Here is a 72,089-nt window from a genome sequence, read left to right as displayed (position 1 = left end):
ATGCATAGGACATGAAACTGAAATCTGCATATTGACAGATTAGTGCCAGATGCATTAAAAATGTAAACACAGCTGGCAGCAGACTGATAACATACACACGCTATCAGAACACACTGGCCCATCTGTGCTTACACCCTGTGGGAGATCCAACAGTAATGACACGCTGTGTTACATAGCCGCCACATAGCAAGGTTCCCATCTCCTCTGCATATTACCGATAGGGGGCAGGGGGATGGAGAAGAAGGAGATGACAGAAGACATCAACAAAAGCGGAGAGAAAAATCAAGAGAGAAAGAAAAGGACGGCTGAAGAATAAGAGAAGGAGATGGTACATGACCGAGAAGCAGAGAGAATATTAAAGTATTGTTTTTCAGGTTTCAGGTTTTCAGGTTCAGGTTTATTTATTTAAAAAGGGACAGCATATATTACCAGCATTTAAAAAAAAAATGCTAAATACACAAGATTATAGCCATGAGGCTAATTTCCATCTTTTGTCCCTTGACAGGTTTGATGTTCCTTAAAAAAAAACAAGGTTAAAACAAAACTAAAAATACACAGTTATAGTACACAGTTGTAAAATTGTAGCCAAAGATATGTCAAACAGTTTAAAAAATAAATAATACAAATAATACAAAATACAGTTACAAGATAAAATACCCAAATAAGTTAGAAGAGCAGCTGCCAGTAGTAGCCTAACTATGGGAAATTATGTTGACAGCATTGAGAATCTAATAACCACTGTTTTAACTGTTTGCTGAATGAGTGTACTGTTGGCAGTGCTTTAATTCAGCATGAAGCCCAACAATTTGTTATTCCGCAAAAAGCTTCAGCAGGGAAAGCGATACCCATTCGTCACCGTGATCGCATAACATGACAGGACTGCAATGGGCACGTGGAAGGCTCCACTCCGACTCTGACTCGCCGCCCCCTTGCCAGCCTCGAATCCTTGGCAACAACAGAAACAAACACACACTCTGACATGTCCAGTTTATTGCCAATTGACATTACATTACACTTACCGAACCATTTTGTCCAAAGCGACTTAGAGCTATTTTTAAGTACAGGACATTGGTTACAGTCCCTGGAGCAATCTGAGGTTAGGTGCCTTGCTCAAGGGCATTTCAGCCATGGAGTGACCGGAGGGAAAGGGTGGGATCTCACTTAACCTCACCTGTGACCTTGGCACTCACAAGGTCACACTATCATAGTGCACACAGCTACAGTCTGCATTTAACCCAATCCAGGCTGTGACAATGCCGATCAGGAGAGCAGTGTGGAGAAGGTGGCAAAGTGTGAAAACAAACTACTCCCTTGAATCCTTTCCTGTGACCTCTGGCCTTGTGCCGTGTCATCAGCATTATTGATGATCGACGGTTTTGATTGGCTCATTGAGCAAATCCTCCAGTCTCCAATGAATCTTCAAGCCTGAGTACAGTACATACATACAGTACAATACAGTACATACCAATTCAAGTAGGTGTTTATTTGCACACCCGGTAAGTGCATTGGAGATGATCCATAGGTTGCTAAATAAAAATAAAAACTACATAAAAACGGACTAAATTCACAACATGAATGCTGTGTCTCGAGATCAACAATGAAATAAAATGTTACCCCATTTTGTGAAACAAGCTCAGATACCTTCTCTGAATAAATTACAGAAACAGTAAAACCAACAGTTTAGTAGCTCATCTCCCTGTGAGCGTGTATGGTGGCCAGTCTGTCCTTTTCTCATTATCCCATAAGGGTAAGCCCTTTTTGTCCTGGATATGCTAATTCCCCATTATGGCCTATGGCTTGCAATGCGTAGCAGCCATTTTCCACAGTGGATTATTTGTGCAAGAATAAGACAAGGTTAGCCCTCCTTTCAAACTAGCAAAGACTTGACATAGTCTAGTTCCAGCTAGTCACTTGGTGTCTAATACCTTGTCTGCAACAACGCTGACACTAGAGATACTTTAAACCGAAACTAAAAATGCATATCAAACTTGAAGTAGCATATTACTGCTTGCATAGTATTTCTACGAGTTTTGAAACTGGAAATAATCTCATTCATCCAGTTCATCTTAGTCAAACGAATTTAGTCGTAGGCAACTTATTTTTACAGCTTGAAATCTTTTTTAGTCTCTTCATCTGAGAGAAGAAAAGCTGAACACTGACAGGAATAATTCCCTCTAGTTCATCAAAATAGGACTTAGCCTTTTTTAATGACGCCATCTAATGTCAAAAGAAATGCAATACAATGTGAGGCTTGTTCAGTGGCATTTGTATATACTGGCTACTGGCTACTACCATACATTTAAAGAGGTCAAGGCCATTCCGTTACCTAAAGAGCAGAGACATGGATGTGTTACAGAAGCAGCTAAGTCCACATGGTTCCTCGGGGGGCTTGTAAGACTCGTGTCCAGCCTACTTAAAGCCATGTCACTCCCCTGCCACAGAGCACCCAGGGAGGCCATGAGGGAATGTGTGTGTGTGTGTGTGTGTGTGTGTGTGTGTGCGTGCGTGCGTGCGTGCGTGCGTGCGTGCGTGCGTGCGTGTGTGTGTGTGGTCTGAGGACAACAAGGCAGTAAATAGGGAGCAAAGGAGCAGGAACATCTCACCTAATGGAGACTGCATGTCAGAGGGACCCAACTCTTGTCACACTGCATGTCGCACTACACGGCACAGACACCTAATGTCTCCTCCTCTTCCTGCTCCTTCTATCCTACTCTGTTAGAGGGCAAATGGGACTGTCAGGTCACTGCGATGCAGCATGTCACTGCAGTGCTGGCCATTTATACAGGAATACGGTACGTTAGCCATGGGCTTAAAGTGATACTGTCCCATTTTTGGAAGTAAGCTTATTTTATACCTCCCCTTGAGTTAAAGAATAGGGTTTTACCATTCTCCTGTACTTTCAATCTTTCTCTGGGTATGGCAGTGCAAATTTCACCTCCAAGCTAGCAGTTAAGATTGAGTCTTATGAGACCAGTTAGCCGCCAGCTGGGCTCATAGGACTCCATGTTAACTGCTAGCTTGGAGGTAAACTTTGTACTGTGCTGTGCTCAGAGAACAACAGGGAATACAAGAGAAAGGTATAACCATTCAACCCAAGGCGAGGGGTAAAATAAGCTTATTTCCAAAAAATGGGACAGTATCACTTTAAAATAAAACCAAGAACCAACCCCCCCCCCCCCTTTAATTAAAAAAAAATGGGACAGTATCACTTTAAAATAAAACCAAGACCCAACCCCTTCCCCCCCTGCTGCGATGGATGGGCAAATACTGGATCACGATTAGTCACGCGCCAGATAATCTGCTGGGTTACTAGTAATTACATGGCAGCGGTGGTGAGCAGGGCCATTGACAGATTTTGCCAGACCCGGGACAGAATCATCTGAAAAGCCCTCCTCCTCAATACATACAATGTAATGGGGTCCCAAATTCTGGGCCTCTCCTTTCTCTGGGCCCGGGACAACTGACCACTTTGTTCCTGTCATGTCAACGGGCCTGGTGGTGGGTAATGAGGGTTGGTGGGGGGGCTACGAGGTGTGATGAGGTGGCAGGAGGTAGGCGATGGTGTGAGGCAGTATGATGGATGAAGACGAATGGAAAGTGGAAGAGGAGTTTACAGACTCTTCCCCACCCGTAACATGAACTCCCCATTCGTTTGGCATGTGACTGATTGGGGGATATCACATGCAGTTCTATTGCATGAGGTAGGTGGAGGTATGAGGCAGTATGATGGATGAAGAGGAATGGACTGAGGAAACAGACGAGGAGTTGGTGGAGGAGTAGGGGGTGGAGTTTACAGACCCTTCACCACCCGTAACATGTGCTCCCATTACACTGAAGCCACCAAAAAATAACAACCAAGCTCCATGGGGGAGCAATAAATCGTCATGGGCTCGAATATAACCAAGACCCAACTCCCTGCTGCGCCTGATGGGCAAATAACTGGATCACGATTAGTCACGCACCAGATAATCTGGTGGGTTACTAGTAATTACATGGTTGTGTGATGGACAACTGTTTTTTTGTTTGTTTCATTTATTTGTTTATTTCCTTTTTATTTCTGCTATATAATACGGATGAGTAGCGGGCGGGGTTTACAGACCCTTCCCCAACCCCCAACATGTGCTTCCATTAAACAGAAACCACCAAAAAATAACAGCCAAGCTCCATGGGGAAGCTGAATTTGAAATACCTCCTCTTCCTCCCCTCCTATTACTGTAAGAACATGGCTGTCCATGAGCCGAGGAATGGACACCAGGGAGTTGGAGGAATGGAGAGATGGATAGTAGAAGAGATGTGAGAAAGACAGAGAGAGAGAAAGAGAAAGAGAGAGAGATAGAAAGACAGACATAGAGACAGAGAGAGAGAGAGAGAGAGAGAGAGACAGAGACACAGAGACAGACATAGAGACAGAGAGAGAGAGAGAGAGAGAGAGAGACAGAGACAGAGACAGAGAGATGACTGGGAAAAGGAATGGAAAAGCAAAAGGGAAAAAAGGATAAAGAAACAGTGATGAGGGATCAAGAAGATAAGAGGCTTGAAAGGTATGGAATAGAAATAAAATGGCCGGATAAGAACACCCGGAAGTGAAACCCCACTGGACAAATTCCTCCTGTTCCTCTTCCTCCACCCCTGCCACTCAAGTGTCAAGGTCATGCAAGGTCGTAGCTCTGTCTGATCGGCATGCCCATCCATATCAACATCGGCTCGTCTGTGCAGCACACGTATCCCAAAAGGCCATGCGGTGAGTAAGCCTGGCTATCACCATACACTCTCAGACAAAGGTACAGAACTTGTCGCTGTGGCAGTACCCTCAAGGGCAGTACCATTGCGTCGCTTGGGTGGCACCTCAAAAAAGAGGTGACAGATGCACACTGGTCGACATTGCAAGAAACTGAACGCACCTCTTTTTTGGGGTAGCAATCAAGCGACACAGTGGTACTCCCCTTGAAAGTACTGCCACAGCGACGAGTTCTGTACCTTTATTCCTTCTATATCCCGAGTGATAACAATCGTGCAATGCAGGATGGGATTTCCCAGGATAGTTGTGAAACCAAGTGGACCAGAAATGCTCATTAGTTCACATCCCTGCTTCCTTATGGCCACTTTGACTATGTAGCCCAGGAGATAATGCTATATATAGCTAACTATAGATGCATATGTGTGTGTGTGTTTAATTAACTTTCTCCCACTGTGACACATAAGAGAGGGCCAGCACTCCACAGGGTAACAATGTCCATGTATAAAAGAAGCACTACAAAAGGCATAATGATGTGGAACGTCTACACAGTACAACAAAGGAAGATGAAGGAGAAATTTACATTACAAAAAAAAAAACGTTGGATTCTGGAAACATAGAATGACAGTACCTACACTTTGTTTACACTTAGGACAAGTAACTTGATAATTTCATTATTAATTTCTGTCTTTTAATGTCTATGTAAGTAAGGTGGAATGGTCTTACCTTCCAAAGACTTTAATGGGGACCGTAAGAGCCCCCACCAGCCCCCCGATGGCGAAGATGGACACAGTGAGAGACCACAGCAGGGTGACCATCTCTGGCCCGATGGGCTTCTCGTAGCGCTCCACCCACGTCTTATTGTAGAAGTCTTTTATGTACTGCAAGAACAAGAACATACCCTAATAAGGGGCTGAAACATCAGAACATGTTTTTATTCAGCTAATTAACTGGCCACAAGAGACACATGAACCATTTATCAAAGATTACATTGTGATCAGGGACGGATCAAGACGGCCTGGGGCCCCTAGGCTGCAGGTTGCTGTGCTACAAATTTACATAGACAGTGTCCGCAATTTTTCACTTTTAATAATAATAATAATAATAATAATAATAATAATAATACTTTCGTTTTATATAGCGCCTTTCAAAACACCCAAGGACGCTTCACAGAGTGTTGTGTTGGAAAGTGTGAGTGTGTGTGCACGTCAGTGTGTGAGCGTGTGTGTGAATGCATGTAAGTGAAAGTGCTTGTGGAACTAGCAGCCATAAGCTTCCAGGAAGAGATGTGTCTTAAGGTGTTGCTTAAACATGGCCAGTGAAGGGGCATTCTGGATGTGGATTTGGCCAATCAGGGCCCCCCTGGCATGTGGCGGCCCCTAGGCTGCAGCCATATCTAGCCAGGGCAATAATCCGGCCCTGATTGTGATGCATAGCTCAAAAGATAATACATCATAAATCCATTCCCCAGTGATCACGATGTTTGATGTTATTCATTGTGTGTATCAGAGAGATGTCTGTTTCAATTGAACCATATAGCATGTTGCTCTGCGGTATGCCACAGGCTTGTATGAAATTCCGAATGGAAAGAATTTCAATTCAAAATAATGCCATAATACGAACACTAAGTGGTGCCATTACCTTGAATTTCTTTGAGTTTAATCTACACCACCTATTGAAAGTACATAGAACACCACCACCTAGTGTTCGTATTATGGCATTACTTTGAATTGAAATTCTTTCCATTCGGAATTTCGTACAAGCCTGGAGTGAGTTTCTCAAAAGAGAAGTTGTTAGCCTGTTAGCAACTTCGGTAGTTGCCAACGGGAAAATGCATTGAAAACAGCAAAGTAGCTACTGTAGTTAGCAACTTTGGTTTTGAGAAATTCACCCCTGGTATGCCATAATGGGATGGTGTGCTGATTAGGGCTGGGTTCAAAAGATCGAATCGCGATCCAATATCGATTCATGTTTGAAAAGTGTGATATCGATTCACAACTTTGTGGATCGATCTTTTGCTGATGATTATAGGCGCTATTAAACAAGGCTACAAGGTGTTATTTCATCTTTGTGTGAGCTGAAAAGGCTGAGAAATTTAGGTTTTTATAGCTGGTTTTAGAATTCTAGGCATAAAGGGGTTGAAGTAACAACCCAGCAATACAGAAGATCGATATTGAATTGAATCAGATCGGATCGTAGATCGAATTGGATCGTGTCCTTCTGGATCAGAATCGAATCGATGCAGGAAATTTGGATTGATTCCCAGTGTCGATTCCCTAGTGCTGATAGGTTCTCACCTCCATTTATTCCAAGAAGTCTTCCAACAAACGAAGGGCCTGTTCTCATTTTTCCGGCGACCGCGTTGACGCAAATGCATTCAGATCATTTTCAATGAAATGTGGTGAAGTGCCTTCTTCTACTCAGAAAATATGTTTCTTTTTTTAAACTTTTACTTTTGACACCTCTGGTCCACCCACTCTCCTCTCCCCCACTTTCAGCTTGCTTTCCTGACTTTTGTTTAAGCCTTCATTGGCCCCACTCTCCATCTATCCTTCCTCCCCTTCTCCTCAATCCACCAGGGATTCCAGCAGAGAAACCCGGGGGGACTTGACCTGGGCCGAGGCCCCTGGGTAGAGATCCAAGGCCTGGGCCAATGAAGCGGAGAAGAGCCCTGGGCCCCGACCCTCACTCCCTCCCTCCCTTATCTCTTTTTAGGTCCCACTTTCACACCTGCTGGGCTTTGCCTGTCTGCCTTTCTTTCCTTCTGATATCCATCCTTCCATTCTAGTCCATCCACCAGGGACTCCAGCAGAGAAACCCGGGGGGACTTGACCTGGGCGGAGGCCCCTGGGTAGAGATCCAAGGCCTGGGTCAATCAAGCGGAGGAGAGCCCTGGGCTCCTACCCTCCCTTCCTTCCTTCTCTCTCTGGAGGTCCCGCTGGATATCATCTCATCGACACAGCAGGAGGGGAGAGAGAGCTAGCTCACCAGGAGAGCTGACCAAATACTTAGCTTCCACACACACACGTCCACTTCCCCAACACTTCACCCTAGCTTGACTTTTGCTTGAGGTCCTGAGGATGAAAATTGCTATCGCTCAAAAGGAGAGAGAGAGAGAGAGAGAGAGAGAGAGAGAGAGAGAGAGAGAGAGAGAGAGAGAGAAAGGAAAAAGAAAAAGAAAAAGACAAAAAAGAAGGGGAGAGAGGGGGAAATGATGCAGGGGAAATGCTAGAAGACAAACAGAGGCCAGAGGAGGAAGCAGCAGCATGAGCAGCAGTGGCTGGAGATGGAGAATTTCAGAGAAGTCAAACCAATCTTGCCAGACCTTTTTCTTCCTATACATTACCCAAACACGACATACTATACTGTATGTATAGCGAAGTGTAAAGAATGACATTCATCCAATGAAATTCTTTCCAATTAGTCTGCATATCAGTCAGTCGGTTATCTTTGAACTACCTGACATGAAGCTTGCACCTGAATACATTACATTTACATAGTTTGCGGGAGTGAGTTGTTGACAAAAACGAGCAAATTCTTGACATAACTCTGGAACTCCAGCACTATTCCCTCAGAGAAGACTATGTTAGAGAAAAGCCTGAAATGGTAAAACTTACTCAAGTGCTCAAGTTTATGACCGACTGACAGACAGTGGTATATAAAATGTGCAAGATCAATTTTGTAGAAGAAGGTACCGCACACTCTTGTCCATCGTGCTGCAATTTATTGACAAACAACGTTTCGGCCCGTATGGCCTTTCTCAAGTTTGAGAAAGGCCATACGGGCCGAAACGTTGTTTGTCAATAAATTGCAGCACGATGGACAAGAGTGTGCGGTACCTTCTTCTACAAAATTGATCCTGCGCCCGCTACCTGCACCTCGAAACCTCTGGTGTGCGTTGGTTTCCTCCCTTAAAATATAAAATGTGCACACAACTACAAATTAATTATAATTTCTAATAATATTTTCAACAGAAACATCAGAAGAAGCAGCATGTAGACTGACTGAATGCATGATAAAATGGTCTGCCTCTGCTCAGTGAGAGGTTTCTGACCAACCGATGGACAGCAACATATAAAAACTGCCCTCATCTAAAAATCAATAATACTCCCCAAGACCACTGGCCACAGACCAATCAGAAGAAGCAGCAGGTAGACTGAAAGAATGTTGAAATGTTCATCCTCTCCTCAGTGAGCCACTGTAATGATCGCAACACACAGCGGACCACGAGCCCTCACTCTGAGGCCAGCGAGCATGAAATTGCAGACAGCAGCACTGCTCCATTTTGTTTTGGAGGGGGGTGGTGAGAGGCAGGAGAGGCAGTGTGGGGGCTATCACCAGGCTGGGGGTAGGAGGAGAGAATGAAGGAAGGCTGGCGAGGATATGAAGAGGTGGAAAGCAAAGGAGAGAAAAGGAGAGGAAAGGATAAGGACTACACAGGAGAGGAGAACAAGCAGAGGAGAGGAGAGAAGAGGAGAGGAGAGGAGAGGAGAGAGGAGAGGAGAGGAGAGGAGAGAGGAGAGGAGAGGAGAGGGGAACAAGAAGAGAGGAGAAGAGGAGAGGAGAGGAGAATGTTTTGGGCGCAGCTGCCATCTTTTCAGCCAGAGCCCAGCTGTCCAGGAATGAACAACTTATTCTAAAGGGTCTGCTGGGGCTGGAAGCTTCATTCAAGCGTGCCCCTTACAGCGGAACACACAGACAGGCCCACCGACAGGGGAAGACAAAGGGGTATGTTGTCCCGGGCCCAGGGAGATACAGTAGCTGTCCCAGAATTGGTTCCCCATTACATTGTATGTATTGGGTAGGGGGCCCTTTCAGATCACTTTGTCCTGGGCCCAGCGAATGCTGTCAGCGGTCCTGCACACACGTGCCTGCATGTACAGTAGGCCACTATGTCTGTCTGTGTGCATGTTTTCTTTATTTTACTAGGGCAGTCACATTGAGGTAAGTAGCTCTTTTCCAAGTGAGCCCTAGCCAAGAAAGCAGCAAAGACGCAAAACATAAAGGCACTATAACGACAAAATCAGACATCTCACAAAAGACAGCATATCCACAAAAAAACAAGGCATAAAAGATCAAGACATAACCCCCCCACCCCCCCCCCAAAAAAAAAAAAAAAACAGCTGAAAAGAAAGTTCAAGCAGGCAGCAGGGAAAAATATAGCCCAACAGAAAATTAAAGTGACAAGGTGGTATTGTATTCACAGGTAGAAGGGACATGAGTGCCATGCATCTGCTCCACACTCTTCAGCTGTGTGGGAGGTGAGAGTGTGAAATGCTGTTTGAACAAAACCCATCACGTACTGTGTCTCATTCAACATGCTGTAAGTGCACAATGCACAGTCTAAACAGTTCATTTGGTGGGATTTTTATGGTTTTCATGTTTGCTCCCTTCTGTTGAAATTTCTGATGTGCTGATAAATAAACATATCACAAAGCTTATCATTCACAAGGGTTTTTTTTAATCTATATTCAATTCCTGAACTGAAATTCCATTTGGCCATGTACTGTCTGTCAGCAGTGAGTTTCTCAAACTGAATAAAGAGGATCAAAAATGCCCAGAACTCAACTCAGTCCAACTGTAAACAACTATAATCCTCAGTGTCTTCACCATTCCATCCTTGTAATTTACAAGTGCTCATGGTGTTAACTGATGAGTGTACACGTTGCTATAGTGTCCCTGTGTAAAATAGCTGATAATAGCTCCATAATGGCCGGTCTCTCAGTTTCAGCCCTCAAAACGTTCCAACCAACCCGTTTGTCTCCATAGAGCTCGAAAGTCCCGCCCCTTAGTTCCGCGTTTCACGGGACCTAAGCTGACCATCTAACAACGTGGTAGCGAGTAAATATCTTCCGATCTCAGTCATGATATGCGCTGGGCTTCAAATATGCTGTTTAAGATGATAGATAAAGATTATTCATGCAGAAGTATCAATGTTTTGTTCCGAGGCCGTCCGCATGAAAAATGTGAAGAAACACAGCTTTCTAAAAAATGTGGGGGTTCGTACGAAAAATTAAGCAAAAATATCAGAAACAACATATATGGAGCACGTGGCACAACTCGAAGGGGATCGAAATGCCATTTTAATACCGCCATTGGATTACATGCTACGATTTTCGGCTAAAAACGCCGTTGAGGTCCCATGAAATCGGGGGAAGTGACGTCACTTTCGAGCTCTATAGAGTAGACTATCATCGAGGAGTCTGAGAGGATTAATCTAATAACTGTCTTTTGCGCATTTATTATAAGCACAAGATTTCAATGGACTGTGTAATTACTTGACCTTAAATATTATCCTCTTTTATGACAAAAGTGGAACGGACAAATTTGTAGAATTAGTACACGTAATCTATCCATGCTAATGTAATGGAGCGCTGCTCCTTTAAGGGAGGTCTGACGCTGCGGCACACGTCACCACGCCGCTCGTAGAGGCTTATGGGAAGTCTCTTCATAAACACTGCCAGTGGCTAGTATTCGGTAAGCCTGCAAAGTTCTCCTTTGCGCGTTTCATCGCCACCGGCGAATGCTGTGGTTGCTTCTCCCCTCGCCGTCGAGAGGAGTGCGGTGTCCAGTTCAGATCTAGGAGATGTGGACCATTTCTTGTCCTCGTGAGTATGTGGACCATTTCTTGTCGCTGTTTATGTGCTAGCCAGCAGCTAGTGGCTAACTTCGCGTCTGCTGTTCTATAGGTTGTGATTCCAACTTGGCGTCTCTTACTTGGCTAGAGTGATCTCTTGCTTCTCCACTGGCAAGGACTTCGGTGGACAATACCAACGGTTACCTTGCGCATTTCCCGTCTCCTGCACGCCGGTATGTATTATAGTGGGTTAGCTTGTGCCTTTACCCAGCCCGGACTGTTTGTTTTCGTACCATGGTTGCTAACGACGGCCATTATTATGGTTTCAGCGTGTGGTCGCTACCGGCGCCTCGGCCGTGTACCTCTGTATTGGCACTCCGACTGTGAGAATCGCGCATCGGTGCACCCTCATCTCCGGGTAAGGTAACCTCTCGGCAGCAGAATCGTGTCATAGTGGGTGTCCTGCTAGCTTGGCTAACGCTCTCCTCCTCCCTCGCAGGTTGTATCCGTGTGGCCGTGGTCAGACACACCACGCGTTTAGGTGCACGAGCGGCGACTTTTAGCCCCGGTTGTGTGGTGCCTCTGGAAGCCGGGAACCCGTATCTCGGCTGCTGCTCCGGCCTCGGGAAATTGGACATTCGTGTGTGTGTGTGTGTGCGTTGGCGCGCTTAGTTCAGTGTGTGTGTGTGTGTGTGTGGGCGCTCGGCTCGGTGTGAGCCGGCGTGTGAGCCATTCCACAGTGTGTGTGCGTGTGTGTACGTTGGTGCGTGTGAGTGTGTGGGGATACCTAGGGGACTGCACTGAGCTGAGCCTCTGGGGTTGGTTTACCTCATGTTTTGGTTTTCGTTTTCTTTCGTTTGCTGTGCCTAATTTCCTTTTTTTTTCATTATTTCATTCAATTATCTAATTTCTTATTTAACTGCATGTGTTAATTGGATTTTGATTTATTTTGCATGGTTTGCTATGATTTCTTGTTATTTCTGTTTGTTGTGAACTATTTCTTTACTTTTTCTTTTGTTAATCCTGAGGTGTGCCATTCGCCCTACTGTGTTAGCCGTGCCAGCCCCTAGTGGCAAAGCCTGACAACCTGAGTGTAAGTTCTAAGGCCTTGGGCCTACCAGGTGTGTTGTTTATTGTGAATTAAGGAACATACTTTGGGGCAGGTGTTTACAGATCCGCGGGTGTGGTGGCAGCACACCCACCCCTGCACTTTACTGTTAACGTGAACATACTTTGGGGCAAGTGTTTATCTATCTGCGGGTGATTGCGACAGCACACCCACCCCACTGCACTTTGTGAATTGTGAGTACCTTTTTATATTTTATTACAAAGAGTGAAAATATATTTTTATAACGCAAAGAATAATAAAGATTTGAATTATTAATTGTCACCACTGTCTCTGCCTCCATTGTGCACGAACTTGTGTTTGCCTGGTAATCTATTGTGCGGGTACATTGTGTGTTGGTCCGGGGTATCTGTAACTACCCCTAATTCATTTCCTCCGGGGGCTCCACCCCCGGGGGTGGCGTAGTCGAACTACTTCCTGTAACGGTCTCGCCCACAACACTAACACAAGCACAAACGAATGTCAAACAGAAAGCCACTGCCTAGAACTATTTGAATCTATGTGAACTGTGTCACCAACCAACTTCCTGAACCCCACTTGTCACAACTCTGGGGTGCATTTCTGGAAAGCGTAGTTGTTAGCAGTTAGCAACTTCGGTAGTTGCCAATGGTAAATTGCATTGCACCCAACAAAGTAGCTAACATAGTTAGCAACTTCGCTTTCCAGAAATGCACCCCTGAATTCCATGCCTCTGGGCTGATTTAACCCTAAAGCGACCGACTGGGGTCATTTATGACCCCGGGCACATATTTTCATACACCATTTCTGCAATTTTCATCAGAAAAACTTGTCCTTCTAGGAGTTTGTCAATACATATGTTGTGCATGTATTTTTGTGAAATTTGGACCATCTATATGGGATTTATAATCAAAACACCTCTGGGGTCATTTATGACCCCGAGAGGATCCATGAGATACTCAACATTATAATGTCCATTGTTGTTGAAATTTTCAAACTCTGTTTTTTGTATTTTGTATCTTGGGGCAGGCCATGGTCAGCAGACCTGAAATATTCATAATATAAACATTTATAGTATTAAAATATAATATACTATATAAACAAATAGGACACCCCTGCGATAGCCAACGAAGCATATTGTGAGGGCACCCAGGTAGCATTTCTTCTGTTATTGGTCCATATTTGTTGATATCATGGCACAGTGGTCCTAGACACATGATGTGAATATGAAATGGAAGTCATCCTGATGAACAAAGAGGGAGGAAACAAGTCATCAGTGTAGAAATCAATGGCGTTTTTAGAATTTTCCTTATTATATGGCTATACAAAGGCTGAAGCATCAGTTGAATCATTTCTTTGCTCTAATACATATGGAAGACACCTTTTCACAGCTACAATGTCCAGAAAAAGTTTCAGAGAAATTTTGAGTGTGCATAAGGTTATATGTTTGAGACATGGTTTTGTCTATGTAAATTACCATATTCTCTGATCTTGTGATTTCATGAACCCAGAAATGTTGAGTACCCTACATTTATATTGCAGAAATATGATATATGGGCTTAATGGATAGAATTTAGTTTGGTCTCCCAAAGTTTCACTTTGAGCAATTTCCATAATTAGCATAAATATACTGTATTATTATGGTAAGACTACTACAAGTGAATAGGCTAAAAAATGTAAATGATAGATATCACCATGAAACTTTCTCAGTTGATTACTGATGATGAGAGAAGAAAAAAATGTATTGGATGTTTTTTGTATTTTGATGTTTACATATGCAAATGAGGGCATACATCATATTTAGCATATACAGTACGTATGTAAGTTTGACTAATTTTTAGCAAAACAATAAAATGTTCAAATTCACAGTTTTTTGCTTTAGATAAGGGACAAGTATGTGTAAGATGTAAATACATTTGAATGAACCCCAAAAACTAATTTATATAGTGGTATTTCTATGTAAACTCCTTGGGGTCATAAATGACCCCGCTCGGTCAGATTAGTCGCAAAAACAGGCCGGTCGCTTGAGGGTTAACTCAATTGATTGGAACTGTTTGGTCATGTGACCTTGTCCATTGCTTCCTCCATACCACCAGTGGGCAATATGGCAAAAATGTCATATCATGATTTTAATATAACATCTGGATGTTGATATTTGTATCGCTATCTTCCATCGAACACACACACACCAATATAAGAATGAACAACTATGCTTGCCCACATATTGAGTGCATACTCACTGACATTCGCACAAAACATACACACACAGATATCCGGAAGCATTCATAACTAGAAGAACTCAGAGAGCGCAGACCTCTGCCAAGGAAGCTGCTCAATAGAATTTGACCATGTTACACCCTCTCTTTCTGCCTTCTTTTGTGAAGTTAGAAACTGCAATTCAATAAGCGGTCTAGATTTTTAGGCCAGCAATGGTGAAGAATCTTTAAAAAGGTCCTGGTTCTGGTTCGTGATCCGGATCACTACCAGAATTGAATGACTTGTTCCTTGGGTCATTAACAACAACTCCACGAAGTTTCGTCCAAATTACTTCATTTGTTTGTGAGTAATCCTGCTGACAGAATCTTTAAAAAGGTCCTGGTTCCGGTTCGTGATCCGGATCACCACCAGAATTGAATCACCTGTTCCTTAGGTCATTACCAACAACTCCACAAAGTTTCGCCCAAATGCGTTATTTAGTTTTTGAGTTGCTGCTGACCATCAAACAGACAGACAGACAGACAGACAGACAGACAGACAGACAGACAGACAGACAGACAGACAGACAGACAGACAGACAAACCAACGCTACCGAAAACATTACCTCCTTGGCGGAGGTAATAATTATGCATACGCACATGCTGAATGTAACCTCACATAGACAGACATTACTGAGGAACTCTCTTGAAAAAACACACACACTTACACTTACACACTTACACACTTACACACTTACATACAAATACACACAAATACACACACACACACACACACACACACACAGAGAGACACACAGATAAGCACACAGTATCACAAATCAAGAATGAGTAAGTATGCACACATTTACTGAGAGCAGACGCACACACACTCACACATATTAAGTCGTTTCGCACGTTTCACACAGATTAAGTAAGCATGAGCAGCCATGCACACAATAAGCAGCAAATGTGAAAACTGCAAAACCAGATGGTCACACATGCAAACACAAATACTTGGTCGAAAAAGAAAAAATACCAAGGCACTCCCATCAAATGTAGAAGTTGAAAAATGAAAAATACCAAGGCACTCTCATCTATCAAAAGTAAAAAGCCTTTACTGCATGGCAAACCTTTGGAGTTTTTTAAAGGTTTACTGTAACCAAGCCATGCAATAAAGGCTGTTTACTTTTGATAGATGAGAGTGCCTTGGTATTTTCCATTTTTCAACTTCTGCATTTGCCCATCCAAAGACCACCTCAAAGAGTACCTTTTTTGAGTCCAGGAAGTGCCCTTACAACAAAGACTTTTTGTGACAAATACTTGGTCACTGAGAATAATACACCACACATGTAAATTCCGCAAGCATATGCTATTTCTGTTATTTTACCAAATGCAAAAATAACACACACACACACACACACACATACACACACACACACACAGACGCTACCTCACCATGAACTCAACCCCAGAAACAGCAAGAGCACAGAGCTGCAGAGAGTGCAAGGTGCAGCCCTGGAGCCGAACGACCACCCACCACTACCACCTCACCCCTCTTCCTGTTTCTTTTCTGTATTTATCTCTGTCTCTTACTCTTTCGCTCCCTCTTTGTCATCCCTCTCTTGGGAGCAGATTTGTTTATGAATACATAGTGACGGGGGCTGTGTTCTGCACACTGAGCAAACACAAAGCACCATCTTGACAGCCACCAAAGCAGTTCAAGCAGGGGCGCTGCTAAAAATGTTGGGCCCCATGAAAGATTCAAATTTCGGGCCCCCAAAATGACAAATTATGTTGTCAGCATCCTTCCAGGGGCCCTGTCAATGCTGCTGGGCCCTTGGAATCTGTAACACCTTTCCCCCACTCCCGGCACCCATGAGTTCAAGTGCAAGTGCACTGCATACAGAAGACAAAGGATGAGGATATATATTGGGGGATGACAGAGAAGAAAAGAAAAGGGGGAAATGTGAAAAGAGAAGAGAAGACAACGAAAATGAGGAGCTGTGGTTAAGGTTGAGGAGGAAGGATAGTGGATGTAGAGTAGGTGAGGTGGAAATTATAATAGGAAACACAGAAGCGGTGAGGAAAAAAAGTTCTGGAAGACTCAGGTAGCACCGGAAGCAGGAGTCGTCATAAATTCACGAATGGGCGAGAGTAGGGGGGAGAAAAAAAGAGGGGGGTGAGAGGAGGCTCAGAAAATATTGTCACTCACCGTGCATTTATGTGCTCTGGGAATTATGACAAATACAGATTTACCACTTATATTAGCCTGATAAACCAGCCTAAATGTGTGACCGGAGTAATTTAGTCTGGCCCCGATGAACGATACCTCCGAAGATTGTTGGTGAGAACAACTTGTTGTTTTTTCAAACTGTGCCGGCACTCTGACCGATCAGTTGATGTGCTTTCCCAACGGTGTTGCTAGGTTCGTCGTCACTCCCTCAAAACCCCGGCCGCTTTGATTCAAAACAAATCGCTGCGTTGTGATTGGTTTTGCCTGACTCAGGGCACAGAGTTCAAACGAGGCCAGACCACAGACCTGTATTAACCTAGACTGGCAATGCCCCTCGAAATTTTCGGATTTCTCAGAGCCTCAGAATCGTAGTCCGCCATCTTAGTGGAGACTCCCGTAATTACGTAATGACGTCATGCACCGATGTTTTTTTTTAAAATATTTTTTTTGCAACACTGGTTCACTAGTTAAGTTGGACCAGACCATGTGTAACGTCTTTAGAACAATAGCTCTAGTATAAATTAATGTTCTAGAAAAGTCTCGCTCTCAAGTGGCTCGTTATTTTCACAGCTGCAATGTGCTGTGCCGTGTTGTTGCTAGGTTACCTTCAGCGTCCTATATCACAGTTACCGGTAGCTTCACTGAAAACGTACGGCTTATTTAAGAAATATACATATCTATATACACAGTTGTCATTACATCTGAGTTAAGTACATAAAATAAGCTTTACACACGTAAGCATGGCCGATTCAGTGTCACAAATATCCACAAACCTGCATAAGCGGCAACGAAAACAGTCGGCTTCGGGGTTGCCAGATAACACTGATTATTTTCGTCCATTTTTACCCACAGACCGCCTTCCTCAACGGCCCCGATTGGGCGGGAAACCGCCCGATCTGGCAAGACCGCTCAGCTTCAGGCTCTCTAATAAAACGTTTGGAGGTAGTGAGGGTTATTTCATTATTGGAGTGAGAATTTAGACGTTACGACTTGTCAAAATCTTACAAAAAATGATTGAAACCCACTTTGATAACGTTGTAATCACCGTTTGAAATTGTATGCATTCCTATGGCTCACAGCTGCGATAGTCTTCACTAGGCAGGGCTTTGTCTGAGGGAGGAGCCCACAGGGCGCGAAAAAGGCAAAGATGGCTGCGCCCTGTCAATCCGAAAAGCTGCCACTGGCTAGAACCGCCCATTGCCAGTCTAGGTTAATACAGGTCTGTGGGCCAGACCCACTCGCTAGCTGAAAAACTTTGGCGTCCAGCGGGTGGCGCTGGTTTACCAGGCTACACTTATATGATAAATAATGGCAAGGGCACATGGATGCTATCATTCTGGTATTTTACACTGGAAAACTCTTTGAAAATGTTATATACGGGTTTCCGAGACTGGATAATACCTTCTTTTGGGTAGAGATGCACCGGATCCGGATCTGGTTCCAGATGAAGTGAAAGCCCTTTGGTAGCTGCCGTGGCAGGCAGTGTGGCAATAAGTCAATGAGTCTAAAAAACGTGTGCGAGTAGACTATATGTTTCAACCCTTTTGTAGGATCCGGTATCCGGTTCCGGATCCGGCAGGATCTTAAGCAGTGGATCCGGTATCTGGCAGGATCCTAAAAATCAGGATCCGGTGCATCTCTACTTTTGAGAGCACATGAATGCACAATCACTCCCACACCTCTCATGACATGCAACCAGTATGGTGGAGCAAGAACCACACAAGAGGTTATGTATTTTTAGACTCGGAAATGAGCAGTGTGTGTGACCTGTGTGACCGTTGACAGCTATTGGGCTCAGCCATCTGGTCACAAGCCTTTGTCTGCTGTGGCAAACTGGAGTGGACGGGGAAAAGAAAGATATCGGAAATGAATATTTCATTGCGTCATCTCACTCACTTCAGGACTACAAGTGAGAAGTCGAGAGCAGGCAATTACAAATGTCAACGTGTCTAGGTGGTGACACATTAAAATGCTTTTGTGATTCAAATTCATTCAGAAATGTCATTGTGGCAATGACTGAACGGCATTTACGTATTTCCCTCTGTTGACACTAAATAATGGACACTAGTGTGCATTCGGTGCAGGTGCACATTTCACCTTGATAATGATTTTCATTGGCCGGAAAACCAATCCATATTTGAAAAATAAAACAAAACACATACATTAACACTTGATAAAGGAAATCTCCCACTATGGGCCAATACTAGGCCTACTACGGTGGATTAGAGTCGTAGACAATTCTTCTGACCGGGATGTTACATCCAACTGGGCACGCATGCACGTGTCAAAAAATATTCGCCATTAAGTCGCTGAAGGTTAGCCTACTTTTCTACACTGGTTATGCGAGTTGAGGCAACTAATTTGCAAAATGAAAAATGTTAATTGCTGTCGTTTTGTCAGTTTACTGTAAGGGTCCAATGCCTTTACTGGCTGACTACACTCAAGTATAATTATTTTCTTCATATAGGATATTGGGCAGTAGAAAAAGAGCCTTAACTGTTACGAGCAGCAAACAGCAGAAAACGATACAAACACGCATTATTAGAGCCATAGCCACATGTGACCGGGACCTGTCCATGGTGCTGAATCAATGTGGTGCAACCGCCGCAGGTCGAAATGCACAGAAAATTAAGACTTTAGCACTTTTTTTGCGACACCAATACTCGGTGAAAAGGGGTGTTTTGTAGTGATGCAGTGACAAATGCGCCGCCAACGTTAAGATCTCATCATAGGATGCTGTATTTGATACATAATCCGGTGCAGGGAGGTAGATGTAGGCTAGGTCATGAACAATCCCATTACATCAGTTCATGAAAAGCACGTCCTGTTTCCAACAGTCTGGTTGTATCTATTTTTAGACGCACCAGTAAAAGAGGTGGAACATCTGTGAATACGTGCTTTGACCTTTCTTTGATCCAGCGTTGTGTTATGGAATGTTATGCATATAGCTATGCCCTGGAAGTGCCGTGCGTTTGAGGACGTATTTGACATTTTGAATGGTTTTACTTGACGTGTGAAAGGACAAGGACTGTCGTCCCCGTTTCCTGGCTGCGTCTAATTTAAGCATTCCACTCGATTCAAACTTCAGATTACTCTAACGGCACACTAATCCACTAAAGGCCCATTCATGATCCAAAGCGGTGGGCACAGAGGAGAAACACAAGGCCTCTATCGCCACCTAGTGGTCATTGTCTTCATGAAATAAGGTAGACGTTCTCAGACCAGGAAATCCTAGTGGAGTTCTCAGAAGGGAATGAAGGTTTGGTCCTCAAATAGTGTCCTCAAACTGCCCGACATAGGCAAAGTGCAGTAACTACATTGAAACAACATTGCCAGCCAAGTGCAGCCAACAGTGAAACTGAGAGAAAGGCCTCCAAAGCCCTGGTATTAGATTGGATGTGTTAGTTCCTGCAAATTTGACACAACAATACCTCTACAATTGCACACTTTTTGGACCATAAGGCTTTGTCGCCCTCTTAAGGACGTGTTTTCAGTCTAAATTCAATTTCGACAAAATATGTAGTTACTGCACTTTGCATTTGTAGGGCAGACACAGTCACCACTACAGCATGTCAAATGTGGGGATGACTCTGACTGTACAATCTACTGTAGGCCTACCGGTACTATGATTGACCTGAATGACAAAGTCAGAGCTCACATCTCAGACCTCTATGTGATTTGTACTCAATACCCAGAAATGGTATTTTTTTTCCCTCGGGTAATATGTGGAGACTTCAGAAATCTTAATTGGATAAAGAAAAATAAAGGTAGTATAGCCAAGATGAGACCGCTTGACGTAGTCTAAAGGCTGTATAGCACGACAGCTGAAGGCATGACATTCTTGTACAGGCGCTGTCTCCTCCTGATTTCCGTTTAAAGGGAATGACAATCCGACCAGTACTACCATTCACTGCGTGTGGAAAAAATAAAACTTTGAATAGCAGTGTTGCCTTCGGTACCCTCCTTGACTTTTTATCATTCACTTTGTTCACTTTGAATGGGCCTTCCCAACACCCCCCATATGCCCCCCCCCCCCCCCCATATCTTTCTACACTACACTACACTACACTAAGCCCATTCATAATAATCTTCACTGGTGGGCTTGAAGAAGAAAAACTGAGCCTCTGTCACCACCTTGTGGCCATCATCGAAAACCTCAGGGAAAAAATCATGACCTGCTCAAATTCTCAGAAGGAACTGTGGGTGCATTCCAATATGCGACTTTGCGTCCTCCACTTGTGCTTGTGACCTCGCCCCGCCCCGGCTCCTGGCCCCTCCTCCGTGGAGAAAACAATAAAGGTTCCCCACTGTCAGCCTAGCCAAAACAATTTTTGGGGGACTATTCTTCATTCACCATCCAGTTTGCAAATGAGAAAATGACTTCACAATTGAGCTTTTTGCGAGATATTGAAATATAATACTGTTGTCAGTGATGTCATCATGACATATTACTTCCCGGTACGAGGCCACAAGCACAAGTGGAGGACACAAGGTCGCATATTGGAACACAACCAATGTTTGGTTCTCAAAAAGTATGGCCTGGGTGAGTCCCACTCTAGTGTACCTCAAAGGTGAGATGTTTGTTTGCCTTTGTCAGTTTACCTGCTGCCTTGATCTCTTCCTGAATGATACGATACAGGGTGCATACCAATATGTGACCTTGTCTCCTCCACTTGTGCTTGTCTCCTCGTCCCGCCTCCTGGCCCCTCCTCCGTGGAGAAAACGATAAAGTTTCCCAGCTGTCAGCCTCGCCACAACAACTTTTGAGGGACTGTTTTTCATTCACCATACCAATTGCAAATGAGAAAAAGACTTTACAATTGAGCTTTTGCAAGATATTGAAATATAATGATATTGTCAGTGATGTCATCATGACGAGAAGCAAGTGGAGGAGGCAAGTGGAGGAGGCAAGCTCGCATATTAAAACGCACTCACAGGCACAACTCACTTGCCAGGCCACGCCCTCTTACTGACGCAACCCCCTCGGCGTTGCAACTAGTCAGGTCAAGAGCCATGTAAGTACTTTCTGAGTTCCTGAAAATACGGGAACTCTTTTCACTTTTGTCGGGAATCTAACAACCACAAGCAAACCAAGGGAGGCGGGTCAACCATGCCGTTTGGGAAATGTTAATTGTTATGCTCTTGGTCAGACCAAGTCTCAAAGAGATTTGAACGTCGATGATAATCAGGCTAACAACTCACAACTCTCAGACAAGACATCAGGGCAGGGAAATGTTTTGTGAAACAGAAATGCTATATATTTGTAGGGTGTGGGAGTAAATACAAATAAAAAAAATATATAGTGAAGGTGAGAAAGCAATCACTATACTGTAGTCTTTGGCGGTCTCAATTGCATCACATTTTCCATCACATGTTCTTCTCCAACACATCTTTATTTGTCATTACATTTTTTTGTACAAACTACAGAAACATACTGTAAAATGACACACATAACCAAGGCGATACATGATTTACAGTGAGAATGACCCATTTTCGCCTGAACAAACAGGCACCTCGACGGCACACGGTATCCAAAAGATAACATCAGCTCAAAAACATTTGTCCTGTGTATGTATGTTACACGCTGCTGAGTTTTGCTGCCAGATCACATTCTTACATTTCCAGAGAATTCCCGAACAATGGTTTGGAACCTGCAGTTCATGAACAAATATTCACCCAATGGCAACTGCTATCTACATGTATAGTGATGTAGTGGCATTGAAACAGCACAGTACAGAGGAACCCGCATGGCTATACTTCATGATTTTTTAAGTCAGTTCAGTGATAAAATAGATTCGACTGTTAAACACAGTAGTATGTGCCTTTTCAGACACGCGTACGCGCGCACACACACACACACACACACACACACACACACACACACACACACACACACACACACACACACACATCCGTGACTGCACGTGGAAACACACACACACACACACACACACACACACACACACACACACACACACACACATCCGTGACTGCACGTGGAGAAACACACACAAACAGAAACACACACACACACACACACACACACACACACACACACACACACACACACACACACACACACACACACACACACACACACACACACACACACACACAGTCAAAGCTCCAGGAAGTGGATATGCAAGTGGTGCAAATGTGGTCGATGAAGGTGAGAACTTAGTGAGAGGAGTTTGGCCTTGAGAACCTGATTCCTATGGCAAAGGTTGCAACGTGACTATAAATGTTTGACCCATGGGCCCTGTGCAAAACAGCACCCCAAAAATAGCCAAACTGAATTTCTTTTTTACAAGATCAAAACATATACAGACAAAATGAGAGTACTAAAAGCAAATACAAAATGCTAAAACCTTTTCGGTCTTTAAGGCTGGCTATTTACATTGCATAATGGCTGAACAGTATTGTAACTATTGACATTTCGTAGCTACATCAAATATAAACAGGGAAAATCATCAACTTCTCAGCAGAATTATATACCCTGGGTCCGTTTCTCGAAAGCGTCTTTGCTATCGTCGTTAGCAAAGTCCTTCGTACGAGCGACTCAACTCTCTCTCGACAGCGACGCTCACCACTAAATCCAAGGGAACAGTAAGACGGTCTTAAGACGGTCTTAAGACGGTTAGCAACGACAATAATCGAGAAACGGACCCCTGTACTCTGAAGTGGATTGCTAACATGGCACAACAAAGCCTTCTGTGTATACATTCACTGTAACATGACCCAATATCTTGTTATTTTTTTAACAAGGTTTTGTTGTTGTTGGTGTTGTTTTCCATGTAAGTCTTCATCGCAATAAGGCTTTGAGTTACAATGTAAGAAGGGCTTCCTCCTAAAGATGTCCATCTAAAAAAATATTTTGATGGTATACATTCTGAACAAAAAAAGATGAATGTCGGCACACTGCTCCCATTGCTTTTTTTAATTTCAAATGAAGACACTACACAGACTTTTTATTTGAAATTAAAAAGCAACAGGAGCAGTGTTCAGATATTCCTCCTTTTTGTTCATAGTTTTGACTTTTTTTATCCTGCACCTGTGTTTTGGATGTGCGCACCACAACTTTACTTGACTGGCCTACTATGGTATACATTCTGGACATAAAAAAAGAATGCATAGAAGCGGTATAAAAGGGGTATGTTGTTTCACCGATGTGACAGCCTAAGCGAGAAATTAGTCCATATCACTATACAATTACGCATTAAAAAAAAAAAAACCCATCAAATAGTGGCTTTAAGTATTTCAGTACATTTTTCAGATCCTACCCTCTGTGCAAATATTTAATGTGCTTTGGAAATAATTTGCTTTCTACGGTAATGCAATAAAAGTACTTTGGCAGCTACAGGAAAGTACCATCTGAAGTTCAAGTAACGACCCATACACCCACTATTGACAAAACTAGAATGAGCAAGAAAACTGTGCTACTTACTGACAATAAAAGACCACATCCTCTGATAAGCTCCCAGCATATCAGCCTTCACATACAATGAGCACTATGAGCATGCATGGCTCATGGTCCAAAAGTTAAAAGCCCTTCTATACACAGGTTAACAAAAATGACGCAACTGCACTTTAGTCAGTGTAGTTGACTTCCACAATAAGTAACCTGGTGCATTGTCTTCATGCATACACCTCATGCTGATTTTGCAACATGAGACTTTTTACACTTTGAGTGAGCCGCTGTCTGAATCAGTGAAAATCAAAACAAAGGCCACAATTTCGCTTTTTTTTTCAATTTCAGATCTGGACCTCAGTTGAGGTGGAAGGTGGTGCACAACCCCAGATAAAAGGTTCAGGACAAAGGCACAACAGGTTCTGCCATGGTATAAAATCCCCAGAAAAGGGATTTTTAAATGTGCAGAGTCCTCACTTTAAAACAAAGAACTGGACCTCAGACCTTCCTGAAGACTTCAAAGAGAGAAGCAACAGAGTGCATTCTGTAGAAAAGAGTGAGGGGGATGGCGAAGTTGAGGACAGTGGTCCATATGGCGAAGCCAAAGGTCTCCTGCTCCAGACCGTTGTCGTACTGAGGTCGGCAGCCGAACGCAGGCAGAATCCAAAGCTGACGGAGAGAGAAAGAGAGAGAGAGAGAGAGAGAGAGAGAGAGAGAGAGAGAGAGAGAGAGAATTACAATCACGTGATTCACTGACAAGATAAAAGTACTTTTAGAAACTGCACAACATTGCGATGACTTGGCGTACCAGTGACAGGGATGGCTAAAACCCTACCGACCTTGACGAACAAATCAAGCGTAATGGCTCTGAAATGTTGGCGGTATGTCTTAACCATTTTGTGATAATAAATGAAAGACATCTGGAGGAAGGGCTTTCACCCAAAACGTTACGAAAAAGTATTGGGAGCAGAACAATTTTGGATTAAGCTGCCTTCATTTATTTTTTTATTTTGTTATTTGGTTGTCTTTTGGTTGTCCCACAAGGTATATTAAGGATGGCTGTCGATCCTGCAAGGCGTAATAAATCCCAATAAACCTTTATATGGGTAGGCAAAAAGCCGGAAACTGTTCTTAATGTATTCCATTTTTTTGCCCTGCAGCTGACCCAGCAAAAAAGTGTTCCTAGGCCTAATTCATAATAACATTATGTGAAGAAGTGAAATACTACTATAACATCTAAATGTATCCAAGCAGTTGTGTTTCCTGTTTTGAGACCCCGAATTGGCTACATGGCAAATTATATGTTCTGTTTCAATTACCTGACACTAATTTCCTATAAATAATAGCCTAATTACATGGTGATAAGACACTATTTAAAATAATGAAGATACCACACACTCTGCTTCGTCTGGCCTTCCTCAAACTTACAACTCTCTCTATTTTTAAGTTTGAAGAAGGCCAGATGACTGCATTGTGACTTAATTTAATAAATCCATAGAGGATAGAGAGTATGCAGCATCTTCATGATTTTTTATTGACGTTTGAACTACGCCACTAGCTAGCACCTCAACAAAGACATTGGTGTGAGATACCTTCATTCCTCTAATTGACATTTTCAGAGGATAGTTTTTTGCTATCTCTGCTTACAGAGATTTTAGACATGAAGAGGGAGATGGCGATGTTGTTCAAGATCTGCTTCCTCTGGCTTTGTTCCATTTATATTACCTACGAATAATAATTACATGTTATCGGCATTGGCTATGTTACGTGAGGGACCCAGGTTCGACTCTGGCCTGACATCATCTCCCAATTCTTACCCCAACACTGACTGTATTATCAAATTAACCCGTTCAGACACAGTATTATACATTTGCTGTTACCAGAATGGCAATGACCAAGCTATAATTCATTACTAAAGGCACTATGCTATGTCATAGTATTGTAGTACCATGGTAGTTAACTTTTCAATTACTATTACACCGTGCTACTGGAGGTATGGCGTGTTTTAAGGGGCCACCGCATGCAAATATAAAAAAATAACAATAATCAATTACACAATGACAGACAACTTGACTCGTTCTGAGGGCGATGTTGTTCAAGATCTGCCTCTTCAAGTTCGACTCTGGCCTGAGATCATTTCCCAATTCTACCCCAACTCTGACTGTCCTATGAAATTAAGGCATACAAAAGTCCCTAAAATATTGAAAAATATCAATAAGTAGTAATTATAAATTGAGATCATTTCCCAATTCTACCCCAACACTGACTGTCCTATGAAATTAAGGCATACAAAAGTCCCTAAAATATTGAAAAATATCAATAAGCAATTATAAATTGACTCGTTCTGAGGGCGTTTTCGGAGACGTTGCTTACTGAGATGTTACACATGAAGAGGAAGACGGCGATGTTCTTCAGGATCTGCCTCTTCTTGCTGGGCCTCTCGTCCATGCTCTCGCCCACAGGAAGTGGCACCTCCGAGGGCTTCCTGTTGCCGCCGTACACCTGCCCGTTCTCCACCTGCTCGCTCTCCATGCCGCCGCCGCAGCACTTGTCCTGCCCGTCGTACGCCCGGTTGATGATGCCGTCGTACGGCGGGCCCATGGAACCTGCCACGGAGAAGATCTCGGGCGTGGCGGTGCTACCGGTGCCGGCGGAACTTGTGCCATCGTCGTCGTCCTCCCTCTTGCGGTACAGCGACTCGATGATGAAGAGGTTCTGCACATACTTCTCCAGCACCACCAGGACGGAGTAGACCAGGCTGCACCAGCGGTACTGCGGGTTGCTGTGGGTCACCGCCACCGCTATCACGCTGCACCACGACATCAGCCACGACCCGATGGACGAGCCCAGCAGAACCTCGGCGTCCAGCTGCCGGGACGGGTTCTTGTGTGTGTCCATGGACAGGCCCTCGATCCGGTAGATCACCAGGCCCGTGGCGCCGGCGGCGCACATCAGCGCCAGGATGACGATGCCGTAGCAGTAGAACATCAAGATGGCCGACTCGCGCATCTCCAGGGACTTCTCCACGTGGATGCTGTAGACCACCAGGATGCCGATGGTGCTGGCCACGGCCAGCAGGCCGAGGATGGGCCCGAAGATCAGGCCCGTGGTGCGGGTGGTGGGCCTCTTTCGGTTGGCGTGGTGGTCGATGGTGCGGCCGATGTTCTTCCACATGACGAAGAGCATGGCCGAGACGAAGATGTGGTACTCGATGTTGAAGGGGTAGAGGTAGTAGACGCCGCTGGAGAACATGGAGCAGGCGCTGGTGGTGCAGTTGCAGTCGGGCTCAGATTCTTCGAAGAGATAATTAGGTTATTATTAGACATTGGTCATCATTACACATAAGTGATTGCATAGTTAGTGCATTACAAATGTGTATTCATACATTATTGCACATTGGTTTATATCACTCATTGCAATACAAATATAGGTTGAAAGTTGCCAGACTAGAAACACATGGAATACGTCACACTGTAAAACATTGCAGTTCAGTTGAACGTAAAATGGTAAATTGCCCTGCTGCCTTAAAGGGACACTGTGTGAGATTTTTAGTTGTTTATTTCCAGAATTCATGCTGCCCATTCACTAATGTTACCTTTTTCATGAAGACTTACCACCAGCATCACATTCTAAGTATTCATTATGACTGGAAAAATTGCACTTTTCATACATGAAAAGGGGGATCTTCTCCATTGTCCGCCATTTTGAATTTCCATTTTTCGCTGCAAAAATTACTGTACTTGGACCATACTAGAAAATATTTGTTTAATACTTAGTAAACTTTCATGTAAAGATCAAATTTGGCAATAGGCAGCCCAATTTCAATAAGCAGCATAGTTGCAGTACCTTTTTTGACCATTTCCTGCACAGTGTCCCTTTAAGTTTGTACAGTAAGTGAACTCAACTTGAGGCTTAACTCAACTCGAAGCTTTCTCAAGTTGAGTTAACTTACAAACTTAAGGCAGCAAGGCAACTTACTTTTTTATGTTTAACTACCTGCAGTGCAGTATACATTTAATATGCAGGCTTTCTTGGTCATGGAAACTGCCAAATTCTGGCTGATCCCTATTGTGACTTACAAACTCTTGAAAACAGGAGTAGGATTTGAGAGTTAGTAGATGTTGCAAGTTGCAAGTTAGAGAACTAAGGAAATAAAGAAACCAATACACTACACTCCAAATTATTGGGCTGATGGCGTTTTTAGTCCCATTGAAAAAAACAACAACAGCACATGGTGATAAGACCTCGTATCATAGAAATAAGAGGCTGCCACCTAGAGGCGAACACAGGCCCTACCCCATCCCCACACGTGCACCGACTCAACACACATGCACACACACACACGCCCCCACAGCAACACAGGCCACCCCTTGCCTCTGTCTCAGACCTTCCTCCTCCACTGCCTAACCAATACTTCTTTTAATTAAAGAAAAGGAACGGTAGGAGAAGAGAGAAGGAGAGAGGGAGAGAGGGAGGGAAGGAAGGTAAGTAGGAGGGGTATTTTTTTTTTTTAAAGAACAACGACTCAAGGCAATGCAGTCAGTCAGTCAGAGCCACACTGCTGGGAATGGTAGGAGAAGAGAGAAGGAGAGAGGGAAGGAAGGAAGGTAAGTAGGAGGGGTAAAAAAAAAAAAAAAAGAACGACTCAAGGCAAGGCAGTCAGTCAGTCAGAGCCACACTGCTGGCTGGCCGGATATGAGGAGTGCGGTGGAGCTGAGGGCCATATCAGTTACTGTAATTGCAGCACCCATGGGAGCAAGCCGGGCTGTGCCGGGCCAGGCCGGGCCGGGGAGCAGGGCGAAGCCGTCTGAGGTCGAGTGGGGAGGAGAGAAGACGGGCGACCGTGTGTGTCGCCTGAAACCCAAGAGAGAGGCGTCGGACACAAACAGGAGCTGTCGGATTACCTCTCTCTCTCTCCCCCTGCTTTACCCCCCCACACCCCCCACCACCACCCTGCCTCCTCAACCCACCCCATCTCAACCTAAACCCAGCCCACCCCCCCACACACACACACACACACACACACTCTAACCCCCTGTCCTCTCCCTCTCTCTGCTCCACCCTGGGTGTATGCAATGGTGTACGTATGTACGTTTTGAGCAATGGAATGAATGTCCATTTATGTTTTTCTACAGTGAGACCATACAAATTCCATGCTTGCATGACAATAAAATATATTCTATTCTATTCCATTCTATTCTATTCTATTCTATTCTATTCAATTCTATTCTATTCTACTATTCTATTCTGTTCCCTGCACTTCCCCTTCCTTTTTCCCTTCCACCTCTACGCTCCCTCACACTAAACACAGCTAAGCCCCGACTCTGAACGCAGGGCCGCTGGCAGCATTGGCTGGTCCAGGAACAAAGTCTTCTGAGAGGGCCCCCCACCCAATACATACAATGTAATTGGGACACAATGTGGGAGCCCCTCTCTCCCTGGGCCCGTGACAACTAACCCATTTGCATGTTTTGACTTCTTTGCCCCCCCCCCCCCTTCCTGTCGGAACTCCCCATCACCTATTGTACCTAACTGAACCCCATTCTCTTTCCTGCACCTCCGTACCTCTAACTCAGTGTTTCCCAACCTTTTTTGTCTTGCGTACCGTCTAAGCCTTTTTGTTATACCATAAGTACGCCCTCACTCATGCCCTATATCCCAATGTTCCATATGTTTGCTGCAGTGTGCTCACGTACCCCTAGTGGTACACGTACCCCTGTTTGGGAAACACTGCTCTAACTAACTCACCACCCCCACCTCACTTCACCTTAAACCCAGCTACCCGCCCCCACCTACCCTCTCTCCCCACGAACCCCATGCTCCTTCCCTTGACCCTATCCTCACTCAACACACACACACACACACACACACACACACACACACACACACACACACACACACACACACACACACACACACCTCACCACACTCTAAACCCAGGTCATCACCCCCACTCTTGAACCCCCTTCTCCTCTATCTCTACCTGAACTGCATCCTCTCTTTCTTTTCACCTCTTTTCCATGGTGGGGAGAAAGCCCTCAAGTGAGCTATTGTCCACTTCCTTGTGTGGTGTAGCCTGCGCCACTCAAGTGCATCCATGCCGCGCGCACACGCTCGCATGCATGTTCACACACACATACACCGCGACTCGTGGCTGGACTGGAGGTCTGGCATACAGGGCATTTTCCCGGTGGGGGGCGACAATCCGCAGGGGCCAATACTGTTGTTGTTGTTGTTGTTGTTATTTTCCTGGGGATGGGCCCCCAATTTAGAGGGGGAGGCCCTTGTAAATATGCAAGGGATACAGTGAGTCAAGATTTAGTATGAAAGTGGCCTGGTAACACTTTAGAATAATGGATGCAAAAAAGCATTATAAAGACTTAATAAATAATTAACTATTGATGAACAAAACATTAACAAACGTTTTTAAATGACTAGGAAACGTAAGCAAATGCTTGTAAATGACTAGGAAATGCTATGTTAATATTTTATATTTATCAAACATTTACAAGTTGCTTGTAAATGAATAAAATACTCTGTTATAAGGTGTGTAAAATCTTGCAGATATCATTTGTAGATATTTTATAAAACATTAATAAAGCTTAGTTAATAATAAAAACATTTGTTAATGTTTTATTCATCATTAGTTAATTATTTACTGAGTCTTTACTAAGGAACATTATTATAAAGTGTTACCAGTGGCCCTTGTCCATGTTAGGGCCCGATCTATGCCTAAAATGCCCGGGGCCATTTCTCAGTTCCAGTCCAGTGGTGCCTCGACTCACCTACCTTTATGATGTGTGGAGGAGTGGTTGAGAAAGCCCAGGGATGAGAGTCGCCTCTTATGATTGGACATGAAGTGCTCGGACTCTGACATCACGCCGTTGCACCACAGCAGCAGGTTTGTGAAGACGGCATGAATCACGCCGAACCTAAAGGGGAAACAACACAGCCTGTGACTTTCGACAACACTACACGCACGCTCTCAGACTCACACACAGGGGTGCCAACAGGGGGACAAAGGGGACAGTTGTCCCGGGCCCATGGAGAGAGGGGGCCCAGAATTGGGTCCTTATTACATTGTTTGTATTGGGCTGGGGGGGCCTTTAAGATGACTTTGTCCTGGGCCTGGCCAAAGCTGTCAGCGGCCCTGCTCACACACACACTAGTTTGAATACAAAAGACAATGTTGATGAATACTGAATGAAATAGAGGATTGGTGATTAACATTAAAGAGTGGTTGTGTAACTTGGGAATGTGTGTTCATGTGATGTGTGCATTTTTATTCTGTGTGAACTAATAATAAAGCCAGAATAATACTACAATTGCCCAAATTATCATGTTAATAATTTGTACTTGGGCCTATTTATGTAGCAGGTGGTTGTAAAGAGCGTTTTGCATGTACTTGTCATACCTTTCAAAAGTCTTGTACCTCTTGATAACATCTTTGATATGGAACCACAGAAAATGCACCTGTTGAGGAACAGACAGTGAAGTGTGTATAACGTGAGGTCAGACATGTTTAGAAAGGGCGATACACCCCCACTTGGCAACTATGTTATAGCAACAGGTTGCACAATAAAATGACTCAAATGCATGGTAGACAACTCTTGCCAGGTTTCAAAGTGAGATGTGGGGCTACAATGACAGGATTATGTAGTTCAAACTCCTTATGTTGGCGGGCAAACAAAGCGGCATTATGCGGCAGCGGAGACCACCTCTATGAAAAGACACATGAGCTGCTTTGATATGAAATAACACACACGGGCTTTAATTTTACCTCCGTCTCCGGTCTTTGCACGTTAAGGCTTTAGCAACACTTACCCACCTGAGAAACTGTGTGGACTGCGTGGACGATAGGATAAACGACGACCACTGCAGATATGCACAATTGATATCCCACAAAGTAACCGATCCGGAAAGCATCCATGATGAGTGACAGCAATGCGAGTAGTGTCAGCCCACCTACATAATAATCACAACTAAGTCATTAAGTATTGGACGTGGAATAAAACTAAAAAAAAAACACACACATTTGATGTTGTGCAAAGTGTAAACAATCAATAAAGTATGAGATTGTAACAGGTGGATACATTCCCTTTTCTAATATCTCTCCTTTCATCTCATCATGGACATAAACGCACATCTAAACGATATCGAATGTAAAATAAGACAAATACAAAGAAGTGTGGACAGGCGCGCACTCCAAACCACTATGCATGCCATGCAATTACCTCTAATCCAACTCGTTGAAGCGTGCGCATCCTTCTCTGACACCAGGCTCCTCTGTCTGTCCTTGCGCACAACGTACCAGAGCATCCACAAAAGCTGCAAAATCATCAGGACCGTGATGAAGGACAGCAGGTGCTCCTCTTCCACATAATGCCCACCATTCGCCAGAGCGAACATCAGAGACACGCCAATCAACAGTAGTTGCGTTCCATATTGAATGCTCAGGATCTCTGCGTTTTTCTGGGGGTAGTTCTCGGTGAGGTTCACGCTCCATTTTTTAAACAATTTCTTTTCCCTTTCCGACGTGGAAGACGAGGACGAGCTGTTGCAGTACTTGTTCAAGCACATTATATCCAGTCCTCCGTGTTCCACCATGGCACCGAGGTCTATAGGACCGAAATCATTGGGAAGACGCGTCTCGACACGGAGCGCTTTAAGTGCATTTGGAGAGGGCCGGCTGCGTAACCTGTTGCAATCGACATGAATTGCATGGAGAGGGGCAACATGCCAAACATCCCACCTCTCCCGGAACTTCCGGGAGTCTCCAGCAGCATTGCCTACACTTTTGGAGTCTCCTGAAAAAGACATACCCTACTGCAAAAGTATGTAACAGACAGGTATAGCCTACCTCTTATTTTCAATTCATTTACACCGTTTGCTCCTGCGGAATTGTTATTGGTTTAGCGGTGGGGTGCCATCAACTGTCCTCACCCAACATAAACTTCAGTAACAGAGTTGCTGCCAAGCCTTTGAATATATGTTTTATATCTCACTGAGTTTCAGTTTAGCTGATATGATGGGTTATAGCGGACGTGAATCTTGTCTGAAAAAATCGTATCCTCCAGTCCCTCGCAGCTCCAGATCATCCAGTCGATTGTTGTTGTTGCTGAACTGGAATGAAATCCACCAATAGACTTGGCGTTGAACGCTAATATATATGACTATTCATAAAAGTCAGTGCGCTTTTTCAAGTGCTACACGTTCCGCTATAAGTTACAAAGTGTCTGCCTGTTGGCCTACTCCGTATATCACATGCGAAGCACATCACAGACGGTACAGACCGTCTGACTGGAAAGGAGAGCAGTTTATGGATGTTCTGGTCCATTTCAAAGGTTATCTGATATAGGCCAAGGCTTTGCACTCATGCGCCCTTTCTCATGCATCCTGGTTGAAACTGATGATTCAGTAGAATGATACCACTTGTGTTGATTAGATTATCACCTTTCCGTGGACAATCAAAAGCGATTCAATTGGTTTTTGACCTCTTCCAAGATGAATAGCCTATAGGCTACTGGACCACCACAGAATCACATTTCACAACGCACAGTGGCAACACAATGAAACTGAATAAAAAAAAATCTCCTGTCAATCGTGATGAACGTATTTCCATCGTGTCATAGACTGCTTTGTATTGCATATTCATCATATAATGTGTTGTAGCCTATGCGTATAGTCTGGACATGCCATGCATTCAGGGGACTTAATTGTAGGCTATTAAACTTTTAGACGGCAAAGTCATATTTTGAATGCAATAAATGCGATCCAGACAAATCTCTCATTTGCCCGAATTGAAATTTGGCTTGTTACACTTGAAAATGTCAGACGTGAAAAGTTGTGCGTCCCTTGGGATTAATAAAAAAAACAAATTATTCTCTCGTCTACTCATGAGGCTGTGAATTTGTTATCTCAGAGGGCCTTTAAAACCCAATGGGTAGTGATGATAGGAGGTGGTCAAGTGTCAACATGTCCTATATAATGGCAGATAGGCCCTACTTCAATAAAAAATATAAACAGTTAAATAAATATGCATCCAATTTCCATGCAAAAATCAGCATTTTACAAGTTGTCATTTTATTGGTGTAAGTATCACTTATATTTTTGTTTCCAGTGGTTTAAGACGGCACTAAGTAGAAATTTAAACAGCTACCATGTTGGTGTATTCTCTTGGAAAACACATCCGTTCAAGTGAACAAATTGGCCATTCCTGGAAACGCAAGATCAAGTAGAATGGTTATGTGATAGCCACCTTTGCACACCTGCGCTCTCCGTCCCACAGCTAACACCTAGTTTAATTAGGACAGGAGACTTAATGGAACTTATCAAAACCGTTTCATTTCAAAGCATTCTGATAAAAAGACTGATCACTGTCAGCTAAAACACACACTTTGAAATAATCCCTTTATTTTCATTGCCAAGAAGACTCTCTTTCCAAGATCTGGAGGGGAAGAAAGGAGTGGGGATCGAGTTTCACCTCTATTCTGCCAAAGCCACAATGGCTCTTTATGTCAAGCAAGGCGATGCGGTAGAGCCACAGCTCATCTTTAAAGCACATCATCAACTGCCCTCCCTCTGAGACTCATCCTGCGAAGGAGTATATGGAACCGCTATTGCAAACACCAAACAACATCTCGTGAACAGTGTTGCCAGATTGGACAGTTTCCCATCCAAATGGGCTGCTTAGGATGGCTGTGTGCGTGCGGGAGAAAATGGATTTTGGAGAAAAGAAAAAAAAACAATTTTTGGCCATAGAGATCAATAGAATTGGGCGGGATTTAGGGCTTCCAGGCGGGTTTTGAGAAATGTTTGGGCTGGAAATCATCAGCCTCATCTGGCAACCCTGCTCATGAATAGTGGCTGAAGTGGCGCGCACAGACCTTTTGGAGGGGGGGGCAGGTGCTCGGGGGGGATGGCAGGGGGCATGTAGAACCTCCAGCTGCCTTACCAGGATATGGAGGCTACATAGTGTTATAGCGGAGAATTGTCACATGCTTTTGATTGTCAAGCAACATGTCAACATGGAACACAGTACATTTTGGTTGGAAAAACATCCATAAAAGTAACTTTCAAAAAGGGCCTTTTTTGTTCAGTAGGGCAAAGGGGCAGGTGCTTTAGCATGACCACGTCCCTATACGTATGTGCACACCTATGAGTGTCTGGATGCTATACCACTGAGGGAGCTTCAGCTTGTGCTGAACTATTATCTGTTTAACTTAGACTTGTCAGCAGTAAGCCTAACTACCTGCCTGTTTGTATTATTAAATGTTTTCCATGTCATTTCGAAGAGGGGAGGTCTGCGCTTCAGCCTTGGTCGTGCTCACAGTCGAAGACAGCAGTATCAAGACAAGCTGTGGTACTTCACAGTGACTATAGAGCCAGCCAGGGATGACTGGAGCACTCAGCAACGTTTTTAGAGGTTTTTATTATTTTGGTGCACAAAGTGACTGACGTTTCGGCGCACCTGCGCCTTCCTCAGAGTCCAGGAGTATTCCATGTCATGTTTAGATTGAAAGTGTGTACAAGTATACTGGATATACACAACCATAGACCTCTCGGTGTAGCCTACTTTTGACAAAGGCTACTGAGTAACTTCTTTCTATGTTGTTCTAAAATTCAGACACCCATCTTTCATACAGTTATCATCTGGAATCTACAAAATACATTGAGCAAGCAAACCTATGCATTGGCCAATACAATGCACTTACGGTATAAGGCACAGGGGGAGGTGAAGGAACAGCTGTGCTGAGTTTTAAAGCAATACTTTGACATTTTGTGTTCAGCCACCTTAGAGGTCTGTATTGTGTCTCGATTCTAGGATCAGATGGGGCCCCAAGCAAAAAATGCAAAAGAATGAACATTTGAACCAAAATCGCCACTACTGTGGTAAAGTGTGGGCTGTTGTTTACTATCCAGGGGCTTGGGGGCCCCAAGCGGCTGCCTACCTTGCCTGTTGGCAAGATGCGCCTCTGCATTCAATAGACTGAGAGATATCCTAATCAAACGTATTCATTGTAACTTTAGTCCATGGGTGGCAGAAATGCATCAAGCAGAAGCACAAGCAGAGGACTGTTGTGGATGTGATCACTAGCAGTATAGTATTACATAGTTTCAATTATGTAATATATTATATTACTAGTGTTGTAATTACATTGGTAACAGTGCATATTTTACACACCTGACAAATGAATTGAGAGGTGCCTTTCCCCATTACAGGTTGAGAAGCACAGAAACATTGTTAAGGTATTTAAACGCCCAAGAGACTTAACCTCTACATATGCAAGTCCCTCCCTTCTTTGTGATACAGTGGACAAGAATTAACCTGTTCCAGTCACGAAATCATGTTTCCTCTCGTGACCTGCTGTACAAAGCACTAGATATTCTTTGTTTCATCCTGAAATCTCATCTGACATCTACAGAATAGAACAAGCACACCACCCCTCTCCATTGTAGATCCATAAACTGTGTTTGACCTCGCGTGGTTGTCAATGGTGAAGAGGAAGAAACAACAATGCGAACTCTAGATCACCCACCTGCACTCATTGTACCAATAAAAAAAAAATTCTGGGTGATGTGCCGTAAGAAAGCCAACAGGGACTGACCCATACCCAGGGGTGTCGTACAGGGAGGTTAAGTGTGACTGAGTTACCAGGGACCCATGTATGTAGGGGGCCCACTAGGTGCTGGGCGGTATACCGTAAAAAAAAAAAACGTGATGTTTTTCACCTACACAAGGTTCACTTTTTGATGAGGGAAGGTTTTTTTGTTTTTATTCCAAAATAGTGATTAAAATAGAAATGGAGATGAATTAAAATTCAACATTTTCTCTCATTTTTAAAAACATTTAGATATGGGGGAAAATCACTACTTATGAAAACAAATTGTGCAGAGAACCGTGATATTAATTTTCATCAAGAAAACCGTGATACACATTTTTTCCAAAACCGCCCAGCCCTAGGGTCCACACAGTGTCTGATTTATGTGGATATGTGACTGGGGGGGTCCATTGGAGCTGATAGTACATATAGGGCTCACAATTTGCTGCTACGCCCCTGTCCACACCTATTAGATCCACTAAACAAGCCAATCTGGCATCTTCATGATCACATTACACGTAGCTGACATTTTTATCCAGTGGTCTCCAATTATTTTTCTCCAAGGGCCAAATTATGTAGAGCAAGTGAGGCTGCGGGCCAAACCAACGCCTCAACCTAATGAGAAACAATATAGATCTCTGGGGAGAGAACATATTTTTGCTGTTCCATTTTCCCTTCTTGTCAATGTCTGTTATGAGACTGTTAGTACAGTACACTCTCTGTGAATGCTTTGAGAGATACTGCCCACTGAAGTTTTAGTGATCGAAAATCACACACATTTATGTTTTCATTTGTACTGACCTCATGGTGGGCCAAATGTTTGACATGCCCTGGCAAGATTTGGCCCACAGGCCTTTGTTTGGAGACCAAGGCTGTAATCCAAAGCAACATAGTTATTTACAGGGCATTGGTTACAGTCCCTGCAGCAGTGTAGGGTTAGGTGCTTTGATCAAGGACACATCAACCATGGAGGTGTAGGGAGAGGCAAGGGTGGGATTCAAACCTGCAACCCCCTGATCTTCAGACCAACTCCCTAACCATTAGGCCAATGGTTCCCAAACTGGGGTCAGGACCCCTGTGGGGGCGGGGGTCGCGGAGGTACTGATGGAGGGTCGCGGACAAAAGGGACATTGCATTAAAATGGCAAATCCACAGGTTAACAGATAACAGCAAATAGATGTATTTGCTGTCCAGTGAATTTCTAGCAATATTAGCCGACAAACTATTAGCAGAAAACCTAGCCAATTTTTGCCCATTAATATTGCTAGATTTTCCATAAATAATTTGTCCACTAATATTGCTAGAAATCCATTGCTAAGCTATGGTAGGTAGGGGGTTGCGAAAATATTCCGAAGTCCAAAAAGGGGATCGTAGCTGAAAAAGTTTGGGAACCACTGCCTTAGGCCACGGCTGCCCATTAACCCTGCTCATTGTGTCCGCTCATGAACTTGGATAATAACCTGTCACTCTTGTGGTTTAGTGCAATTCATGTGTTCCTTTCCACGTCACAATATCATCTAACATCTTCAACACAGAATCAGTAAGCAAACCCACTATTGATCGAACCTGCTGCCAAATGTTATGTCAGCATATGTACACAATTGATTTTCCAAGGTGCAGCTATATGGCAGGACATTCTGCACTAATTGGATCACTGTTTGCTCATTACCCTGACAAAACATGCTGATCATGTTAAGCCAATTATATTGAGTTGTTAAGTTAAAGACAATCACTTCCTGAAGTTAAGACAATGCTTTGAACTGATGGTCTGGTACCTACATTACCTTCTGTACTACTACTGAAAACTGCAGTCAGGGCCGGATTAAGCTGGCCTGGGGCCCCTAGGCTACAGGTTGCTGTGGGCCCCGCCTGATGGCAAATTTCGTGACAAATTTACATAGACAGTGTCACAATTACGAGCAAGGAATTAACCTGTTTTAGCCAGGAGCGACATATACGCTGCAACCAGGCTTTTGAGATTTGAGGGTTTTTATTAAAAAAAGAGCTGAATGAACGAACACGCGCTAATTGAAAATGAGGGTCCTAGTTTTTAAATGCAACTCATTTCATGTTTTCATGTGCTTGGGAGGCTGAGACATTCAGGTTTTAATGCGCAGAGGGGACCTTTTCCCAAAAAGGGCATAGGCTAAAATGGGTTAAGGATGTCTATCAACTGTACTCAACATTGCATCTTGTCACAATTCTGCAATTTTTTCTCTTTTGACCAATCAGGGGCCCCCTGGCATGTAGGGGCCCTGCAGCCATATCTAGCCTATGCATTAATCCAGCCCTGACTGCAGTCACGTGAGTAGTTTTAAATCAAGAGAACCACTGTTGCATGTGTGTGACTACCCTTCGCAATCCTTTACGTCTCCAACCCACAGTGTCCCCCACCCAACAAAATACTACATAAGCTCTTTAAACACATCACAGTCAAAACAAAATGCTCTTGTCAACAGTTTGGTCGATACCAAGTTGAAACTTCAAAATCACAATATGTATGTTAAGACAGATGACTCATCTACGAAATATTTTACAAAAAACAATTCAAGTTTACTGGTTAATTACAAACATTTCCATTTTTGGACAAGACAGTTTTTAAAAAAGCTTAATTTAAAACAATGGCAAAAACATTGAAGCGCATGAAGCAGTAATAGTAAACAGTTGTTTGCTGTTTAAAAAAAAGTCTTTTGAATACTTGTAAGTGGTTGTTAGTTACAAAGTCTTGACATCCTTGGTATCTGCGAAATCAGAAAGGGAAAAGGACCACAACAAAATTATTTCCTGTAAATTACAGCCACGGTTTTCAATTCGATGAAACATTTAGAAGAAAGCACAGTTTTTGAATTAGGTTGTGGCATTTTAATATTGAACAATTCCAACTTACCTTTTTGGTGTTATCCTAAGAGCGAGATGAACATCACAACTCCCATGAACTGGGTGAAGAGGATGACTGGAGTGAAGAATGACCACACTGGCCATAGTGCTATATTAAAGCTTCATCAATAGAAGAAAATACAGAGAAAGACAAAAAATAAAGACAATGTTAATATACTTAATAGCAATGACACATTACAGATTGGGCAATCATATCCAATCAGGACAGACTAAGGCAGACCAAACGTTAGCGATTGGATGCAATCAGATCCAAAGTTCAACAGAGTTCACGCCTCCTGCCTGGAAATCAGTGCTCAATTGTGCCGGTCCAAACCCTCTGTGTGAAACTAGTATGAGGCCATATATGAACAGATTTCATTAGATTTAAAACAAAATAAAGCATTTCTGAATGTTTCCGTGTTCTTCTTACAATTTCAATACAAACTAAAGTAGATGAGAGACACAGTCCAGTTATTGTTTGTTTATAAATACTGTGTTGTTCTTTCTTGTCTGTCTTTGTTACAGCAGTCAGTAGCTATTACACAAAACAATGCAAAATCTTGTCACGTTCTGTGGACTTGAAAGCAGTGTGGAAAAAAGTGCCCCCTCATACATTTACTAACATTTAAATCTACATGGAAATGGACAATACAAATATCACAGGAGGAAAAAACAAGGCCATGCATTTATTTTCATTGTATTTTGGCTGTAAAAGGTATCGGTATCGATACTCAGTATCGGCAAGTACACACATTAATGTACTCGTACTTGTATCGGTTTTCAAAAAAGTGGTATCGGTGCATCCCTACTGACCTGCAAGAGGCGGCTATGAAGGCGGCGGTGGTGATGGGAGGGATGGCGGGGTACTCCTGGTCATAGTGCTGGATGCCCCTGCACCACTCCAGGTAGACGATGCAGAAGCCAGCCAGGCCTAGGCACACAGTCAGCAGCACTAGCCCAACATTAAACCACCAGCTACAGAGGAGGGAAAAAAGCATGAACATGTGCGTCACAGGTTTGCCTGAATTACATTACACTGTGGTAAAGTAGTCTTATAAAACCTAGGTTATAAAAAGTATGGTTCATAAAAAGTAAAAGGAAGAACAGCTATGGATATGTAGAGGAAGAAAGAGTAAACAAGGGTATAATAACGGAGTTATTATTATAGTAGCGAGCAAATGTGTTTGTGAGCGGACATTATTGTTGTTACCAAGGGAGGCACTACAAGGAAGAACATTGTTAACAGCTTCTTAAAGTTTGGACAGCTCTACACTACTATTGATTCGATATTTGGAGAGCCCATGATGGCAATGCAGAAACAACACAAAACCTTAGTACTATAGCACTATTCCCGATAGGCAAGGCAAGTGCTTCACAAAAAGTTAAAGTAAAACAAAAGGAAACAGAATTAGAGTCAAAGAAAATTAAAACAACAATATAAAACATTAATTAGAATCAAAGAAAATAATAATAATAATAAAAAACATCGCTTAGAGGAGCTAGGGGAAGGCGTCTGAGAACAGCTTCATCTTAAGTCTAGATTTTAAATGATCAGTAGTGGGTGCATTTTTTTTAAACTTCATCTGGATGCTGGTTCCAAAGCTTTACGCCGTAGGAGCTAAAGGCTGCCTCTACACACTTTGATTTGACATTTGGAATTACCAGTCAGTTCTTCTCCATTGATTTTAGTGACCTAAGTTAGTTGGTGTATACAGCTGAAACATATCCAATAGGTAGCTGGGCCCCATCCCATCACAGTATCCATTGGCAACATTTTAACACAATTCCTAACACGTAGGGCCTGTCAAATACCTTTTAATATCTGTGTTCTCCAGGACAACATTGAAGAAATTCACATAGTAGGTCAAGCCCACAGATGCTAGGATCCAGAAGACAGAGTGCTTGTTAATTCGTGGCAGTGGTTTGGCATCCTTTTCTTCTTTGCCTAAAAAAAGACAATACAGAAAGAAATGATCAGATTATGTGCACACTGCACATCCTTAGAAAGTTGCAGAAGAGGCAGTAGGCCAACCAAATATCAGCATAAACCATGTATTAAGAATGTTGCATTATGATGCACAATATCATAAATGTAGAACACGTACAAACACATGATAAGTGGACAAAATCTGATACCGTGACCTTAGCAGGCTGCCTGGTTGGGGAGCAGTTCCATGGGTGAGCATAGACATACACTGCAGCTACAACACTAGGCATCTTTTCGGGTGTTACTGTTTCTTTACAGAACTGCCTAGATCGAGTATCCATTAGTTAACACGTTCGCTGAATAAAGTTAAGTGAAGCAATGTTTAATCAAAAGGAGCTGCCGATGCCAGCTAGCTCAGCTGTGCGATGACAATAGCTAGTCTTTAGTAAACAATACATGCAGTGTTGCTATGACTCAATCAGAGGCAGACAATGAATGTCTTTGAAGACGAAGGCTATGTGACATTGTGACTTGATGCCAATTAGTTACCTACCAAGTTGACTAAACATGATTTAATATGGGTGTTTAACAGTCAACATAGGCTTTGCCTAAATAATGCAATCTTTATTGTCTTGCGCAATGAATTGTCCTGCGTGTTTTGACTTCACTTGCTTATTCCTGATAAGTCAACATAGGAAGCAAACTGGCTACTAAAGTTGCCTACTTCATGACATTAGGAAGGAAACAGCAAGTTGCAGACGTCAGTTAAATAAGACATGTCTGTTTGAAGTATCTGATTAGAACTAGTTACGATCAAGCAAGCGTCGGGGCAATTGTGTGTGGATGTGTACAGTAGAAATGTCGATTAACGGTGGACTGATAGAGAAATCCAATCCAATAGTTACCCGTCCTAGGCTGAGAAATGCTCACAGTTCAGATTAGACTTACTCTTTTCCTCTCCATCATCAGATATCCCTTGAAGCAGATACTCGGCATCCCTTTTAAAACGATTTCTTAGCGTCAATAGTTCGTTTTCTGCAAGAAAGTCTGCCATGATTTTGTTTGGTTTGGTGAGGGCTTACTTCCGGGATAGTTCGTGACGTATTCTTAAAGGAGCCACGATGGCCATTGATAAACACCAACAGGGTGAGGCCTGAGATTGATAAGCCTTACCTTTAAGCAAAGGTGTAGGTTTGGCTCGAAAAGTGGTGGGGACATTTTAATGGCAAATTGTCCGGATATGCTGTTTTTGCATTACATTTGGGAAAATGTGGTGGGGACAAGCTATGTTTATCTCGAAAGTGGTATGGACATGTCCCCACCATGACGCCCATGCCTGTAAGGTGTAACTTCAAGAGCTGAGCAAAGTGATTTCGCTACCACCCCATGAATGCTATCAGGCTTTTTCTAGAAGTGGGAGGATATACCTTGCCAAAATACATTGTTATTTTTTTTTCCCATATGATGCAGATGGCCAGAATTTGGGGCCTGGCTCAAGGCAAATATAAATAAATACATACATTAATTGAATAAATAAATAAATAAATAGGCATACATACATACATACATACATACATACATACATACATACATACATACATACATACATACATACATACATAGATACTAGCCTACGTTATTTTGTAGTCCCCAATAAAACTACTATTATATATTACAAACAAAAAGTAAAAAGTCCGTCAGACAGAAAGACAGACAGGCACGCAGACAGACAGACAGGCAGGCAGAGCCTGGAGTCTAAATGAATTGGTTGATGGGTAGGCTACAGCAATGAATCAAGGCACCGGAGGCTCTAAGATGTGTGCACCACAAGCATAGATGATGGTTTGTGGCCTAGCCTACTGAAGAATCGGATGGAGGGGAGGCAAGTAGGTTAGGTTTCGTATCAGGCTAGAATCACCAGTAGGTCTCACATCTCTTAGAGAGGAACCCTTTCACTGCTAGCCCAACACAGATTGTAGTGAGCAGGGAAACACGTGCTGCGGGGCGGTGTGGCGCAGCGCGCTAAGCCCCCCACATTTGGGCTTGCATGCCCACCCATGGGGACCCCAGTTCGAGGGTCATTTCCCGATCCTCCCCTGTCTCTCTGTCACATTCGCTTCCTGTCACCATCTTCAACTGTCCCGTCAAATAAAGGCATAAAAGCCCCTAAATAAATATTTAAAAGAAAAAAAACGAAAAGAAAAACGTGCAGTTGTCCTTGGTGCACCCAAAGCAGATTTGGTCTGGCAGGTAACTGTCTCTCACAGTTCATAAGTCTAGTAGTTCACGGGGTTCAGACAACTTGTCATGCCAAGATTTTCAGGTTCTTGCATGCTGGAAGGCCTTGCAAGTGTGTTGGTAGGGCTATGTGATACCAGCTAGTGTAAAGAAATGTGAACTATTAAACAAGGTAAGCTGTTTTGCCTACTTCAAGCAGGGCTTTTTTTCAAGTGTAGCGCAGCTAGAGTTTCCCAAGAGAACTGTGCTACCACTGATGTATCACACACACAAAAGGTATGAAAAAGTAGGCAAAAAAAATCTCTGCAGAACACCAGTTCAACCTCTAAGCGGATCAGAGTTTCGGGAGCAAGACCAACAGGGCTTTACATAGGAACGTGATATGCCAGGGTCAAATCAGGGGGGAAATGACAACAAAAGGACCAATGTGACAAATGGGCAGAAGAAGCGAATGAAAAGATGACTTGGTGTAAACACCCTCCATGGTGAATAGTATAAATACATAATAATGAGGTAGATATGCAGCAAAATGTCCATTAAAGTTATACTGCAAGCAGGTTGGCCAGTGTATGAGTCAAACTGCCATTATACATGTGCAAGAAGGACTGTCCTTGCAACAGTTGCAATACTAAGTCTATTTATAATAAACCAACTAATAATGTTCCAACTAATGTCCTTCTGTTTGCTTGTGTGTTTTAGTCTGTGTACTTGCTGCACTGAATTTCCTTTAGAATACACTTAACATGAACTGAACATGTGTCATCACTTAAGAGCGGCATGTTTGCTCTTCTTTGCTCTGCACATTGGGTTTTGGAGACACTTTATTCAACAGTTTATTCCCTTTGTCAAAAAAAAATGTTTCAAATCAAGTTGTGTACTGTAGATTCAGGCAATAATGACAAGGTGCCATGCCAATCACAAAGCACAATTTGCACCACCTACCGCTTCCGAATTAGACTGCAGGGGTGAGTTTCTCAAAGGAGAAGTTGTTAGCCTGTTAGCAACTTCGGTAGTTGCCAATGGGAAAATGCATTGAAAACAGCAAAGTAGCTAATGTAGTTAGCAACTTTGGTTTTGAGAAATTCACCCCTGTCCAGCAGCAAACACCCTTCCAGACTTGTAATCTTAAATCAAACACTCTCCCTACAAATATTTCTTTGAAAACAACATTCTAAGCCGGTACCCAAAACGTCTTATCTCGAACGTATACTTTTACATACACATTCCCTTAACGGTGCGCTGCACAGAACGCACACACTACAGGGCAACTCCAGCCCGGCTCAGTTCTGGCAGGCCTAGTGTAGTGTGCTTACTTAGTCGGAGTAAGAGTAGGGGTCAAGGGTTAAGGGGCATGAATGAGGGAGTGTCAACTCCACAGTGTTAAGGGTCTGTAAGACTATCCATCTAGCTCCTGCCATGGTCCTGTATGGTGTTGCCAGTATTACAATAAGCTCCACTACTGTTCTGAAAAACCATAGACACGCACACTGACCCTGTGTCACATACTTAATAAGGGTGATTCATTCAAATAATTATAACCTGCATGCTCCAAGACAGGTTCAATGGGGTTGTTCTAGAAAGCAGGACCATCATTTCCCTGGGTACTTGTATGTATTAAATTGATAATGGCACATTGATTATACAGTTATTATTGCATATTAATGCGGACCATACTTTGAATATCCCCCAGTTCTAATATTTCCCAGGTCCAGTGACCTGCCATTCACTAACTGATGTTACCTTATTTTCCCTCAGGGATTAAAGGATAACTTCTGCCAAATTCAATATGTTGTTTTGTTGCTCACGCTACCCTTGACTTGTCAGTACCCGGTGATGCTGCATTTTTCGAGTCAGCTCTTTCCGAGATCTGAGCTATTTATTCTGAGCTACTGACAAGTCCAGGGTAGTGTGCGTATTTCAAATGCATGTTGAAATTGGCAGAAGTTTTTTCTCTTTAATAAAGTTTCTCTATTCCACTCGACAAGAGTCGGTGTGTAAGGTATTCTGCCATGGCACTAGTGGCCCCAGATGACCCAAATAAAGTGATAGATAATGGAATATATAAATAAATATGGTAACACTTTATTTTAGGGATACATCTATAAGCACTAATACATACAATGTTAATGCCAGCATAAGTAACTTGTAAGGCATGTACTAAGCAAACGCTAAGGCCTACTAGGTCCTTACTAAGGTTAAATTGGTAATAAATCCTTTATTGTGCATGAACAAGACATTTGTGAATACATGCCTAACAAATGTTTGATTTTGCTTTGTACATGCCTTACAAGTTACTTATACAGTTTGTATGTATGTATGTATGTATGTCTGTATGTATGTATGTATGTATGTATGTATGTATGTATGTATGTATGTATGTATGTATGTATGTATGTATTAGTGCTAATAGATGTATCCCTGAAATAAAGTGTTACCATAAATATATATCATATTTAAAATATTGGTGGTACTTTACTACTTTCGACTTTTAAGCACCCCCACAATATTTTAGACAGAAGAAGGGATGACGTTCCTGTAGACTGCAACTCTCTTATTCACACGACTAGCTTAGCAGGTCATATGAAGAAGACACTGGATCCACGATATTGTACAGTGTGAAGAAGATGGCATATGATCAGCTGTGGAAAACAAAATATTCTTTCAAGATTCACACTCTCTACCGCATAATTGGATGCAGTAAGTGATAAGAGATCAATTTTTGCCTCAGTCTCACAGTTGACTGTAATTGTGAGACCAGTTTCTATGGTCAAGTTTCCCTGTCCTGGCAGACCGCTTTTCTCAGTTTGGTTTTCAATGGGACACCATTTGGAAGCCTTCACCTAAAAACCTAGTTTGAAGTTCCAAGTTTTTTTGTGGCTTTGTCACTTAGTAAGATAACAGCAGGTGGTTCACGAAGTTTGTTTACCATTTTAAATGGAGCAAACCTTTGAAAAAACAGGGTTTAGTATCTCCTGCAGAACACCCAATACTTACATATTTCACTAACCCAACACCAATGTAACACTACAATGTAATACTACTTCTGGTGTGTTAGAGTGGTCAGCAGCAGATTGATAGTCACATTCAAGTTAGCCTTGAACAACACAGTGAGAGAGATATGGCAGATATCATGTTTGCCTTCACCATCTGTGAATGAAATGGCTTGTTTAGAAACTGTGGTCAATGCCGGGTCAATCATAAAAGCGCTTTACATGGAACAGAGGTGCAATGTGCTACCGTCTTGGCTGCAACGGTGACACAGAGAAAACATTTGATAAGGCACATTCAATGACCACACGCTGACCTCGGTCCCAAAAACTGATCACGATTTCCCTCTTCAATAGAGGGGTTGGCCCTGTCATCGACACTTGGCACTGGATCCGTGGTGAAAAAGACACAGATGTTCATGAAATCTCTGATGTAACCCAGGATAACAACAGAACATGATTCAATGTTTTCGATGTACAGTGTAAGTAATAATGATGAGCGGTGGCCTAATAGTTGAGGAGATGGGCTTTAGATCAGAGGGTTGCAAAGTTTGAATCCCACCCTTTCACTCCCTACCACACTCCATGGATGAGGTGCTCTTGAGCAAGGCACCTAAGCCCATACTGCTCCAGGGACTGCAACCAATACCCTGTACTTCAAAATAACCATATCACACTGCCCTGTCTATTGCCAAAAATGTTATCTATTCATGAATATTTACTACTATGACCAAAGTACTGTATAGTAAGGAAATTCTGAAAATTCAAAATGACGTGCATGGAGAAAATCCACGTTTTCATGTATAAAAAAGTGTTTTTTTTCAGTCTTCATTATATACTTAGGATTTTAAGATGGTGGTAAGATTTTGTGAAATGGTAACGTTTGTGAACGGGCAGCATGGATTCTGGAAAGAATCTACTAAAAATATTACACCGTGCACCTTTAACTCAGTTATTCTAGGACAGGGGTTCCCAAACTTTACTACCAAGGACCCCCCATATACCAATATCTTCCAACCAAGGCCCCCACATATAGCCTACCAGTATCTTCCAGCCAAGGCCCCCCTGACATGGGTCGTGCCACACTATTTTTCTATACATCCCTTTTTACAACCATAGTCAAGGCCTGTTAGTCAGTGCATCGCTTGGAGATATACATTAACTTAACGTAGTAATGTTCAGCGATGCAATAGATTATTATAATGCGGTATAGGAATATTATCTTATATTTGGTATATTTTTTGTATACATTAGCTATTAAATTTATTTAAGTATTTATTTTGTTTCTATGCTTTTCCTGCCAACCTGCCGCGGCCCCCCTTGCACCCTCTCGCGGCCCCCCAGGGGTCCCCGTCCCCAACTTTGAAAACCACTGTTCTAGGAGAGCCAAGAGAAACTAGAAATTGCGGAAACTAGAAACTGCAGACTCATGTTCATACTCTTTTTGACCGTTATATAACACACATGCACTTCATCACTTTATCACATGCAAACAGACCTGTTACATACAAACATACTTCAAACATACATACAGGTACACACCCATACACCCCTCTTCAAGAAAAAAAAATGTTTGTGCAAGTGTCATGCAGTGCACAACCATGTGCAAACTGTCTGTCTTGCTTTCTAAAACTCCCAGAGAAACCAACCAACGCCCTCTCACATTACCCTCTTCAGAGGGCTTACACTACACGCAGGCAGGGCCGCTTACAGCTTTGGCTGGGCCCGGGACAAAGACATCTGACAGTGCCCCGAACACAATGCCTACAATGTAATGAGGATCCAATTCTGGGCCCCCCTCTCTCATTGGGCCCGGGACAAGTGACCCCTTTGTCCCCCTCTGTTGGCTTCCCTGCCTGCAGGAGTGCCTTATTGGTCAGGTGGATTAGAGGCTGACAGGTGTGTGGCTGGAGTGTTAGGTAGCGGAGAGCCAGGCCAGGGTCGGATCTAGCCATTTTGGGGCCCTAAGCGAAATATAAACATGGGGCCCCTGTGCCCACCATCCTCACACGAGTTTCCCCTTTAAAATGCACAAGTTCCATGGAGATGAGATCAGATCACCATGCCAGCCAGCATGAGTAATGCGGACACACACGGACGGACACACACACACACACACACACACACACACACACACACACACACACACACACACACACACACACACACACACACACACACACACACACACACACACAAACACACACACACATCGCCCCTACCTCTGAATAAGGGACATGCATAATGCATGCAGTCAGATGGTCTCAGAGTCATTAAGCAGGTTGTAGTTCTGACTCTGTTTTTTTTACCACATGTTACCTTTGTTGTCTGAAGAGTCATATTTAAGCCATACTAGTAGAAATGGCTTAACAAGGAATGTTGATAAACAGACTGTAAGCCTAAAAACCTAGCAGAGAGAGAGAGAGAGAGAGAGAGAGAGAGAGAGAGAGAGAGAGAGAGAGAGAGAGAGAGAGAACAAACCCGTGGAACTTCCCATAAATGTTTTGCATAACCTAATGCACTTCACCACTGTGCCACATATTAACTCCTTCATGTCCATGTCACAGCTTTCCTGAAGACATCCATTATGTTGTTAACCACTTGAAAACACCAACTGAATGGCCATCATGGAAAACAGACGGAGTGGCCATCAACCACTCAACATAGGTACACGTACGTAGGTGGCTGTCTCAAGAAGGAATGTATATGTAAGCACCATGTGTAACTGTGGAATAGGTTAGCGGCGCGCACACATGGAATGATGCATGGAATGGGGTGTGTTTTTCTTAAGGAAAAGGGTGGGATTGGGAAAGACACTGATGTGCACACATTTGAAGGACTGTTGGTACATTTGTCATCAAAATAGACTAGTTTCCATTGAAGTGAATTGTATGGCAGAACAGAGTGTCTGTGATGTTTGCTGGAATGACACACCACTATAGCCCCTTTCAGCCTTTCAGGGGAAAATGGATGGGTGGAAACTTTTACATTTTTCTTTTAAAATAAAGGGAGATAGAGCAAAAAGAAAAAAAAGTGAAAAGTAGTTGCCATACTTTCACCATGACTTAAAAATGACATGCACATTGTAAACCTTAGCAAGTGATTCTTAACATTTTTTTCTTAAAGCTCCCCCTTACCTGCACTCAAGACAAGCTGTGCACCCCCAACCAATATTTCAATACTCACAAAAAATGATTTAAGTGATAAATTACTTCACATGAGGGCCTGATTATAATGTTTGCTTGCAGAATTTTGGTCACAATCTCAATACAAACAAAATTCTGTGCACCCCCTGAAATCTCTGGCGAACTCCCAGGGGGTGCCCACACCCCAGGTTAAGAACCACTGCCTTAGCAAAAGGTGGACACAATATGCTCTCATTGACCATGTTGATTAGCTCCACTGGGACACAGAAATGAAATTAATGATGAGCTGAAATGAAAGATAATTATAAGTCTTTAAGCCTGTAAGCTGCAATCTTCAATTAATGAGCGCATGTGATGGCCTCCTGCTAAAAGCTACCCCATGGTAAGCAGTCAACATCATGTTACGGTCACATCTTTGGAGTGGATCATGTAACTAACATAACCCTCTCCATGCCTTTTTCCAGCTTGCCCCCATGGTTTTGTTTTTGTTGTCTCCACATTGCATGAAGATACAGTAAAAATCCTTAATTGTTGAAGCATGGGTGGGTTTCTGTAGCCTGGGCGAATAGCTGACTGTTGACTCGGTCAATCTTTGGGTGGAGTACACGGATGCCGTCGCCAGGCTAGGGTTTCTATGTGGCGTTTACAGCCGCCCTTTTATTGTTGCGTGTACGTTTCCCGTTCAGCACCAGTGGTGTAGTCTATGTAGAACGCGGGTATACGGAGTATACCCACTTCTAAATTTCAGGGATTTCAGTATACCCACTTAAAATTGATTGATCCATTGTTTTGAATAGCACAAATATATACAATATACCCACTCAAGAAATACTGAAATATACAGTATACCCACCATAAATAAGTAGACTACACCACTGTTCAGCACATCACCAACTCTTCCCTACTGGTAAGAAGGGAAACACCAGGAAGACACACATGGATGGTGCAACAGCACAAGAGTTTTGGCTTGCGACATGTCATGAAGGCCACATCTCACTGGCTGTATGAATTGCTACTTGCAAGTGTTTTTTTTAAATTTCAGCACAAAGATAATGATTACGATGGAATAGAACCACTCATTACTGCAGAGGTGTCATGGCTGTTACACCATTTACTCCAATGTACCTAATGAGGTAGATAGGCTTTTGTTACGAAAAAAAAGCTTAAAATCTAACAAGGGTCCATCACTTTTTAAAAATGTATTATTTATTTTTACTTTTGACACCTCTTCATAAAGGTGAACACCACACCCCTGTACTAAATGAGCAACATCTGAAAAGTAGCTGTAAATGAATGAAAATCTAACTAATAGACCATTTTAGGGCTGGAGTACCAGAGCCAGCTGCTCTTATTATTTTATTTTTCTTATGAGAAAATGCCCGATCCGGTTTCATCGTCATATTGCCAAACTCCCTCTCTCTCTCTCTCTCGTGTGCGCGCACACACACACACACACACACACACACACACACACACACGAAAACCTAATGGGAGAGATAATTCTGGTGTCAAGTAAGCTTACATGAGAGCAACCAGTTAGTCAATGGCGCGTCCTTTCAAGAAGGACTGGTGACTGGTCCAAACTGACAAAAGAAAGGGGCGACAAGTTAAGGTCCAACCCAGTCTGTTATGCAATATTGATAGCTCAACGGAGACACATAAATCTTTTGGAGGACAATAGATGACCTTTCTCAAAACATAATTTGTGCCATGATCTTTGTGAAGTAAAAAAAAAAAAAGTGTACAATGCCAACCAAAAACATATCTGGTTACGCACCAAAAAGCTTGTTGAGCACACATTTATAATACTTGCAAAACATGAGTAATAGCTTCCCAAATACCCACGGGGAGACGTATATAATTACAGGTAAGCACCTTGCTGAATAAGGATCCATTTTAGCACACTGGATTAGGAGAACTTTTCATAACGGAGAGGGAGGGAGGGATGGAGCTCTTGCTTGCTTTGCCGGCTCCCGATTGTGTGCGTGTGTATGTGTGCACGTGCGCGCGCATGTGTTTCACCAGCTCCCGTTTGCGTGTGTGTGCGTGTGTGTGTGTCACAGTGAGCGTGTCCAACAGGCTTCTCATTCTCCTTGCTGGAAATTGGTCAGTGTTAAGACTTTCACCCGGGGGTCCGAGTCTTGCTCGCCTCTCTCGGGCCTCTATGGGGCTTCTGTGTGCGCGGCCAAGTGAACTGAACCCCGTTCATTCGGGGTGCAGAGGAATGTGCATTAGCCCCGTCCCACCTGAGAGTCAAATTTACCTCAGGTGCACCCCACCCCACCCCACCCAAACACACACCTCAAAACACTGCCACTGCCACCACTGAAAAAAAAACCTGCCTAAACCGCAGAGATAAGGACCCGTTTTCCCAGCCTTCCCCCCCTCCCTGAATGAGGTGAGAAAGGAGAAGGCGAGGTTAGGTGTCGTCCTCCATTCTTATCACTCCCGTATTGTTGGCAAGCAGTTTAGCTTAGTCAGGAGGCTTTTCACCGGGCTCGGTGGCACGTCCTGGCTTTGGTGTGGAGACTCAGTTTATTTATTAATTTCTTTTCTTTTTTTTTTTTAAAATGGGCACAACAGAGGAATCCCCCAGCGATTCATCTAAGCCCTTTGAGCCGAGTAATCAGGGCAGCACGTTGCCTTGTTCCCGTTCTGTTACCGTTTAAAAGGAAGAAGATTGCTGGTCGTGTTGTTTTGTTCCAAAAGTCGCCTAAATAACAGCCACCATTTATTATCACAATTTCATTCGAAATGAGGAGGCGAATGTAAAGTTCATCAAGAACATTTATTTTTTTCGGTCTAAAAAAAGCAATTTGATGACGCTCAGGGAATGGGAAGAAAAATATGTCTCTGGAAGGGCAGATCATGAGTAGTGAGTGATGATGACGAATGGTTACTTCACGAGTCTGACGTTGTACTTGACGACCCTGAACTTGGGATTGCCGTTGACTTTCTTGTTGAACAGCGAGAAGAGCTCTGCCTCTGATCTGAAGTTTCCATCACCACTAAACGAATAATATGCAGCCAGCACCTGAGTGTTAGAAATAAAAAGACAAAAAAAGAAAGAAAAAAAAAATCACTGAGAGTAATATTCACAACTTGTGTAAATAAATACAATTTGGCATCATCAACCAATGTATTTAACTTAAGGTAGTGGAACACAGAAATGCAAACTGATATTGATTACATTACATTTTAATTGAATAACCGTGCTTGTTTCCTCACGAGTAAAAGTAGAGCCGTCACCTTCAATCTCCATTTATAGGACATAATGATTAATGCTGCTGTTTTTGTAATTACCTTTTTTCTTAGTCTCTTCATAGGAAGGCCATCCTCTGGTGATTGCCTCAGCACTGCCTTTATTGTTCCCTTCCAGTTGAACTTGCCTGGAAAGAACAGGGAGGCCTTTTAATATTGCATGGGGTGAGTAAATAAGTCGTGGTCATCTCAGGTAACAAGACAAAAGAGTGCACTGGTCTGTATAATCCACTTCCTATAGTTGTTTGAGAAAACAGAATACTTGTCATCCGTTCACGTCATAATCATGTACATCTCTCTTACAGACACCACCTGAATGGTATTGATGTGAGGACCGGTTAAAACGGGGTAAAATTCTGCAGAGATGCCCTGAACCTAAAACTGACTATGGATCTGGGTGTACACAAACGCACACTACTGCCCTCTAGTGAGATTTTGTAGCAATTACAAGCACATGCCCATGTTTGGATCACATCACCAGCACATGGTCTGCTTCCTATGAAAGACAATACTTACAAAAATATTAAGGTATCTATCCAAGCACAACTTCAAGGTTTTTTTCCTCCCTAAAATGATATGCATAAATGATAAACAATTGTAATTGCTTGGGTAACTATACCTTTGGAACTTTGTTCAGTGTTCTCCCCTTCTGCATCTTCTGCCAATTCAGACATCTGCGAATCTAAGCACATGTTGACAAAGTAGACACACATTAACAAAGTAAGCCTGAAACATTCACAAATGAATTCATAAAATAAGATTACAGAGATGGCACTTTGCGACCAGGCTTACCATCTAAGCTGGCCTTTTTACTCTTCTTGGGTTTGCTCTCAGCTTCCGCGTTCGTAGTCTTGTCCTCCTCCACCTCCTCTATTTTCCTTTTCTTCTTCTTCTGTTTCTTGGATATCTCCTCTGTCTGCTGAGGTGCCGTGTTCTGCTCCTCTTCTTGCTGGCCATTTGGATGTCCATTGGCTTTCTTCTGCTTCTTCAGCTGCCGCCTCTCTTCCTTGCGCTCGCGCTTATTCTTCTTCCTCTCCTTCAGAGGCTCCACTGGCTCTGCGGATGGTTCGGTGGACGGCTGCGCTGTTCCATTCTGATCGGCTTTGGCGGCTTTCTTCTTCTTTTTCTGCTTCGGCGGTGCTTCTGGCTCGGTGGACGGTTCTGCCTGGGGTGTTCCGTTCTGTTCAGCTTTGGCAGCTTTGTTCCTCTTGTTCTTCTTCTCCTTCACAGGTGCTGGCGGCTCTGCGGATTCTGGTTCAACCTCTGTTTGAGCCGTTCCATTCTGATCGGCTTTGGTGCCTTTCTTATTCTTTTTCTGCTTCAGCGGTGCTTCTGCAGGCTCGGTGGACGGTTCTTCGTGTTCTGTTCCGTTCTGTTCAGCTTTGGCCGCTTTGTTCTTCTTGTTCTTCTTCTCCTTCACAGGTGCTGCCGGCTCTGCGGATTCTTCTGATTCAACCTCTGTCTGAGCCGTTCCGTTCTGATCGGCTTCAGTAGTTGTGCCGTTTGTGTTATTCTGAGTCTGTTGCTCCTCGGCTGCCTTTGCGGGACCCTTGAATAATCAATGAAGAACTTAATTAGATGCTTTCCCCAGCATTATATTACACTTACCTGAAGTGTTTTATCCAAAGCGACTTACAGTTATTTAGGTACAGGATAATGGTTACAGTCCCTGAAGCAGTCTGGGGTTAGGTGCCTTGCTCAAGGACAGTTCCTCCATGGCTTGAGGGGCTGGTAATGGTGGGATTTGAACAGGCAACCCTTTGATCTAAAGGCCAGTGCTCTAACCATTGAGCCACGACTGCCCCAGCAATCACAGTCTCATCACATACCGCTTCCACCCAAAATAAAATCACATTCGTTTATTTTGAGCAGCAATAAGGCCACACAAAATTAAATTATTGTGGCGGTGTATTCATGTACCGTTTAGTAGAGTAACTTTATTCATACCCGGGTGGAATTTAAGGTGCCAAGTAGTAAAAGATGTTTACAATACAATTCATGAATGTCAGCGCCAATGCCATGAGGATGAGCTCATTAGTTTACAACGTTCCAGCATTATTCATTTCAAACTCGACTTGTGCACACAATATGTTTCAATGGTATGTTGCGAGTGTGACAAACAACTACTTACATTATTGCTTGTAGCAGCAGCGAAGACTTCCCAAACTTGATCCTGCAAGGGCTTGCTATAGATTCTCAGGCTATTTTGCATCCAGTTCTGCACAGAAACAGAGGAAAACAATTGAGTGAAAAGGCAAACCACCATATGGGTGATTCTCACGAAGCTAAAAAAAATCAATGGCAATGAGGTTTTAATGGTTAAATATGACAGGGATTCTTTTGATAATATACATTACTGTAGAGCAAGACGTGTACTTTCTGGCACACTAGTTCATTTTAAAAAATGTTATTTTTATTTTCCACTTTTTATGCATTTTATAGGCAAATTCTCATTACCGAAATGTGTCCCGACCAAAATTTCTGGTCTTTGAATTAGGTTAAAACATAATAAAAAAAATAAAAATACGTAAATGACACTACAAGAGCGTTGGTCTATGTCTGAAGTTTCATTAAGTGTTCCTTGTTGGCAAATTAAATAATGAACACTAATGAATATTTCAAGAAAAGATCGTGTCCCCAAGTTTTTCTTCTCATTACCGCAATATATTTCAGAGCTACAATTAAAAGCCATCAGAATTTCAATATGAGCTGAAACTACCTACAATTGATGTGTACCAACAGGAGATTCAAGATGGCTACATGATTAGTCAGCCTTATTGTTTGTGCCTGTAAAATGTCACAATTTGTCTCAAAAATATGCAAATACGACAAAAGTGGTTCTCATTACCGAAATTAGTCAATATTTCAAAATGAAAAAGATTTTTTCATTTTAAACTTGCTTGGTAATAGGGTATTCCTTTTCAGAATTCAACAATGGTCATGAATTAGCTATGTCATAATTACTCAAGTTACAGTTAGCATTATTGTGCTGAGCCATCTCATTACCGCAATACACATTCTCATTACCGCAATGTTTTAAGTACCTTTCGGTAATGAGGATTGTCAATTTCGGTAATGAGACTCTATGGTGATTTACATTTAGAATATATTTTCATGACATAAGGTAAGCGTATCCATTAAGCCCACCAAAATCTAAATTTCTTTATTTTTCTATCATCTTCACATATTTTTTTTGTGAAATAATTTGTTAAATAGTAAGATTTAGATTACGGCATCTTTTACTTCATATACTTCATAAAATTCTTCATCCAAACAGAGAAATGTATTTTTTCTTATTGATTATTGTTAGTTCATTACATTACGCCTTTTAAACCAACAACTTGGGATTGTACAGCACTTTTTATGTCCCTCAAAGGCATTTTTCATAAGCATGCATGCAAACTTGCATGCATTTCAATGGGGTGTACCATTTAAGCCCACCTTGTACCCATTAAGCCCGCCTATACAAAAAGCTATTTTATGGAAATAATCAACTCCACAAAACATTTCATGATGCATTTCTTTAAAGACCAATGCCAAACAAACTGGATTATGCTTAGAATTCATACCTAACCACCTTAAGTCTTACGGTAGAGTAAGATAAAGATGGTGTGTGGTTGTATCAAGAAAATATCGGCGTGTGCTCGCTCATAAAACACATCTTTCCATTTGAAGGGAAATGCTATAATTTAGTAAAACACTGCATGTATATATATAAAAATCATTACATTTACCTCTTAGTTTACTAAATATGAAAGTATTTTCAAAACATTTGACTTAAACTATCTGATATTCTATGATTTCTGACATGTCCCAAAACAGCAAAGTTTTGAGGCAACTTCTTGTCAGTAGTCCTGAGACTGGATTCACTTGGACGGGAATAACTCGACGATAAAAAATGTGATTTGTTTGCAATAAAAAACATTTTGTCAGTTACTAAACCCTTTAATTGGATAGGGTGATGAACAACAAAATTCACCTTTTCCATTTCTTTAAATTGACCTCAAAGTTGAAAGTGGGCTTAAAGGGTACATGGGCTTAATGGGTACGCTTACCTTATATTCATTTCGCTTTTTATTTATTTACATTTTTAAACATGCAACTGCAACCTTAAATACAAATTATATTTTTGCAGTATAAATATTGTCACTATGTCACTTAATTACAGTTAAAGCACTTGATGAAAGTGTTAAGTGACATCGCATCCATTTCGGGTTAAAATATGCAATTGTATTGAATCAATATTCGAAATACAATATTGTAAGTAAACAAAGCAAAAGTAAATGCCTAACATATGCAATAGCTCTAATGGGGGTTTGTCTGTAAAAGTGATCATCTCCCTATACATTACATAAGCTAAATTGAGTGGTCATACAGGTGTTGTTCATAGACCATTTTTTCTGTTCTCATCCTTTCTGGCAAATGTTGTGGTGACATTTATATTTTGTCCCACCCTTGGAAGAACAACAATCGACTATGGGCCAGAAACCCTGTTGTGAAAGTTCATTGAGAGCAAGTAGCAACTTAATTCTTGCTCATATGCCAATCCATGAATCAATATTCCACCCTCGAAATGTGGTCCTTTGATGCAAAAAAAATAATCAAACTGCCTAGTGATGTCACCCAATGCAAAGGCAATGGCAAACAACGAACCCAGCACTTACAGTGAAGTTGTCAGATTGCGTAGATGGCAAAAAGGGAACAAGTTGGGAGACAAAATCGACTCACTTCAAGTCCATGTGCTTTTCCAGAAATTGACAGATTTTTTTGTAGTATTTAAGTATTTAAGTATCCTTTTTTACTAACTTGACTTCCTTCCAAAATCTAAGTTTTGGATCCAATTTGATCTTTGTTAAAGGGTGGCACAAAAGGCTTGGCATTTGAAATAGCAGTGAATAGGCCTATTTAGCGAATTCAGCGAGAAGTATTAGTTTTTAGAATATTTCAATCAAAACTAGTAAGAAGAATCATTTGGAGGAATGCTCTAGTTACCTTTCCCAAATTAGAAACTCCTCATGCATGTTTTTTGCAGCCTTTAGGAAGGTTTCAGCCCCCATACTCTGATCCTTAAGCCATGCTCAAACACCCATGTACCCATCTTTTAGTCATGCTGTGAGTTCTTGATGTCCTGGGTAAGTGGAAAGGTAATGGGATCAAAACAGCCTCAAAATGCACTTTGCACTGATTTAGCTGAAAATGCCCATTAACAGCAATTCAAAATTCCAAGTCTATTGTGCCACCTTTTGACAAGTATCAAACATGCTAGAAAATGAAAAGGATGTTAAGGTAATTCAAAGGAACAATACTGCAAGAGAAGAGCAGGATTTTGCAACGTTTTAATTTTGTTTTTCATGCACCCTATACTAATTATGGGCATGTCTGATATTGTCCTGAAAACCAACACTTTTTCTTTTTAAAAAATGTGAGTGAAGTGAAAGCCCACTTGGGAAACTACAACTCCCATTGTCATGATCCAGCGCTCCACAGCACACACATGAACACTGCACATTGCACACAACAGAATGGTAGTTATGCCTCACCCGCATTTATGCCTCATCCCCAATAGCGCCCGAACGGGAGCAGTACCATGCTCAGGGTACCTCAGTCATGGAGGAGGATGGGGGAGATCACTGGCGGGTCAGGAATCGGGAGTCTGATGCCCTGACTGCCATTAGTGTGCAATGTGCAACTCAAGCAGTTAGTGGTGTTCAGTGATATTTCATAACACATAACGTTCATAGTGAATTCCGGCTTTGGTCCGGACAGTATTATGGTGATACTGTACCGAAAATGTACCGAACTGTGACCCTAAAATCAAGGTGTACCGAACCGGCATACCATACAACCTACTCTAGTCATCTCCTGTTCCTTCTACTTCCTACTTCCTAGTTGCTGGTGCGCGCCGAGTCAGAAAAAAAGTCCAGTGCACGACCTCGCACTGCGACATGATTTCCCTTCTCATAACAGATTTAGATTTCTGGTCCACTATAGATTTTTGGCTGGAGAGATCAGTGGTGAGTTGTGATATCATATTCAGGGTGGGGATGAGGAGTGGGATGTATGCGCTTCATTGGGGTCATCAGGTGGCTACCCTCCGGTGTTTTGATGATGGACGAACTATAACTATAACTATAACTATAAAGGGCAGTCATGGGTGAGCGGTTAGGGCGTCAGACTTGCATCCCAGAGGTTGCCGGTTCGACTCCCGACCCGCCAGGTAGGTGGGGGGAGTAATCAACCAGTGCTCTCCCCCAACCTCCTCCATGACTGAGGTACCCTGAGCATGGTACCGTCCCACCGCACTGCTCCCCATGGGGCGCCACTGAGGGCTGCCCCCTTGCACGGGTGAGGCATAAATGCAATTTCGTTGTGTGCAGTGTGCAGTGTTCACTTGTGTGCTGTAGAGTGCTGTGTCACAATGACAATGGGAGTTGGAGTTTCCCAATGGGCTTTCTTAACTTCAGAGTGCACCCCTTGGCCTTCACCCCTTGTACTATGATGTTACTTTGGTGCCCAGGAGGGGCCTCGCCTATTCACCTACTGCAGGGGTGGGGAGCCTTTTTCATTCGAGGGACCTCTTCAAATTCATCCGAGGGCCGTAAAAGTTCTCAGAGAGCCGTACTAATAAAACAAACTAGGATTTCCCCCAGCACTTTAGGCCTATATTGAAGGCAGCCACCTTTAAAACAGACCCCACCTTCTCTAGTTCCCCTGAATATAACTTAATTGTATTGCAAATGTATTTTCTAAGATTCCTTTACAAAATGTGTCATATTTGGCTGGGTTAAGTCTTGAATCCCAATATCCTTCAGTAGCTTAATGAATGGTTTTATATAGAATATATTTATCATCTTAATAGGTGTCATTTGATTAGTTCTGCCCTGGAGGCTCTGTCGTTGTGCTAATAATAAAAACAAATAACACATCATTTACTAATATTTGGCTTTAGTTCAATTTATTTCTCCTTATTCTCATTACCGAAAACAAATTCTCATTACCGAAACGTATCCCTCATTACCGAAATGAGCACTTAATTGGAAAAAAAGTACTAAAGGAAAACTGTATTCATGTATATTTTTTATGAACACAGTACCTTTCATGTTTCTTTCACTTCAGTATATTTTTGGACCGAAATTGTAGGTTTTCACTGATGTATTCTAAAATTAAAGAGGAAAACAAATGATCCTATTGCGGTAATGAGGTAAAATGGTAAAATTCTTAACTAAAATAATAAGAAAAAAAACTTTTTTGAGTGTTTTATGTAGCCCCTAGTACAACTATCAATATTCAATGAACACAACTGCTAGAACAATTAAGTGTCCTAATACATTTCATGAAAGAAAAAAATTGCGGTAATGAGCATTTTAGCAGACATGGACCTATAAAACGTTAAAAAATGTGTTTTAAAAAGTTGTCAGGTAAGTTGATATTATTGTGCTTAGTAACTGTACACTTGGATGTAACTGATTCAAAAAGAAATTCAACCAAAAAAGCATTTTGAAAAAATGGTTGTCAAAACACCTTTGTTGCACGTTTCGTGAGAATCACCCACATGAGAGTTCAGAGAGGCAGTGCAAACAGCTTTGTTGAAAATGTTAAGTAAGTATACCTGAAATTTGGCCTTCTTCCTTGGGACGTTGTCATATGAGCTTACTTGGTTGAGCACTTCCTTCAGCTTTGCACTTACGCCTGGTTTGTTCATGGCCTCGTGGACTTTCTGCACAAAAAGTACGAGACTGTCTAGTCACTTGCAGGAAATATGCAGTGGTGTACGCTTGCAACACAGGGTCCATCCAGAGTCACGTAAACAAATCTAATGACACCAAACAAAGTAAACATAGTTCCATCAGACTATACCTCCATCCACTGCTGTTGTTTGACATCCCCCTTGTTGGCCTTGGCCTCGAAACCTTTACCGCCATATTTCTGATCTTCACTGATGCATTTGAGGTGCTCCTTGTAGTCATCCCCCCTGTGGGACCATCCAGAAGACCAATTAAAATGTACGCCAAGAATGTATGATATTTCATCAGGCAAGCAAAGTCAACTGAAGTATCATCTGTAGGCGAGTATGTTTCATAACAACGTGAGAAGAGAACAAAAGATGATCACTTACCAGAAGTCTTTCCCACAGTCAATACACGAGAGTACTTGGCATTGTCGACATTTCATTACGTGCTTATCCACTTGTGCTTTCTTCAAAGATTCTCCACAGGCATTGCACGTGAAAAACACCATTTTGACTAGTGTTTTAAGCCGTTGTAAGAACGGCAAATGAGCGAATCGGGCGTGCAAATACTTTTGTATTTATTTGGGGACTTCACTAAACAGCTGTAACATCCAGTAGGCTAAAGTCCCCACACGTACACACGTGAGTTAACTACACCACCTGAACGAGAAAATAGAAGCACGACAGTGAAAGCAGACAATGCGGTTACACGACAGTAGACATATTAAAAGTGATTCACTCTAAACTCTCAACAAAATCGATGGAGATAATTTAGAAATGCATATTTATGGTCAACATATCCACATGCCGAAAACTCCTGGGTTCCTCGTGCCCGTTTGAACGTCCGCCGACCAAAACAATGCCCTGAAAACATTCGTTCCGTTTCTTCTTCTACTTCCTCTTCATCTGGCTCCACTCTGCCACCTACTGTAAGGATGTCCAAATACAGCTCCAGGCCACTTCATTAGAATAGCATGAAAAAGTTGATTTATTTCCACAATTCCATCAATAATGTTAAACTGTCATGGATTATTCATGGTCCAGTTTTTTTTAACTATTCCAATCATTCAATTGTTTATTTGTACATAGTTTAGGCTTCCAGCTCAGAAAAACCCACACACTAAAAAATACTGGGTTAAAAATAACCCAAATTGGGTATTCTAATACCCAGTCACTGAGTAACTATTGCACAGCACACATATTGGGTTATTTTTACCCAGTGGATTGGGTTAGTATTTTTAACCCAGCATTGGGTCAATACAACATGCCCAGTAATGGGTAAAATTAACCCAGCCATAGGGTCAGAAATACCCTGCACTGGGTTACTGAGTTAACCCATTTCACTGGGTTAAAATACTAACCCAATCCAATGGGTAAAAATAACCCAGTATGTGTGCTGTGCAATAGTTACTCAGTAACTGGTTTAATACTGGGTTAAACATGGGTGGAAACTGGGTTATTTGGGAATTGCCTTTTACTTTTCTCCAATTCTTTCAGTTGTTTCCTTTGATTGGCAATCGTCGAGTTCCAAGCAAGCAACTATCATTGAATCTTATGGGACCAGCCAGCGGCTAGTGAATGCCACTGGTCAATGATAATTGCCTGCTTGGAGGTAGAAGTTGCATTGCCAAACTCAGGAAATGGCTGAAAGAACAGGAGAAAAGTAAGGTTCAATTACTCAAGGGGATGTGTAAAAATCTGCCTATTTCCAGAAATGGTTACATATCACTTTAACAATATGCAACACATTTGACCATTTTAAATACTCACTGCTAACCATTGCTCAAATAGAACCAATCTGATCACTATTAATGTTTTAAATAATTTGTATACATTATTGTATACATGTTAACATATGTGATAATTCAATGACATTATACGAAAACACATCAAAGCATAATGAATCAATGGAGAGAGAAATGATTTTCTGGTCAACCTTCCTTTATTACCAGGGATTCACGTTCTTCAATTTGCATCAATTCAAAGCAATATTTGAAATAAAAAAAAAGTGTCCAGGCATGAAAAGAAAATCTGCAAAGATATTTTACAAAACAAATGACACTTGCTCAAAAATAAACATACAGTAAAAGTCACGAGACATTGCTTCTCTAAATGGTCTATGCAGCACTTTTTACATTGTATTGAGGAAAGGCAGATACAGTGTTGGCATAAGTCTTTGTAAGATAGGATAGCTAAACACATACAGTGTGCAATTATGTGTAGGAATCACCATGTGAAAGAGTTCAAGATGAGGTACACAGCATACTGAAGCTGCCGAGGCTTCCACACTTCATCTTCTAAACATGTTGTTCCTATTTCTCTGAATGAAAAGAAAGACAGGCAACATAGCATTCAGTTACACATTAAAAGCTATAATCTGAAGACATTGCAGGACACAGGTAGCTATAAACTCAAAAGAGTTGTGAATCCAATATTCATGCAATGTGTAAAATACAAACATGTAAATGACGTTTCCAGTTCAACCCAATCTGACAAAATATGTAGTAAAAACAAAGGAGATACGCACTCTGTGCTTCTAAATTAACACTCCGGTGCAACCAGAGCAGGACTAAATAATAAGTACAAAGGAAAAAGAATCTGGTGCCACACGGATGTCTATTTTCTGTTATTTATTTTTTCAGTGCAGTAAGACTAACGTTTCGACATGCGTCTTCGTCCTCTGAAGACACATGGCGAGACGTTAGTCTTACTGCACTGAAAATATAAATAACAGAAAATAGACATCCGTGTGGCACCAGATTCTTTTTCCTTTGTACAAAATATATAGTAACTTGTAGACCTACTGTCTTTTGGCTTTTTAAGGAAACATGAATGGTACACATATTCAAAAGAGAAACAGAGGCTTACCATTTAGGTTTTCGTTCAGTCACCTACAACCATAGAAAAAAGTAAGAAAAACAAATTACTCATGTTGAAATACATTAGATGAATCTTTCATAAAAGATGCTTGTTGACATGCAAGTGTCCGTCACTGCTCAGACCTTTGTTATTTATGTTAATTTTGAAGTTTTTGATCCAGCACATGAACTTGAGATGTCCAAGCACACCCTCTTTTTTGGACCATGTTCGGGCAGGAGGCAGATGGAGGAGTATAGCTGTTATTCATCCCCCCCATTACTTACCCCTGACTGCCAGAAACATGGAGATTATTGGTGTCCCTGAACTGTGTTTTCAATTCAAGTTAATGAAGTAAAAATTAACCTTTCATGAACATATGTGGGAGATTATCACTGAACGAAATAAACCTTTTTCCCCGACCCTATACTTGTATGTTAAAAGAATATGACTAATTCATAGTCATGTAAATAAATAGTATACACATATGTGGAAAAAATCTGAGACCACTTGAAAATGTTCAGTTTTTCTGATTTTACTATGTATATGTAAAGGAGGCCAACTATCAAAGTGTGAGGTGGAATGTGACGGAGGTCATCTTGCACCTGTTCACCCCCCTCGGGGATCGAACCTGCACCCTCGTCAACTACAACGGTTCGGCAGTGGGAGACACAGTACGATACCGCTGGGCCAAGAGACTAGTCTCTCGGCCCAACGGCACGAGACTGTATGAGGCTATCAGAGGGAGATTTACCAATGTTCCACGCCAACTCTGTGCTAGTTAGCCTCCGTTACACTCTCCCCCTTAAACCTCACTCCCATCCGGGTCACGGCACCACTGTGACGGAGGTCATCTTGCACCTGTTCACCCCCCTCGGGGATCGAACCTGCATCCTAGTCAACTACAACGGTTCGGCAATGGGAGACACAGTACGATACCGCTGGGCCAAGAGACTAGTCTCTCGGCCCAACGGCACGAGACCGTATGAGGCTATCGGAGGGAGGTTTACCAACGTTCCACGCCAACTCTGTGCTAGTTAGCCTCCGTTACAGGAACGTTAGTAAAAACCTCTCTCCCAAAGCCTCAATACAGTGCGGTAACTGTGGGGTAGCTGACCGGTCCTTTAGCTCAGCAGTCTTGTATTGTGCCTCCCATTGCCAAACCAGATGCGTTGATGAGGTGGCCGGTTCGCGGCCTGAGGAAAGTGAACCGTGCAGGAACACCTCGGTCATAGATAGGTGTGTGTTTGAGTAAAACAAACATTGCTATTTCATTCTATGAACTGGCAAATACATTTTCTCCAAATTTCTAAAGAAAATATTGTCATTTTTTCCACGGCTGTATATTGAAGTATCCAGATACTCACTCTGTCTACAAAGCCTCCGGGACAAGTGCTGCAGAGCGAAACAGATTTTGGTCACCTTAGAAATAAGGAAATATGAGAGAGAGAGAGAGAGAGAGAGAGAGAGAGAGAGAGAGAGAGAGAGAGAGAGAGAGAGAGAGTTAGCGAGTGTTGCTCAAGGTATTGCTGAATGTTACTTTCTGCTCTATAAAGGAAACGGACAGTGGCGTAACACAAACACTTGGGGCCCCCCTGCAAGATACTAGAGTGGGCCCCCCCAACCACGCCCCCCCCCCCCCCACACACACACACACCCCACAGACCCCCGGAACGCCACAGACCCCACACGTTACGGCCTCCTCCACTAACTTTTTCAAGTAGAGGTCCATTTTTTTCAGGGCAGGGTGTCCCGGTGCCCACTAGGCTACATATTACCCATGTATATATTATTTTATTATCATCATATAGGCCTAATGTAGGCCTAATAATATATATTATATATTATAGGTCTATATGTAGGATATAAATATGTCTATAGATTATACTATATAAATATATATAGGCTATGTAGTCTACACACACACACACACACACACACACACACACACACACACACACACACACACACACAGGCCTATTCATATGAATATAAAAACCAACACTGCAATCATAAATACATAGGCTAAATCAATCAATCAATAAATAGTAGGCTAGGCTATTAGTGAAGTTACTTTCTCACTCATCAAATCCATTCACCGTGTAGCAAACCTGAGTTCACACATTTGAATGCCTCTCCAACAGCTCTAAGTTTGCGTGACAGCTGTAAGTTTGCGATTTGTAATGAATGTACTGACCGTAATTTCAAGACGCTTTTTACTGATCTGCAAACGTGATGCGCGAGAACAAACTCTCCACACCGACCGTGTTGCAAACACGGACAACTTACCAATATCAAGGAAAAGGGTGAAAGGAGTGTAGGGTTTGGGACTCTTGGGAAAGTATAAGAGATAAAGATTCAGTTGGTTAGAATTATTTTGAGTAGGGCCTAACCTTTTAATCGCACGTTTATGAAGAAACGTGAGGCTATTACGAGGCAGAAGACGTCGCCGAATCAGCTGTGCAGCAACGCACCGGTTGGTAGTTTCTCTTTTTCTGAATACTGCAAAATGTGTTGCTGACTTGTTCTTGACTCTCCACCCTACAAAAACCAGCGTGTGGTCTCAGTAGGGCTATGCTACGATGTTATGACAGAGCTGCGTTAGAGGGAAAAGACGCACGCTGTTCTCTGTATCTTAAATTGATAACTTGTGCAATATATATCCCACCCTACGGCGCTCGCGGACATAGCGAAATTGAGCGTTTTTTCGGAGGTTCTGTGCGCGGACCGTTTATTTAACGGATTTTACAATTAAAAGTTAAAGCACAGAGAACATGTCAGAGAGCGTTGATTCACACACAGCGTCCATCAGCTCAGTGTTGACGACACAGATATGGCCCTGTCTCGCGTATGGGGTGGCCTGCCTTAAATGTCTTCGGAACTACTCCCCCCCAGCCAGGGGCCCCCACCCGAGCAGGGCCCCCCCGCACCGTGGGGGCTGCGGGGGTATACTTTACGGCCGTGGAAACGGACATTAATTACATGGGCCTGAAGGCTAAGCAAATGCTTTATCAATATCATGCAGTATCCCAACTGTGCTGGTGCTTTAATATTTTCTTAATAGCAAGAAGTTAGAGATGGAGGTGTTCTGTTAAGTTCCAATCTACATTCCTAATAAATGCATGCATGTGATCATTATTTTGGCTTTATGGGGTATGGCTACATTAATGGCAGGCAACACATATTGAGAAGCAGCAATACTAACCTTGCTGAAAGAATGAGTCTCCGTTTTCTTTCAGTCACTTCCAGTCTAGGACAAAAAAGGCAACACATTAGAAATAATTTCCAAGCAGCACCTCGTCATAGATAGGTGTGTGTTTGAGTAAAACAAACATTGCTATTTCATTCTATAAACTGGCAAATACATTTTCTCCAAATTTCTAAAGAAAATATTGTCTTTTTCCATGGCTGTATATTGAAGTATCCAGATACTCACTCTGTCTACAAAACCTCCAGGACAAGTGCTGCAGAGTGAAACAGATTTTGGTCACCTTAGAAATAAGTACATGAGAGAGAGAGAGAGAGAGAGAGAGAGAGAGAGAGAGAGAGAGAGAGAGAAAGAGAGAGAGAGTGTGAGTTAGCAACTGCTGCTCAAGGTATTACTGAATGTTACTTCCTGTTCTATAATGGAAACAGGCATTAATTACATGGGTCTGAAGGCTAAGCAAATGCTTTATCAATATCATACAGTATCCCAACTGTGCTGGTGCTTTAATCTCTTCTTTATACATGGGTTCTAAAATGTGTTTATAACCTGACTGCGCAAAGCTAACTGTGCACAACTCAACCTCTGATTGTTGGAAAGCGCTGTCGGTCAAAAACTTAGCTCACGTGGTTGGCTGCCAGTGTCTTGCCCCTCTTCATAACATCATATTGATAAACACTCAGAACCCATGTATAGCAAGAAGCTAGAGATTGAGGTGTTAAGTTCCAATCTACAATCATAATAAATGCATGCATGTGATCATTGTTTTGGCTTTATGGGGTATGGCTACAACAATGGCAGGCTACACATATTGAGAAGCAGCAATACTAACCTTGCTGAAAGAATGCATCTGTGTTGTCTTTCAGTCACTTCCAGTCTAGGACAAAAAAGGCAACACATAAGAAATAATTTATTTCCAAGCAATGCCTTGGTTTGGCAGCATCTGTATATCAAATCACACAGAAACAAATATCTTTAGCCAGTTGAAAGTGTCAGTGTTGATGTGGAGAGGTGACCATTGCATATCTGCATTAGAACTAGTTATCTGCAGTTAATTTGTTCGGGCTTCTGACAATGTGGACAGTTATTCCCCTATTAAACATGATGCAGAAAGTCTCGTGCTGGAACTGTTAGTGAGTGACTGACGTGGCTTTAAAAGAGGCCTAATTCAAAACAATTGCATTTATGGCATCCTCTGAAGCGTCTGGTGAATAATGCTACAATATACAATGTTTGCACATACCATAGCACAGACGGACATAACGTGATCAGCTTACAAAGGATCCGGACGCCAGTGCGGTCTCTGGTTAACCTGGTGATTAATAATACAGTTAGTGCATACTCAAAACTGTTCGGGTGAAGCATAAAGCATAGTAAAGGATCTTATTATATGGTTGTGACGTCATCTGTCGAATGCTCCATTCATTTCAACGGGGCTCCCCAACGTTCGGACGTCTGTTATTTTTCGATAACGGACGGGTTGGTCTATAACAGACCGCTGTCAATGGCAACAAGACTTTTCACTGCTAAAGCGACTTTTCAACAAGACTCTAATCAGCTGCTGTGATAGACAGCACCCGTTGTCCTGGCTACCGCTGTCAATGGCAACAAGACGTTCACTGCTAAAGCCACTGGCTTGTATACAAGTCAATGGCTAAAGCGAATGTTTCATATCACTCCGCAGGGGGTCCGGTACGTCTTTTGTCACTCTAATCAGCTGCTGTGATAGACAACACCTGTCCTGGCTAGCCTACCTAGCTGTTGCCTAGCGGTGTTCCACAACGGCTCTGTTTTGTTTTGCGCAGCAACAATCTTAACATTAAATAGGTCTAAAGAAATGTCCCCGCATGTGTAAATCATTTAAGTATATCCATATAATAAGCGGGTTAACTTTCGGCGAGTCGGTCGCTTTGTGGAATAGCAGCACTTCAGAGAGAACAAGACCCCTCCGCTCCGCGTCGGGGTCTAAAGATTCTCTCTGTCGTGCTGCTATTCCACGGTAGCGACCTTCTCGCCGAACGTTAACCCTTACTTAACACATGCACAAGCAATAACGAGACACACATATTCAGAGGGATAGCCTCAGAAGGCTATGCTGGGATGGTCCAGACCGACGTCACATAATTCTATCCCATCCCAAACTCGACCCCAGACGCACAGGCGGCCGGGTGACAGAGCAGCGCAGCAACAAGAAAACACCCGTAAAGCTCCAGTGAGCAGAGCATACATCAGGATGCCCTTGATAAAATAATTGCCTACGCTCTAGCCACAAACGATTAGCCAGTGCCACTCACCGGCTAGAGGTAGCCCACTAGACGTCGCCGGACTAGAGGAGCAGACAAGCCGCGAGGGGAAATCATTATACAAAGTGCCTTGACAAGTTGTAGAATTTACTGCGGAGGCACTCTCCCCGTGAGCTCACTAAGTTTGGCGTTTCCTACCAGCACTAAACCAAGCTATCTGCAACTAACTGACAGCCAGCTGCACGTAATCGCTAAACAATGTCAAGTTGCAGCAGAATGTAATTACGAACGTCAAAATGAAAGGCTTCGGTTTAGTTATAATGTCCCATCACCCGACAGCCCTAGTTGTCTCTCATTCAGACACGGGCTGCAAACAAATCTAACAAGTACAGCACAACGGCAGGGGATGTTAAGAATAAAATACTTCACTTTCTGCTTCAATTACTACAGTTAGAGCATGCTAGCTAGACTCATATCTAACTAGAGCTAGCTTGCTGATACTGTAGCTAGTTTTTTTGTAAGCTTGAAAGCTGCTGCTAGCCTCGCCCACAGCTCGGCCACCGTTTCCACCGTGTTTTATAAATGAAAAAGAGAAGTCAGGTGTTTACTGCAATTAGAGGATAGGAAGTAATCGAATAATATCTGACGCTACCTATTAGGTCAACGTAGCGTGTTTGAACGTGCTAATCACCTCGAGACCGTGGTGGTTAAAATCTTGTGATAATGAGAAACACTGTCTAAATGGTGGCGCCTTGTCCATTTTTACCCTTATATCAAGTTTACTACTTAAACAGCACACATATTAGTTTAATTCATTACAAACCTTTCCTTGTTGTTGAAGGTTTCCTCAGTTCAGTTGACTTCCAGGAAAAAGTCCGTTGGCTGGCTCTGATTTCAAATGTTATGATAAACCCAGTGATTGGGTATAATATAATAACTCATCAATGGTTAGCATAACCCAGTATATGGTCAAACGACCACACACCAATAATTGGGTAAACATATAACCCAGCACGTTTCTATCAAATTACCCAGTGTGGGTATAAAAAACCCAATAAGTAGTAAAATTGTCATAAACCAGTATTTGGGTAAAAAAATAACCCAGTATTTTTTTGTGTGCATGAATTGGGGAATTCAAATCATTTAGAATATTGTGATAAAATCACAATTTTCTTCAGCAAAATTCAGGTCACATCAAATCAGTTGAAATTTGGTACTATCTACATATCATGCAACGTTCAATACTTGGTTGGTACTCTCTCTGTCTTAATAACTGCCATGATGCGTTTAACATTGAAGTCAATGGCAGAAACAGTACATGGGAGTTATGGAAGCCCAGATATCCTTGATGCTTTGCTGTCAGCTGTTCTTGTTTGTTGACCTGGTGACCCACCCTTCACTCTTCAATATACCATGTAGATTTCCATGCCACGTTTTGGTGTTAACTCACCAGTTTAATTCTAACTTACCAGAAATAAAACCCCATTCATTTTCAATGGGGTTTCATTTCTGGTAGAGTAGAGTAGAGTAGAGAAACTTTATTGATCCCCAGGGGGAAATTCAGGTGTCAAGTAGCTACATAAAAACAAACACAGACACACACACACACACAGACACAGACAGACAGACAGACAGACACACACACACACACACACACACACATGCCAATAGGCTCCAGATCTGGGCCAGCTCTGGCATCTCAGGCAGTCCAATCCCCAATAATGATGTCCTTCTTAGTGTCCTTCTGTATACTGTTAAACAGTTGAATGGCCCAAGGGACAAAGGACCTCCTTAGCCTGTCTGTCCTGCAGGTGAAAGCATGGAGTCTGTGACTGAACAGACTCAGTTGGTTAGTGAAGGTGGCGTTAAGGGGGTGATGCTGATTGTCCATAATAGAGTCCAGTCTGCTCAGTGTTCTGCTCTCAGCTGTTGAGGTGAGTGACTGCAGCTCCATGCCCACCACTGACCCCGCCTTCCTCACCAGTCTGTCAAGGCGTCCAGCATCTCTCCTCCTAATGCTTCCACCCCAGCAAGTCACAGCGTAGAAGAGCACACTGGCCATGACAGACTGGTAGAATATGAGCAGAAGTTGGCTGCAGACATTGAAGGACCTCAGCCTTCTGAGGAAATAGAGCCTGCTTTGGCCTTTCCTGTAAAGTGCATCAGAATTTGTGGACCAATCCAGCTTATTGTCCAGATGCACTCCTAAGTACTTGTAAGTACAGACAGTCTCCACATTCTCTCCCCCAATCGAAACAGGCACCAAGGGCGGGGTGGAGCGCCTGAAATCGATCACCATTTCCTTGGTTTTGGTGGTGTTCAGGTGCAGCTGATTGTTTTGGCACCATCCTACAAAGTCATCCACCAGTCCCCTGTACTCCTCTTCCTGACCGTCTCTTATACACCCCACAATTGCAGTGTCGTCTGAGAACTTCTGCATGTGGCATGTCCCAGAATTGTAGCTGAAGTCAGTCGTATACAGGGTGAAGAGCACGGGGGAGAGAACCGTTCCTTGTGGCGCTCCTGTGCTGCTAATCACTGTCTCCGATGTTATGTCACCCATCCTTACAAACTGGGGCCGCTCTGTGAGGTAATCAGTGATCCAGGTTACCAGGCTAGGCTGCACTCCAATCCGCACCAATTTCTCTCTCAGCAGCAGTGGTTGTATGGTGTTGAATGCGCTGGAGAAGTCAAAAAACATGATTCTCACAGCACAGCCACCCTTATCCAAGTGAGCGTGTACCCTGTGAAGAAGGTACAGGATAGCATCCTCCACTCCCACGTTC

General features: G+C 42.7%; 3 protein-coding genes and 1 long non-coding RNA gene across 4 annotated transcripts; all 4 read right to left on the bottom strand.

Moving 5' to 3' along the window:
• Window positions 1-24,730: 24,730 nt before the first annotated feature.
• otop1 (otopetrin 1) lies at window positions 24,731-32,839 on the bottom strand. The gene is made up of 6 exons (XM_063190263.1): window positions 32,467-32,839; window positions 32,061-32,197; window positions 31,647-31,705; window positions 31,022-31,164; window positions 26,606-27,525; window positions 24,731-24,901 (listed from the first exon to the last, which is right to left on the bottom strand). Exons 1-6 carry the CDS (start codon window positions 32,837-32,839, stop codon window positions 24,731-24,733), a joined length of 1,803 nt encoding a protein of 600 aa, XP_063046333.1.
• Window positions 32,840-39,363: 6,524 nt separating this feature from the next.
• On the bottom strand, window positions 39,364-42,728 carry tmem128 (transmembrane protein 128). The gene is made up of 5 exons (XM_063189583.1): window positions 42,587-42,728; window positions 41,524-41,656; window positions 40,525-40,686; window positions 39,722-39,831; window positions 39,364-39,575 (listed from the first exon to the last, which is right to left on the bottom strand). Exons 1-4 carry the CDS (start codon window positions 42,690-42,692, stop codon window positions 39,732-39,734), a joined length of 501 nt encoding a protein of 166 aa, XP_063045653.1. The 5' UTR covers window positions 42,693-42,728; the 3' UTR covers window positions 39,364-39,575; window positions 39,722-39,731.
• A 10,050-nt stretch (window positions 42,729-52,778) lies between these two features.
• lyar (Ly1 antibody reactive homolog (mouse)) lies at window positions 52,779-61,867 on the bottom strand. Its single transcript, XM_063190691.1, has 8 exons — window positions 61,387-61,867; window positions 61,128-61,242; window positions 60,880-60,987; window positions 55,402-55,488; window positions 54,063-54,819; window positions 53,890-53,952; window positions 53,313-53,398; window positions 52,779-53,043 (listed from the first exon to the last, which is right to left on the bottom strand). Exons 1-8 carry the CDS (start codon window positions 61,506-61,508, stop codon window positions 52,906-52,908), a joined length of 1,476 nt encoding a protein of 491 aa, XP_063046761.1. The 5' UTR covers window positions 61,509-61,867; the 3' UTR covers window positions 52,779-52,905.
• A 1,054-nt stretch (window positions 61,868-62,921) lies between these two features.
• Window positions 62,922-67,939, bottom strand: LOC134439597 (uncharacterized). Its single transcript, XR_010032788.1, has 6 exons — window positions 67,893-67,939; window positions 67,292-67,346; window positions 67,061-67,105; window positions 65,223-65,277; window positions 63,868-63,890; window positions 62,922-63,319 (listed from the first exon to the last, which is right to left on the bottom strand). It is a non-coding gene; the product is annotated as an uncharacterized LOC134439597 (long non-coding RNA).
• Window positions 67,940-72,089: the final 4,150 nt, after the last annotated feature.

This window comes from Engraulis encrasicolus, chromosome 23 (assembly GCF_034702125.1).
Source record: "Engraulis encrasicolus isolate BLACKSEA-1 chromosome 23, IST_EnEncr_1.0, whole genome shotgun sequence".
NCBI lineage: Eukaryota > Metazoa > Chordata > Actinopteri > Clupeiformes > Engraulidae > Engraulis > Engraulis encrasicolus.
This window is presented reverse-complemented; position numbering and strand designations above follow the sequence as displayed.

Bases quoted from the DNA above. Each gene is read 5' to 3' on its own strand.
- otop1 (XM_063190263.1), bottom strand. From the start codon at position 32,839: ATGGTGGAACACGGAGGACTGGATATAATGTGCTTGAACAAGTACTGC. The intron at 32,198-32,466 runs GTAATTGCATGG...ATTATTATGTAG, and splicing joins TTCAACGAGTTGGATTAGAG to GTGGGCTGACACTACTCGCA. The intron at 24,902-26,605 runs GTAAGCAACGTC...TCTCTCCGTCAG, and splicing joins TCTTCATGTGTAACATCTCA to CTTTGGATTCTGCCTGCGTT.
- tmem128 (XM_063189583.1), bottom strand. From the start codon at position 42,692: ATGGCAGACTTTCTTGCAGAAAACGAACTATTGACGCTAAGAAATCGT. The intron at 41,657-42,586 runs GTAAGTCTAATC...GTCTTTTTTTAG, and splicing joins TGATGATGGAGAGGAAAAGA to GCAAAGAAGAAAAGGATGCC. The intron at 39,832-40,524 runs GTCAGTAGGGAT...CTATTGATGAAG, and splicing joins TTCATAGCCGCCTCTTGCAG to CTTTAATATAGCACTATGGC.
- lyar (XM_063190691.1), bottom strand. From the start codon at position 61,508: ATGGTGTTTTTCACGTGCAATGCCTGTGGAGAATCTTTGAAGAAAGCA. The intron at 60,988-61,127 runs GTATAGTCTGAT...CTTTTTGTGCAG, and splicing joins AACAACAGCAGTGGATGGAG to AAAGTCCACGAGGCCATGAA. The intron at 54,820-55,401 runs GTAAGTAGTTGT...TGATTATTCAAG, and splicing joins CTGCTGCTACAAGCAATAAT to GGTCCCGCAAAGGCAGCCGA.